Genomic DNA, 72,089 nt, shown 5'->3' on the forward strand with positions numbered 1-72,089 from the left:
AAGTCGGTCTTTCCTCTGCAGAGCACGTGATAGAGCATCATCCATTCGACTTGGAACAAACTCTCCTTCAATTTCTTTCCTTTTCCAATCATCCTGCGTCCAGGTTAAAAAAATCGTATGATTAGTAGAATACGAGTAATTAGACAAGAAAATGTTATAAACTTTGAAGAATGCTTACAATGGTCTCTTTTATCTTTTGTGTTTCTTCATTAGGGAAGAAGAAATTTTCATCCTTATCTTTTTTCGATCTCGCGAGAAGTCATGCCAATGTTCGATCCGGCAGGGTGAAAATCACTGATGATGTAGAGGAGTCAACAAATGATGCTGTAGAGAATGAAGGCATATACCCTTTGCATTTCCAAAGGGAAATCATCTCCACATATGATTTTTGACCCCAAAAATGAGGATGCTTGTTAGCAGCCTGAGATATTCTTGCTTTTTCACTTTTAGCCTAATATAAGATTTAGTAACTAGTTAACATTGGAGAACCAAATGATTATATAATTTCATATGGGTGTAGCGTACATATTACATACCTTAAACTCATTAGAGCTACAAATTCCACAAACTTGTCCCAGATCTCTCACGTGATGAAAGGATAGAGCACGTACGACGGCCTATCATTGTTAGGCCCCTTCCTCGTCTTCGTGATCCATCTAGTCACCAATCTTGACTTGAAATCTCTCCACCGCTTATCACAAGTAGTCAAGACATCTCGTTTCTTCTTCTCATTCTCTTTTATTCTAAATTCTCTCTTCAATATACAAAAATAAATCAATTAATAATACATGATTAGTATAATAAACATGATCTCAATTAGTATATTAAAAGAATAAGGTTACTTACTTGAACATCTTCCCACAAAGTCTTTTTTATGCCTTCTGGAACATCATCCCAACTGTCGTACAAGATAGACACCAGCAATTGGACGTATCAACTCATCCCACAGAAGAACTCTTTGGAACCCGAGTTTGGAACGTATCCCTTTTGTAGGACCTCTTGGCCTGCTCACTTTTTTCTTCCTAGCAGCTCCATCAGTAATCTAGAGCTCAGATGCATCATGCATTATCTCATCTTCCATCACTACTCCTAAAACCATGTACATGTTAGATTAATCAATAAAGTAATACACAATTATTTGAACAAACCACAAAATATAAAATTAAAGATTATAAACATTAGTGGTGGAGTTCATATATTACATAATTTACCTATTAATCATCTATTTCTTTGCCAACGTAAAATCCCTCATTGTGGTCTCGACGAATGTAATTTGTGTCTAGATCTTCCCCTAATGTACTTGGAATGACTACTGACGAAGCAATGACTTCATTGAATTGTGTATCACAATCTTCTTCATCGTGTAAATCATCAATTCCAAGTATTCTCCTTTTTCCTTCGATGACAACAAACCATTTTGAATCGGCAGGGTCAACCATGTAGAATACTTGTTTTGCTTGTGATGCCAATATTAAGTTATCTTCATGATGTCCTAACCGGCTGAAATTGACTAATGTAAAAAGGTCATGTTCATCCTTCTTTACACCACGACGAATATCAACCCACTTGCATTGGAAGAGCGGAATTTTGAAGTCAACATAGTCAAGTTCTAATATATGTTCAATGAACCCATAGTAAGACTTCATTGTCTCAACAATCATTCTATCTCTTTTACTTTTATACTCTGATGACAAAGCCCCCATCGTACCACCACTATTTTGCATCGTGGATTTGTTATCTTGCCGCTTAATGTAAAATGTATAACCATTGATGTTATACCCTTCATAGGAAAGAACTTGCATCTTTGACCCATATGCCAACCATTTCAACGTATTCGATACATCGTTAGGAGTATCAAATAATTGGTTCATAGCTCGTTCTTTAAACCAATCAACGAATGTCTGATTATGCTCAATCATCAACTCACGTTCATCCTTCAATGGATACTGAACACTAAGCACAGTCATGCGCTCATCTAAGTAAGGATGAACTTATTTCAGATTTTCTAACACAATCAATTCTGCTTTTCTTTTCGACTCTCCATCAAGACACAATCTTTTTCTCCCAATGGTACCACAACCATCAAGCCTTCCTTCATGTCTAGATTTCGGCAAACCAATTGCTTGTGCACGTGCTAAATACTGACTTACATATTCAAATACTTCCTCATCAACTATTATTTGGACAATACTTGTTTCTGGTCTGGCTGGACTCATCACTTTACCCTTCAGAATACCCATATGTCTTTCGAAAGGCCACATATACCTCATACAAACGGGCCCAAAAAGTTTAATTTCTCTTACAAGATGGATTATCAAATGAGGCATGATGTCAAAGAACGATGGTGCGAAGTACATTTCAAGGCGGAACATGGTCTCTATTACATCGGCTTGCAAGTTATCTAGAGTGTTATGATCAATCACCTTGCTAAAGATAGTTCTAAAGAAGAAACACAACTTTTTGATCATATATCTTACTTGGGAAGGCAAAATTCCCCTTATTGCAACAGGTAATAAATGCTGCATCAAGATATAAAAAACATGAGATTTCAAACCAACAAGTTTCAAGTCCTTCAGTGAGACAAGGTTTCGAAAATTTGACGAGTATTCAGCAGGAACCTTTAACCTACGTAGGGACTCACAAAAACTGGTTTTCTCCTTCTTAGACAAAGTGTAGCAAGCTGATGGAAGATAATAGTGTTGTCCCCGCTCCTGATGTGCTAGTTCTGGTCTGCCCATTTCAGTCATGTCTTTCCTAGCTTTAACTCCATCCTTTGTCTTCCCGGGCATATTCAAAAATGTTCAGATAATGGCATCACAAACATTTTTCTCAATGTGCATTAGATAAAGATAACGTTTGACTTCCCAACATTCTCAATACGGAAGGTCCCAAAATTTAGATCTTTTCTTGTATAAGTTCTTTGAGACAATTTTTAAGGGCTTGCCAAAAAATTTTTCATTATCCTTTACCTTCTTAGAAACCTCTTTTCCACGTAAGGGTATAAGGGATTCTCTCATCTCCACTTTTCCGTTGAACAACTTTTTCTTCTTACCAAATGGATGATCTAAAGGAAGCCATGTACGATAATGCAGGTACAAATGTTTCCCACAATGATGTAAATGTTTATCAATCATATCCTCATCAAAAATAGGGCATGCCTTTGCTCCTTTAACTGTATACCCTGACATATTCCTATGAGCCAGGAAATCATTAATCGTGCAAAATATCATGGCACGCAATGTGAAGTCAGTTTTCGCATACGCATCGAACATCGAAACACCTTCATCGCACAACAATTTTAGATCTTGAAGGAGTGGGTCAAGATACACATCTATATCGTTTCCGGGTTGCTTAGGACCCGAAATAAGAAGCGATAGCATAATAAATTTACACTTCATACATAACCAGGGAGGGAGATTATAAATTGTCAGTAGAACCGGCAAAGTGCTATGTTGGGTACCTAGTGTGCCAAATGGGTTCGTCCCATCTGTACAAAGTCCAAGCCTAAGATTTTGAGGTTCTTTACCAAAATCGGAAAACTTTCAGTCGATATTTCTCCATTACGGAGAATCGTTGGAGTTTCTTTCTTTCTTATCCCCACATCATTATTCTCCTTTATCTTGTATCGAGACTTTCCACACCTAGGACACTCACGCAAATCCTGGGACTCGTTTCGATACAACACACAATCATTTTGACGTGCATGTATCTTCTCATATTCCATACCTAATGGACACAACAGTTTCTTTGCCTCGTAGGTAGAGTTGGGCATTTGATTCCCTTCAAGTAACAATTCTTGTAAAAAAGTGACCAACTCACTTAGACTTTTATCTGTCCAACTATGCTTCGATTTCATATTGAACAATGTGAGGATGCCAGAAAGTTTAGTGAAATTCTTACACCCCAGATACATAGGTTTGTCCGCTGCACTTAAAATACTATCATACATATGCAAACGATCGGTTCCTTCATCCTCCAAATTGTGCAACATCTCACCTACCCTATGATTTTCATCATCTACCCTATCATTCTCATTATCATCATATCCTTCAACCTCAACCTCAATGTGATCAACATGCAAATCATCATAAAAGCTAGTGGAACTCATACCCAGATCATAAAACTCTCCATGCTATGTCCACCTAGTATAGTTACTCTTAAACCCACGACGAATCAAATGATCTTTAATTTGATCCATATCACGATACCCCCTTGAGTTATTGCAATCATAATAAGGAAACAAGACTAACTTTGACCCATTCTGCGATTGATGTTCTAACGCAACTCTGATAAATTCATCAACCCCTTGTAGAAATGTCGCCGAAATTTGATTACCATACAGATCCACACTAGTAGAATAAATGCTATTTGTTGCGGTGGTATTGTTGCGGTTTTACCTGTACGCATCAATATAACACGCAAAAAAAATAAAAAATGACAATATTGCTGCGGTTCCGCAAAAACCGCAGCAATATTGTCCAACGAATTAATTTTGAACAAAATGTAGGGCCCAGGCCAGCTAATATTGCTGCGGTTTCCACGTAGGATCGCAACAACATATTAAAAAAAACATGTTTTTTAATATATTGCTGCGATCCTACGTGGAAACCGCAGCAATATAAACACTTAATATATATATAGGTCGCACCCCCCTCCCTTTAGATGTTACAAAACTGAAAACCCTAAATCTAACAACCACACCTCCCTCCTTCTCCCCCCTCCCTCTCACTCCTACTCCTTCCTCTCTCATTTTCGCAGTGCATTCTCTCTCCTTCACCCTCCTGCTTTCTCCCTCCTTCACCCTTCACCCTCCTGCATTCTCTCTCCTTCACCCTTTACCCTTCACCCTCCTGCATTCTCTCTCCTCTTTCTTCGCCGAAAATACACGGTCTATGTCCAGTTTCTTCGCCGGAAATACACAGTCGTCGCTCGTGAAGCCGGCCACTGTCGTTCACCGCTAGCGAAGCCGGCCACTGTCACTCACCGCTCGTGAAGCCGGACACTGTCTTCGTTCCCTCTAATTTCTCTGCGTTTTTTGATTCGAAGTTTGGTTCGAAGTGGTTACAGTTGTGGTTCGAAGTGGTTCGAAGTTTGGTCCTCTTTCTGTGGTTACAGTTGTTGTTCGAAGTTGTGGTTCGAAGTTTGGTCCTCTTTCTGTGGTTACAGTTGTTGTTCGAAGTTGTAGTTCGAAGTGCTTTTGCTTCCTCTGTCGTCCTCTTTCGCTCTTTCGTTCCCTCTAATTTCTCTCTTTTTTTCGTTTTTTCTGTCGTCTGCTTTCTCTCTTTCTATCTCGCCAGATCTAATTTTTTTTTTTATAATCTTTAATTATATGTAAATTTTTCTATTAAAACCGCCAGATCTGAAGTGGTTCGAAGTGTTAAATTATGATAATGTTATTATGTACAATTTTTCTTTTTTTTTCGAGTTTGAGCTTGGTAAACGTTTGTTATTATCTGCATTATTTTGGTTGTAAGTGTTTTTTTTAATTTTATTTTTTAATCTATTGTATTATTTATGTAACTAGTTCTTTTTATTGTTATATATTAATAAGATCTACATGTCATTTCATTTTCAATTCATATGCGAATTTTGTGAATAATGGATTGGTTTGTTGCCTGATTTTAATCTTACAAATGTGATTGCAAAATGCAAATTTGGTTAGCAGGACCTATTGCTGCGGTTTTGGCCCAAAACCGCAGCAATACTCTCTGTTAAATAGCTAATACATAATAATATTGCTGCGGTTTGGCTTAAAAACCGCAGCAATATTTGTAGATATTGCTGCGGTCAAAAACCACAGCAATATAATTAATACCTATTGCTGCGCCCTTAATTGTTGCGCGCCCAAAACCGCAGCAATAGGGCACTTTTTAACCGCAGCAAATAGCAGTTATTCTACTAGTGCTATATTCATATGCTAGAGACACCAAACAAGAACATAATCGATCACATCATTCAAAGTGGCTTATCAAATGCAGTCATGACCATTTGGGTCCTTATCACTCCAACCTAACCCATCCTTGAGTTTCTCATCTCACTAGTGAATGAACATTTGGTTTTCAATTCTAAGAAAAATCCGGCAGCACTTCCCTACAGTTCTCCAAGTACACGATGAAGATAGTAGTTAAACTATCAACATATGTACCCAGAGAACTCTTAGGGAAATGAGCGAGATCTTTCTTAGAATCGAAAACCAAACATTCATTCACATCCTAAGTGAGATAAGAAACTCAAAGACAGTCCCAAACCGGGGACTATTCAAGACTTACTCCTAATGAGTAAGCCTCGAACGGGTATGTAGGCAAATGATGCACATTGCAATAAAACAACACAAACCAATCCATTCCTTAGATTTTCCTCCCACCTCATTAAGGTATGTCTATATAGGTTTGGTTAAGATTCAACATATACTTTCCCAATCACATAATAACCAAACAATTCACATAAACAAATCCACAAATCCAAACTAATGATTACATTAACGTATATCAAAAAATAACAAAAGGTTTAATACATACCTCTGCTCTCAAGGCGCAGCGAAGACAAACACAAAGACGCGAGCTTGGAGAACCGGCAAACCGATGAGGACTAAGGTGACAATTGAAGTACAATGTAAAGGAATGACATAAGTTTCAAATTCTAAAGTAAGCATTCAAGAATTCTAACTCATAATCGAAACACATAATTCTAAAGAGAGCATTCAAGAATTCTAACTCATAATCGAAACACATAATTCTAAAATGAGTATTCAAGAAACTATACACTACACAAACTATACAAATTCAAACTCATAAGCTACGAACATCCTAAATTTAATCTCAAAATTATTTCACACATGTTTCTCATGATTTCAATCCTAATTTTAACCCCTTAACAAAAATTAGAACTAAGATTATTCAAAGCAACCCCTAAAAAAATTAACATAACTTCTTAAAAATACATGATTAATATACATTAATACAAAAAAATTTTAAAAAAAATCCAAGAATTACATACATTATCGGCGGCGGGACCGACGGCGCAAGTTAACCCGCGGCGGCGGCAAGTGAATCCGCGGCGGCGACAGGTCGTGTAAACGGCGGCGGCAGGTCGTGTAAACGGCGACAAGTAAGAGAGAATGAGAGTGAGTCGGACCGAGAATGAGAGAGAGAGTGTGCGAATCTTCAACCGCCGGAAAGTGAGTCGGACTGAGAATGAGAGAAAGAGAGTTCGCCGGAGATGCAACGTCACCGGCGAGGGTGAGGGAGCACCGGCGAGATAATGCTGTTGAAGTGGGGAGAAGTGGGGCGGAGAAGCACCGAGAATGAGAGAGAGAGTGCAAATCTGTAGGAACAAAAGTCACCGGAAAAGCGGAGGTCGCCGGAGAAGCGAAAGTCACCGACGAGAGTGAGGGAGCGCCGGCGAGTGAATGAGCGAGTGTGAGCGAGGGAGAGTTAGGGTGCGTCGCAGGAGAAAGAAAGGGAGAGTAGGGGTTTGTTTTGAGTTAGGGCTCGAAAAAAAAATGCCGTTAGGAAAAATACTGAGAATGTCAAACTTAAACCCTAGGTGATTTGCGTCGGATGGGAGTAGGGGTCGACGCAAATAGGCCTTTTGCAACGCATACTCCGCATATGCGACGCAGAGCCTAATTTTTTTCCCACCAGGATGCATGAATATGCGTCGCACTCTAACGATGTACGACACAAATGGGCCTTTTGCAACGCATACTCCACATGTGCGACGCATATAGGCCTAATTTTTTTCCCACCAAGATGCAGGAATATGTGTCGCACCCTGGCGATGTACGACGCAAATGGGCCATATGCGTCGCACCTGTGCGACGCATATTGCTCATACTTGTTACTTGCTTGTTGTTGTTTTGCGTCGTACACTAGAAGGCATGCGACGTAAATAATGTTTTTGAGTTGTTTCCCTTGTTGTGCGACGTAATTGAGGGATGCAAATCGTCCTTTTTCTACTAGTGATATGCTGGTACCAAACTATAGGATTCAGAAAAACCCCCATACATCTGCTCCTTTGTCAAGCACTTGACCTTGTACAGCAGCCTTTCCTTGACCTTTATACTATACCTCTCCAAACACATTTTTTGTAATGAGTGCACAGGTACATCAGGTTTTGCGCTAATTACATCACCTAAATGTCTTGTTAACCAAACATAAGACACCATTAGGTTCTCCTCCATTCTTCCACACAGCTTATGCTCACCTGTTATAGACTTTATGGCCCAACTAATGCCATCCATCAGTTTCGATGCATGGATTCTCCACTCACAGTCCTAGATGATATACCTAGCAGTGAACCTAAGGTTGTCAGCCTTCTCAACCCTCACAGCAAACCCCTCTTGAACACAGAAGTCCTTGAACACTCCAAGGAAGTGATCTTTGTTTGAAAAGATCATCCACTGAGCAAGCTTTACCTGCCCAAAACCATCTCCCCCACAATTGTACCATTTGTGTACAACTTATCTAAAACTGACCCACCATCCAAGTAATCTTCAAATTCTTTCTCAAGCACTACATCCACTTCTTCATCTTCAAATTCATCCTCTAGTTCTAAATCATATCCCTCATCCTCTGAACTCCCTTCTTCCCCAACATACTCATCATCAAATTCTTCTGCCAGTTCTTCATCCCTAAGATCATCCAAATGCATTTCAGGTTGTCGGGGAGGATTTCTAGGCTTCCTAGCCCCTATCTTTGATCTCCTAGTCTTTGGTACATATATACCAACCTTCTTGGCAGTGGTTTTAGCAGTTTTAAACCCCTTCTTTGCAACTTTTTTCTTTACAACACCTACTTTGGAAGATTGGGGGTGTGGTTGTGGTTGTGCTTCAGGTGGTGGGGATGGAAGAGGGGAAGATTGAGGAGGTGACTGTGGTTGTGGTTGCGCTTCAAATGGCGGGGATGGAGGAGGGGAAGGTTGAGGAGGTGAGTGTGGATGTGAAGAGGATGTGAAGAGGATGGTGGAGGAGAAGGTTGTGGGGGTGAATATACATGTTTAGTTGGAGATGAAGGTGGTTGGAAGGGGTGGGTAGGGGAGCGTGTTTGTGGTTGAGGGTGGGCAAGGGAGTGTGTTTGTTGTGGAGGGGGGGGGGGCAGGTTGTGACTCAGGTTGAGGTTGTGACTCTCCCATCACAACTTCTTCCTTTTCCTGTGAAAAAACTCTAAAATACTTCATCACACTCAAATCATCCACATTGTAAACTGGTATTTCAATTGCCACAAGGGGCAATTGATCCTCCAATTCCCTTAAAGCCTCCTCTTCTTCCTGTCTTTTTCTTTCTTCCTCCCCCTCTCTTCCTTTTCTTCAGCAAGTTTTTTAAGTTTCTCAGCCTCAGCACTTTTCCTTACTTCCCTCAAGTCCTTCACCAATTTCAACACAAATCTAGGGGGTTGTTGGGTCTCCTCTATGATTACATCAACAATGTCCATTCCTACAAACCCACCCCACATATTTGAAAGATGTGGATCATCATACAACTCCATTAATTTTTTGGTCCTTGGATGCTGATAATAGACTCTAAAATTTTCAGGCAACCACACATCTTACTTGGCAGACTCATCATGTATGTCATTCAGCAAATCCATAATACTAATTAAGTCTACATCTTCCACCCTCATATCAAACTGTTTACCCTTATAATCACACAACAACCACATCCCTTCCTTCATATATTTCGCAATCAAACAAACAAAAAAAAATTGTGAATGCAGAGAACCCTAAACATTAAGCTACAAAATTTTAGCATTCATGAACAAAATATAGACACCCATTCAATTTTATACGGAATTCATGCAAAAAATAGCTAAAACAGAAAAAAAAAATGGAAAATAATTGTGAAGCAAATAACCCTAAACAGGAAACTATGAAATTATAGCATGGATGAACATAAAAAAACACAACCATTCATCTTTAACAACTAAATAATGCAAAAAACTGAAAAATAGGAGTTACAAAACCTTACCTTTGCAAAATTTTGAAGAGATGACCTTAAAACCTGCAAACTAACTTCCTTCGCTTACCCAAAGACGAATACCTTCTCCGCGTCAAGTTCGAAGTGCAAGGATCTTGATTTCTACCCATATTAATTCACTCCCACAATTTTTTTTGAAAATTTTTGCCAACCCAGTTGAAGGAAGAAGAACAGAGGAAGAGGGAAGATGATTGGAAGTTGAAGGATTTTTTTTCAACGATTTTGTTGTTCTAGCGCCTTAATGAGGGCATTACAGTAATAACACACTAATGCCAAGTTAATACCGTCAATGAGGAAGGGCATCTATTGCTTTTTATCAAATTAAAAAGGGTACCTAGTGCATTTTTTTAAAAGGATTTTTTGTCAGAAACCCTCTTTAAGTGTGTGGACCTTGAAAATAACTCACAACAACTTTTTTATTTTTACTTAACCCACAATAAGTCTTGACCCGTGTTGGTTGCAACACAATTAGCCAGTTTTCAGGTTAGAGCCGGTTTAGTGGGGCCCACATCTTCAATTTCCCTCCCATAAAATGGCACGTGAGGAAGGCACATTTTCTTTAACTCCCACTGCTGCACATTTTTCCTTCTCTCTCCTCAATTCATTACACTCCAACCATTTCCAACCATTTGCAACTCCACCCATAATAACTCCACCCATTTCCAACCATTTCCAACTTTCGAGTATTCAAATCCCATTTCTCAACCTTTTTGTTCGAAACTGGAGAAGAAGGTGTCATCAATCAGGTAAATTCTCTGCTGCATTCGGGTTTTTGTTTGGTATAAATTTTTAGGGTTTCTTTGCAATTGGTTAACTTTGTTGGTGAATTTGCACAAATTGAGTTGGGGGTGTTAGTAAAGCATCGATTTTTGCACAAAATTGGTTAAATTTGCAGGAATAATGCTTATTTAATTCCCCTGTTTGCCTTTAATTCAATTATAGTGATGGTAGCTCAGAAGTGCAAGTGTGGTACCCCAGCTAAGATTGTGACCTCCCGGACTCATGAAAACCCAGGTAGGAAGTTCTATGCTTGCAAATTCAGCGATTACCACTCAGGGAGGGATGGTTGTGGATTTTTTGGTTGGCATGACCATAATATGGAAGGGCGGCAGAAGGCTGTGATTAATGATCTTCTCCTTGAAAGGAGGCTACTGAGCCATGAAGTAGCCTTCCTGAAGAGTGAACTGTCAAGGGTTGGAGGTATAAGGATTAAGGCCGAAGCTGAAGCTGAGCAGGGGAAGTTAATGAGAAAGAATGGAGCTGCAAGAAGATTAAAGAAGGGCAGTGGTTCAAGGATGTTGTCAGGAATGCTGGTTGGGGCTCTTGTGACTTTGTTGGCAGTTTGCTTGGTCTTCATCATGATTCATTAGGATAGATGGTTGGTTGTTTAGTTAGTTAAGTGGTGATATTGTACTTGGTTGTTTAGGTAGTTATGGTGCTATTGCACAGTAAGTGCTTGGTTTTGTCAACAACAATTAAAATTTTAGTGCAATATGATTTGATGCACATATAAAAATTGGCATCATCATTACCAACAATCATGCAACCTAAATAGTATGGATGCACCCAAATCCTTTAATTACATTCAAATGTTTTGCAACCCAAATAATAGGGCTGCCCAAAAATACATTTCATAATGTTATGAAATCACCTAAAATTGTAAATGTTTTTCAACCTAAATTAGCTTGAAGTGGTACACACCACATTACAAAAGATGTCTTCACAACAGTTGAACACTAGTGAAGCATGACTCATGAAAGCAAGTCATCTTTCAAGCTTTTTAGTTTCTTCTTTGGTGGTTTGGTGGGCTGAGATTGTGGGTCACTATTGTGCTGAGATTCCGGATTTTTCCCGCTCTTATTCTTGGGCTTTTTGCTGGTTTGTCCTTGTGTGTCTTGTTGCTCACTTGGGGGGGCATAGCTCATCTGCAAACACCATGGACACAAAATACAACACAACAGGTAACCAAAAGTTAGGGTAACATGTACATATAGGTTGCAACCAACAAATGAAAACCATAAGTGTCATACCATGTTTGCCCTTATCTCCTTTTTCTTCTTACAGGCCAGCACCCAAGCATCATTAGAAGCAGGTCTTCCTCCTTTTTTGGGACTTTTGGCAGCAGGTGCAACCTTAGGTTTCTTGCACTTTCCTTTGTAGTTCTTGTGCCCATACTCTCCACAGTTCGAGCACTTTTGGTTCCTACCTTGTCTTTTCACTTTCTTTCCCTGTCCCTTCTCTACCTCATCATCTTCCTTTCTCCTTTTCTTCAAGCTAGGTCTGCCAGTGCTTGTAGCATTGATCCACATAGTCTGCAGTGGCTCTGGGTTATCACAAGCATCCCAGTGCTTGTACCCAGGCATGGGCTTAACATGTGAAGAGTAAGCTTTGGTGTATGTCTCCTTGTTGTAGCATTGATCCACATAGTCTGCAGGCCTTTCTCTTTTAGCCACAATGCAACTCCATGCATGGCTGCAAGGTATGCCAGTTAGCATAAAGTGGTTGCATGTACAAGTTCTTGTTCTCTGATTCACAATGAGCCTATCATCAGCTGTGTCCACCTCCCATTCATCTGTTCTTGAATGAATTGCAGTGCAATATTTAGCACCCTTCTGAATCCACCCAAGCACCCTTGTTATGTAAGGCATGAGTGTCGATTTGTATGTTTGAACACCCTCCATTTCTCAGCTTGCCTCTTCATTATGTACCTCCTTAACCACTCCATGCAGGTAATCACAGGCTTGTCCCTTGCCTCTTTGATAACTGCGTTGAAAGTCTCACACATATTGTTTGTTACCATGTTGGACTTGGCTGTTGTAGTGAAGGCATGCCTGGACCAGTGCCTTGCTGGTATATCAACCAAAAAGTTGTAGGCCTCCTCAGATAGGAACCTTATACCTCCAAGTTCTTTTTGAAATTGGTGCTTCATTATTGAAATAAAAGAAGTAACTTTAGGTTTGAGCTTAACATCAAACAAACATTCACAACAAGGTATTGTAGGGTTTCCAATATCTTACTAGAGTGGTGGCTTTGGCAGCTTTCCAGAAGGCTTCCTTGAACAATGTCCCAGCAAACTTCTTCTTGAAATTGGCCCAGATATGCCTAACACAAAACCTGACATCAGCCTTTGGTGCAGTAATGGAGATGGCCTCAATCAAACCCTGTTATATATTACTGCACAGCATTAGCATTCATAACAATGATAAAGACATGTTGTCATTACCTTCTGCCTATCTGACATCAGTGTCAACCCATCACCATCAATGTGGCCTGTATCATTCATCAGCAGCTCCAAAAACTAAGTCCAACTTGATATGTTCTCAACCTCTACAATAGCCCATGCTACTGGGAAGATGTTATTCCCATCCTTTGCAATTGCAGAGAGAATCATTCCTGGATAGGATCCTTTCAGGTGGCAACCATCAACCCCAATGATAGGTCTGCACCCCTGCCTATACCCAGTTTTGCAAGCTTCTAGACACACATACATCCTTGCAAAATGTGGGGATGATGTGTGTTCATTGTTCTCAACAGCCACTATTGCAGTGGACCCTGGGTTGTATTTCAGCAAGGCAAATGCATATTGGTACACTTTGGCATACTGCTCATCCCCATCACCATACAAAATTTGCTTAACCCTAGCCCTAGTGAACCAAGCCTTATAATAACCAATTGTCAACCCCAGATCCCTGTACACTTTATCAATAAAGGCCTTTAGGCTCCATCTAGGGTCAGCTTTCCAGTCATCTATGTACCTCTCAGCTAGGTATGCAGATGTGATCTTATTACTGTGGTGATAGAAACCACAGTCATGCTTCAATTGACACTCCCGAAGTTGGTATTGGTCTGACATCAACGACTTAACAGCTCTGACTTTAAACAAACACCTAAGATGGTCCTTAGGACAGTGACAGTGCACAAACTTCCCTCTTTTGATATTCCACTCACAGTCACACTTGTGGGGACAACGTACTTCAAATCTACCCCCCCCATTGTGTATGAAATAGAAGGAATATTTTTGTTCAATGCTATGATGCTGTAGAGCCTTTCTCAATATGTAAATGGAATCAAATTTCTTTTTTTTTTTGGCAATTCAAAGTTGTTATTGATAACCAAAGAAAGTATAGAGAAGCCAAATAAGCTTCTTACAACCTAGGCAACCATCACACCTCAGCTAAGCCTACCAATACAATAGTAATAGGCTAGTCCACTAACAAAGTCCTTTCATTTTCAGGATAATTACAAGCAGTCCTAAAAATTATCTCTTTAACTAGGATATGAGCAGGAACTAAAGTATCATTAAACACTTTATTGTTCCTTTGGAGCCAAATTGCATAAATGGCCTCTGTAAATAGCTTAACATAAAGCCTGGCCTGTCTACTTTGCCCACGAGCCTTAGTCTTGGCCTTCCTTACCTCTTCACCAAATGACTGGACATGATAGTCCCAGTGTAGCTTGCTATGAATTGCATGCCATACTGCTGCAGCATAGTCACATTTAAAGAACAAATGTTGAATGGTTTCCTCTTCAGCATCACACAATTTACAAATGAGAGAGCATGGTATGTTCCATTTGCTAATCCTATCTGCAGTAGGCAGCCTGTTCTGCAGCACTAGCCATAGAAGAAATTTACTTTTAGGACTAGCCTTGTTATTGCAAATGAGTCTACTCCACTCCACCTTCTTAAAGGACCCCATTAATAACTTATAAGATTTTTTAATGTTGTATTTGCCATTATGCACCACTGAATTCCACCCTCCTAGCTCCTGCAACAGCTCTCTAGCTGTCAGTATCTTCTTGAGTTGCCATGACATACTGTTGCTAATAGCAACAAAATACACATCACTTCTTCTCATATAGTATTCATTCACACATTGCACCCATAATTTATCAGCCTTAAAAGTAAGAGCCCATAAAAGCTTCAGTATTGCAGCTTTATTCCAGACTTCCATGTTAATTAGGTTCCAGCCCCCAGCCACTCTTGGATTGTAAAAAGTAGCCCATGCCACAGGTGCTTTCTTAGAATCCAAAGTCTTCCCTGTCCATAAAAACTTTCTGCACACACCCTCAACTCATCACCTTGAAGTCAAATTTCAAACCAACAAAAAGTTGTACCTGCCCCTTGAAGTCAGTCTCAGGGTTGAAGGTTGGAAACTCATCACCTTCCTCATCAGATCCATCAAGGCTCCTAGCTTCATCACTGTCCTCGTCCAACTCTATTGGGTTGCCAACCTCTATATCCTCTTCTGCCCGCCTAGGTTGTGTCACCTTCTGTTTTCCCTTGCCACTGTTTTCCTTTGCTACTGTGTTGCTCAAAACCCCTTGTGACCCTAGATCTGTCAAAACATCCCCCACAATGTCATTGACATTGTCACTTGAAACAAAGAACAACTCATCATCAACATCCTCCCTCCTGTCTTCCTCCCCTGGTTGAAAATCAAAATCACTCAAGTCTGAATCAGTTTCCTCCCCTTCATAGTTTGCAAACAACCTCCTCACAGAAGCCCTCTTAGGTTTACCCTCCTTGACTGCCTTCTTACCTTTACTCTTCTTCTCTGCCTCCTTCTTCCCCTTTTCCTTTGCTTTGTGTTTTGTTGCTACATGCTTCACTCTTGGGGTAGCCCTCTTCTCAACAGCAGGAGCTTTTGGGTTACTTGGTGTCTGATAGGGGAAGCTGCAGTAGAAGGATTAGGGTGAAGGATATGGGAAGCTGCAGTAGAAGTTTAAGGGTTAGAGGAATGCAACTGAAGGATAGGGGCAGCAATACCCTTATTGGTTGTGAGTGGAATAGAAGAAGATGGGACCAAGGAAGGAGTTGGGCCAAGAAAGGAAGACCTTGGTCCAAGTGAAGAAGTAATTGAGTGCTGTGTGTGGGGAAACCATTGGACTGTATTCAATTTTGGGATTGGATTGGGTTGTGTAAGGGGTTTTGAAAGGGTGGGTAAGGTCTTACACCTAAACACAGGTCCAGCACTTGAACCTTGGGTTCATCAACAACATACAACACAATCCTGTCATGCCCATCCTTGCTAAGGTATAAACCATTCATGTCATATTGAGCTACTACCATCCTCTTCCCAACTGTTAAATTCTTTCCAGGTTCCCTATACCACATACTGAATCTATCATTCACTCTCATCCCATGCATTCTCTGACCCTGCATTACAATCTCCCTCAATCTTCCCATGTTTAACTCATCCACCATAAAACCCTCCTTAATAAACACTGACCCACCAACATATTCAGTCCTATGCTTACTACATTGGAAAAAACCCCCTAAATAGACAGCAAGCACAAGTGAATTGGTTGGTCTTGAGCTACAGACAACAATGAATAACAACAATTTAACCCATTATTTAAGTATAAATGAGAAACAATGAATAAATGAGAAACAAACACAAACCCTCCTTCCCCCATTTAACCCATTCCCCAATAACAACAATGAATAAAAAAGCAAACTTTTCACTTTGTCATCACTTACTGTTCAATTTTACCCATTTATTTAAGTCCCAAAATCTCGTTTTCAACCAACATCATCAGCCATAAAGTACATAAATTAAACTACATTTTCAGAAAAATCAGAAATTTAAAAGTATAATTAACATCAGTAAGTAAGGTCCTCACCTTAATTCGTCACTTTTCTGACCTATTTCTTGCTTTACCCTCCAGATTTTCCTTCCTTCCTCACCCATAATTATCGGGTTTGTCTCCATTAGGAACAAGCAGTAAAAGTGTTGAAATTACAGTGCTGAACCAAGGAGTTAAAGTGGTGAAAAACGTCAACTTTACAGTTGAAGAATCTTCAATTTTTCGAAGATGTACAGAGGAGAGAGACGAAGACCCTTGTACTAGTGGTTGGAGTGTAATGAATTGAGGAGAGAGAAGGAAAAATGTGCAGCAGTGGGAGGTAAAAAACATGTGCCTTCCTCACGTGCCATTTTATGGGAGGGAAATTGAAGATGTGGGCCCCACTAAACCGGCTCTAACCTGAAAACTGGCTAATTGTGTTGCAACCAACACGGGTCAAGACTTGTTGTGGGTTAAGTAAAAATAAAAAAGTTGTTGTGAGTTATTTTCAAGATCCACACACTTAAAGAGGGTTTCTGACAAAAAAAATCCTATCTACAATTTTCTTTCACTTTACCTTATAAAGGAAAACCATGCTCTCTTTTATAGGCAAATTTAAATATTATGAACCATACAAATGCACTAGCATGATGGTGAACAAAATGATGTCCACTTTTGAATACATTACACCATATTGGTGCCATTGCTCAATCCAAGAAACTTAAATCGCACCAGGGATCTAAACATGTGCTTAGAAAATTCCATCTTATTCGAGATATCATTGGAATAAGGGATGCAAATGAAAGCAAGGTTCACACGGAGGAGAATGTGGCAAACCATTGACTAAACTGCTTGCTCAACCTAAGCATGCGAGTCATAATAGGTTTGTGGGGCTTAAGCATATGGGAGAGTGGTTTTAGGTTTTTTAACTTCATATTTACAATGTAGAGACATTTATTATGCTTAGAATGTTTATTAATAAGAGTTCATTTCTTATTTTATTGTTTGGTTTATTAGTATTAAATAAAAGAAAAAAATGTTAAGAATAAGCCAACCTTTAGGCGGTTTCACTCAAAATAAGTCAGACTTTGGATTAACTTTCAACAAGCAAAGCTTATAAGGATATTATCTTTGAATAAGTTTAAGTGACAAGTGACTTAAAGAATGGATAATTTTTTAAAATTTTCTTTTTATTCGACTAACTTTTCTCCTCCAACCCTTTTTCTCCCTCCATCCCTCTCTCACTCCACCATCTTCTCTAACCCCTCTTTCTCTCTCCTTCCCACTATGACCAACACCCCTTCCCCACCCTAGCTCTACCACCCCCACTAAAATGAACCTGAAACCCCCTACCACCCAATAACACGACAATGTCGTTGGAAATACTCACCACCACCACCACCCAGCATTTCCACCTTTTTCTCCATCCTTCAGGAGCCACCACCACTTATCTATCGCTCTTTTGTAAAACACCAAAAACTTTTTCTCCCTTCTTCGTAAGTCGCCACCACCACCACACACTTGTTCTACTGGAGTGATAAGTACTGGACCACAAAGTACTTCAATTTGCTAAGAATTCAATCACAAATAAATCAGTTTCATGTTATTTCATATCATTTCAATGAACTCAATCACAAATTAATCAATTTAATCACAATATAATCAAAGAGATAAATTTTCTAGAAAAATGAAAATGAACCAGAAATTCTTGAGGTAAAGCTTGAAGAAGAGAAATCGTAGTTTTGTTGCTGAACTTTTTCATCACATAAATTATCACCGCTACAATAGTGTCTCTTCATAGGAGTAAAAGACTCAAAATCGGCACAAAAATGCTCCAAATCACAACAATTATTCGAAATGAGAACGTGATTCCTTTCTCCCGAGAAACTCAAGCTCTTCATCAATGCCATTTCTCTGTCAAAACAACACAACACTTCCACAAATGAGCAAAATTTTCCAGCAATAAGCCTGGAAAAATTCTAGAAATAAGCAAAAAAAAAAATCCAGAAAATTAAACTCAAATTTCCAAAAATGAGGAGAGCGAGGGTGTTTGCATGGGGTGGTCACAAGAAGAGGGGGACATTTGCAGGGGTGGGGAAGGGGGTATTTGCAAGGGTGGGGGTGAGGGTAGGGAGGGGTTTTGGGTGGGTGGATGGGTCTATTTATATCTTTTATTTAATTAATGTTTAGAATTTATATAAAATAAAAACTGAAAATCGAAACCAGTATAAATAAGAGGCGTGGACAGATGACCTACAATAACAAGTTGTTTACCTTTTGAACCCATTAAAAGTTAATACCCTTACAAGTTTTTCTTATTTAGAGTTGATCTGAAGAATGACTTATTTTGAGCACCCATCCAAAAGTTAGCTTATTATTAACAATTTTTCTTAAATACAATTTCCCAATAACTTGTGTTTTCAAATAGGATTACCGATAAAGTTTTGATAATTGAACCCTATAAAGTAAATTGAAGTCGCAACTTATTCTAAGTCCCTAGTTTAAATAACAAATTAGAGATAACTAATTTATTGTAACACTAGCATATATTTAACTGATAGCACAGTTCCACGGATTATGGAGACAAAGAGAAGTCTAGTTGATTATATGGATGTTTATATGATACATTTAGACATGACGTAACACTAGGGGAAAAAAACGGAAGGACTTTTCTAAAAACGCAGCCCTTGATAGTGAAGGGTTGCGGTTAGCCCAAAATCCGCAGCCCTTCGAAAACGAAGGGTTGTGGTTAGCCGAAAACCGCAGCCCTATAAGTAATAAAGGGCTATGGTTTTTTAAAAACGCAGCCCTTTAAGTAATAAAGCTAAGGGCTGCGATTTTTTAAAAACGCAGCCCTTTATGGGCTTTTTTTTTTTAAAAAAAAAATGACTTTAATTTAAAAGAAATTGCAAGGCTTTAGGGTTTGTTATTTGAGATTGGCCTCTCTCCTCTCTCTTCATTTCACGCACGCCTCTCTCCTCTCTCCTCATTTCACGCCTCTCATCCTCACGCCTCAGTTTCTCTCTCTCCTCTCATCTTCACGCCTTTCTTCTTCCGTCAACCTTCGAACGCCTTTCTCCTCTCATCTCCTCCTCTCCTCCAAACTGATCTTCGTTTCGGTATTATCTTCACTGATCTTCGTTTCGGTATTAACAACACCAACAACACCACCAGCAACGGCCGCGAGAGCCGTGAGAGCGATGGAGAGAGAAACAACGCACCACCAACAACACCAACAGCAACACCAACAGCAACGGCCGCGAGAGCGGCGGAGAGAGAAACAACGCGAGCAACCATCTCTATGTCCTAAATCTGTCTTCTTCAAGTGCTAGATTGGGCTGCGTTGTAAAACACTTGATTGTAATTTTTGAATTTTTTTTATAGATCTAGGTTTGAGTTTTGTTTAATTTTCATTTTTGTTTTTGTTCCTTTTTTTTCATTTTATGTCATTCTGAATTTGTGTGTTTGTAATTTTTGAGTTTAATTTTCATTTTCGTTTGAGTATTATGTATTTTTGTCATTCTGAATTTGTGTGTTGATTTTTTTTTTTTCATTTTCGTTCCCTTTTTTTTCATTTTCTGTTCCGTTTTTTTTTTCATTTTGGTTCATTTTTTCATTTTCGTTATTTTTTTTCGTTTCCGTTCCTTTTTTTCATTTTCGTTATTTTTTTTTCATTTTTAGATCTATAAATTTCGACTGTTAAAAAATGTCAAAAAAAAACTTTTTTTTTTATTATTTTATGGGTCAAAAGGGTTGCGGTTTTGTGCCAAAAACGCAGCCCTTTGTACAAAGAAGGGCTGCATTTTAGGCACAAAACCGCGACCCCTTCCAATATGGAAGGGCTGCGTTTTTGGGCCTCAACCGCAGCGCTTCATTATGAAGGGTTGCGGTTTAAAAAAAGTGAAGGGCTGCTGGACAAAAACGCAGCCCTTCCGTTTTTTTCCACTAGTGTAATTAGATTCAAATAGTAGAACAAATATTTATATTTAGTGGATTCCTTAGACGTGACTATGTCTTAATAACCATGATATAATTAGTTTAACCTTGATATTGTTAAACGTCACGCCGTAAAAGGAGGCTATAAAGGTAGTGATCATGTGAGTTAAAAATTGAGTAGGAGTTATGGTCATACAAGAGTGAATAAGTCCTCCTATTAGATAGAAATGATGTTTAGGCCTCTTGATGAGTGAGAACTCGAAAATACATGGCCATGCGGAATAGGTTTAAAAAATGTAAATCCTTGTTTGAATAGTTTGAACTCGGCAATCAATTAGTGTGTTATCAAATCTGGCATTAAGAGAAAAAGGAATTTAGTATTTCGCTCTTGTCTTCAAACAAGTGGGAGATTGAAGGAATACGTCCTTAGACCTTTCCGCCAATTAACTAAATGTAAATACGAATTGATTTATGGAGATAATAAGTTAATTATTATAGTAATCACATTTGCTTGATTGCTAGAGAATAAATGTTGATTAGTAGGACATTAAAAATTGGGTCTACAACTAAGATATATTAATCCTATCATCAGGTCACACATGTAGCATCCAATTGAAAAAAGGAAAAGCCCAAAGTGGGTCTTATGGTGGCCGGCCAAGGGAAACGAATAGGAGGAAAATTAGTATCTCTAATTAACCTAGAAATTCTATTAATATATTGATATATTATTAAGGTTAAAGGTATACAAGTTAAGCAATAACTTTACAATTGAAAAGAGAGAGAGAAAACCCTACTCTTCCCTCTAAAAACTGGCGCCTATCACAAGTAAAAGCAAGAGAGTCTTTTTTCCAACACTTGGAGCTCTAACCTAGCATACAAACGGGAAATTATGCTACAAATGTTGTACATCATTTCCTATTCGATTTTTTTTTTGTATTAGGAAAGATAAAAGCCTATTGCCACCACAAGTGAGTTCCCCAACATATTGTTGTGATGAGGCTTCGAACCCCAAGTAATGCCCAAAAGTTAGCTTATTCTTAACAAATTTTCTTAAATAAAATTTTCCAATAACTTGTGTTTTCAAATAGGATTACCGATAAAGTTTGATAATTGAAACCCTATAAAGTAAATTGAAGTCGCAACTTATTCAAAGTCCCTAGTCGAAATCACAAATTAGAGATAAGTGATTTATTTGAACACTAGCATATAATTAACTGATAGCGCATTTCCACGGATTATGGGGACGTAGCGATGTCTACTTGATTATATGGATGTTTATTTGATAAATTGAGACCATAGTTGTTAAAATCCCGATCGGAATCTTACGATCCTACGATTCTACGATTCGGAAGGACTTCACTAATCCCGATCCTAGGTAGGATCTTTCAATCCTATCCAACCACAAAAAATGACATGGTAGGATCTTAATACGATTCTACGATCCGTTACTATCATAAAAAAATCGTAAAGTAAGTTTTCACATAATATATTTCTCCTATTAGATTTTGGTTCCATATATTACTTTAATCTTGTAGTATTGAAAACTATCACCATTTGCCAAGGAAATAAGTCATTACTAATATGTGTAAATTGTTAACATGAGATTCTCATCATATTCTAGTATAATTATCTCTATTTTACTAAATTGTAGGATCTTACGATCCTACGATCTGATCCTACCGATTCGATCATACCTGTAATACTCCGTATTTTTTAGTAAGTTAATATTTATATTTTTAGAAAAGTTTTAGTTTTTAAAAAAAGGTTTTATTTACTAAAAAGGCTTATTATTTATTAAAAAGGCTTTTATAAAAGATTTTGAGTATTTATAAATAAATTGTAGCCCAAATAGATATTGGGTCTAAGTTTACTAGTTTTAAAACCCAAGTATTTTGGTAACAAAATTTAAAAATGTTTTAAAGAAAAATCCAAAAAGGTTTACAAAAAAAAAAAAAAAAAAAAAAAAAAAAAAAAAAAAAAACGTTTGAAAGCAAAACTCACGGCTGCTGCTAGTGAGTGGTAAACTTTGATATTTTCATTACTTTACTTATCTTCGTAGATTAATATAATCTCCTATAATTATGTATTATGGGATAATTTATATCTTTTCCTAATCTTAGTTGGATAAGCGTAAATATTAGTTATATCTTAACTAGATTAGTTTATCTTTTTTCCTAAATTTATCTTTTAGTTTCCTAATCCTATTCCGATTCTACTTTTCCAACTAGTATAAATAGGGGTCTCCACCCATCATATTCTTCACACCAAATTTGAGAAATAAATCTCTTTTCTCAAGTTTAAACTTTCTCTCCCTCTTAGCCTACCATTCTCTTTCTCCCTGGTAGTTATTATTATTCAAGGTGCGTGTATTTGTAGATCTTTAATAATTGTTTTGCAAGTGTAGTATCATGTTTTTAGGAAAATACTTTGGATTGAAATATATGTTTTTATGAGTTTTATTATGAACTGCATCTATTTTATATGAAGATGTTTGAATGTTTATAAATTTTATTTATGAACTTTGAATTATGTCTTTCATTTAATATATTTATAAAGTTTTATCTTTGAATTTATATTCAAATATTTTAGAAGGAGTTTGATCTTTAGATTCATGTTTATATATTTAAAAAGGGAGTGTTTTTGAACTATTATTATTTTTCAAAGGTTAAACCTTAAGCAAGTTATTTTATTTATGCCTTTATATGGCTAAAGTTTTATATAAGAATTATTATTCTTTTTAAAGGAGGATTATTTCCGAAGGATTTTTATTAGTTATATGATCTTTTATGATCACAATTTATAAAGAGGCCACGGCTTGTTATTTATTAGCAAGAACGGTAGCTATTATTATTTACCAAGGCAACGGCTTGTTATTTATTAGCAAGAACGGTAGCCATTATATTATTTACCCATGTACTTTTTGTATAAGTCATGTGGACAAGGTAGTTCCCCTCGTAATAGACTCAGTAAGGAATACTAAACTTGGGGGTGTGCACACTTTAGGCAAGGTACCTAGGCAAGGAAAAAGGAGTTTTTATTGAAGTTATATACTTTATATTATACAAGTATTATCAAGTATCTAGAAAGGTTTTTCGAAATTAAATATTTCAAAAGTTATGTTATACAAGTATTATCAAGTATCCAGAAAGGTTTTTTTGAAATTAAATATTTCAAAAGTTTAATTAAATAAAGTGTTTAATATTCCGCATATACATGTACTCAGTATTTTTACTGACACGCGTTTTGTTTTGTTTTGTTTTATGGCTTTGTCCCTGTGATGACCCTTTTGGTGAGCAGATTTTACAGGTTGATTGATGCATACTTCATATTGGGGAGCTAGTGAGGAATCATAATTAGTCAAGGAGTTGTTATTTTATTTTCTTTATTTCCATTGTTATATAGGTGTACAATAAAGTTTATATTAATAAAGAGAAGTTATTTAAGTTATTTCCGCTGCATTAGTTTAAAGTTTAGTTAGTAGTTAGTATTAAAGCCTTTAACGTTATCACGTGGCAGTAATACTCTCAAGTTTCTCAAGGAGTTTTATATTAAATAGGTTTTCCAAAAGAGAGAAATTTGGGGGTGTTACAAAGTTTGTAACACCCCCAAATTTCTCTCTTTTGGAAAAGATATATTAATATAAAACTCCTTGAGAAACTTGAGAGTATTACCGCCACGTGATAACGTTAAAGGCTTTAATACTAATTACTAACTGAACTTTAAACTAATGCAGCGGAATAACTGAACTAACTTCTCTTTATAAATATAAACTTTATTGTACAACTATATAATCTTGGAAATAAAGAAAATAGAATAACAACTACTTGACTAATTATGATTCCTCACTAGCTCCCCCATATGAAGTATGCATCAACCTGTAAAATCTGCTCACCAAAAGGGTCATCACAAGGACAAAGCCATAAAACAAAACAAAACAAAATGCGTGTCAGTAAATATACTGAGTACATGTATATGCGGAATATTAAATACTTTATTTAATTAAACCTTTGAAATATTTAATTTCAAAAAACCTTTCTTGGATACTTGATAATACTTATATATAAGTATATAACCTTTGATAAAAATCCTTTTTCCTTGCCTAGGTACCTTGCCTAAAGTGTGCACACCCCCAAGTTTAGTATTCCTTACTGAGTCTATTACGAGGGGAACTACCTTGTCCACATGACTTATACAAAAAGTACATGGGTAAATAATATAATAGCTACCGTTCTTGCTAATAAATAACAAGTCGTGGCCTCTTATAAATTGTGATCATAAAAGATCATATAACTACTAAAAATCCTTCGGAAATAATCCTCCTTTAAAAAGAATAATAATTCTTATATAAGACTTTAGCCATATAAAGGCATAAATAATTTGTTCGTAGAATAACTTTGAAAACTCTTAAAAATAATCATAAAACCATAATAGTTTTGGTCTTGCTAATCACGTTGCTCTTCAGTGTTCATGCTAGTGTATGATATGAAAACTTTAAACAATTTTCATACTAGTAGATGATATGGAATTTCAAACAAAGAATGTGATAATGATTGTTAAAATAATCCTGCGGCTACCTACGCCGACTTCAAACATATTATAAAACATAATATTCGACTAGTTCAACTAAAAAAAAAAAAAAAATCATGTTGTTCATATTAAACTCAAACAACATGCGCTTCAATCTAATATTTTTCCTAAAAACATGATACTACACTTGCAAAACAATTATTAAAATCTACAAATACACGCACCTTGAATAATAATAACTACTAGGGAGAAGAGAAAAGGTAGGCTAAGAGGAGAGAGAGTTTAAACTTGAGAAAGAGATTTATTTCTCAAATTTGGTGTGAAAATATGATGGGTGGAGACCCCTATTTATACTAGTTGGAAAAGTAGAATCGGAATAGGATTAGGAAACTAAAAGATAGATTTAGGAAAAAGATAAACTAATCTAGCTAAGATATAACTAATATTTACGCTTATCCAACTAAGATTAGGAAAAGATATAAATTATCCCATAATACATAATCATATAAGGTAATAATATAAAGATAGTTAAAGAAGAAAAATAAACAAATTTATATCACACGCTAACAACTTAGCCGCGTGAGATATGGCTAACAAATTTCTTTTTTGCTTTTTTTCTTTTTTCTCTTTTTTATAAACCTTTTTTTTTTTTTTTTTTAAATCTTTTCTTTTCTAAACCTTTTTAGATTTTTTAAAATATTTTAATTTTATTTTGAACAAACTACTTGAATATAAAACTTAGGAAAGTTAGGCCCAAAATTCATTTGGGCTAAAATTTATTTTAAATACCCAAAACTTTCTTATAAAAGCCTTTCTAATAAATAATAAGCCTTTTTAGTAAATAAAACCTTTTTCAAAAACTAAAATTTTATAAAAATATAGATAATAACTTACTAAAAATACGGAGTATTACAGACTACCCCCTTAAAAGAAGTTTCGTCCTCGAAACTTGAAACAAGCAAGTAAGAAGTAAAGCATGTAATTCACATATACCACAAACTCTTATAAAATAAGTTGGCTCACATAATAACTCATAAAATAAGTCAAAAGTAGGTCAAAAATAGCGTTTTAAGTTAAAAGCGCGAAACTCTATCGTATTCTACCCCCCTTAAAAGGAGTTACGCCCCGTAACTCGCTAAGGCTTAAAACTTACTTAAAATTATTTACCAACTTTGTATAAAAAAACAATTAAGAATCTTTGCGGAAATGTAATAATAAAACACTAGAGAGATAATACTTTCAAAAATAACTTTTAAACTTTAAAAAAAATAACCTCTATTTCAAGGTATTTAAATAATTGCCTTCAATAATAAATCAACATAATAAAGAAAGTATTTGAATAAGTACAAAAGGGTATAGTTTATGACAAACTGAAAATTTTCTAAAACTTAGTAGGAAAATTTTCAAATTCTTGAAATAATAAAGAATACATACTGATACTAAAGACAAGTTTTGTAGGAAAACTATTTGAGCAAATACTAATATATTATCAAAATGCTATAATATAGTGAGAACAAAAGAACTTTATAAAACTTTCGTAAGCTTTACTCGAAAATAAATATTCAAACAACTTTTTCTTTTGTTTGTAAAATACTTTGTTTCTCCTCAAAATTTAATCAGCTTACATAACTCATGAAGTCTCACAATGAACATAAAAAAAATTACCCTTGATCTCTACTTATTAATCAAAATCAAATCAATTCATCATTATTCACAAGCAAAACTTGTTAGTATATATACTAACACAACATATACTTGAAGAAAAATAAACTTCCTTACTTAGGTCCTCAAAACTAAAATCCTCAAATTCATCTTCAAATTTTTCTTAAATACCATAATTAATATCTCTCAAAAATAACAGTACTCAACTATAACTTGAGATAGTAAATAAACAATCTTTTCCTAAAATTCACACAATCTTCACTTCAATAAAATTAACTCTTCACATAATATAAACTCAATGCTTAAATCCATAATATAAAAATACGACTATTCTTTCCAAAATCAATTACCTTGATTGACTAATTCTTCCCTTTTTCTCCTTTATTAAGCTCCAGATTTCTCCCAAAAGAATATATTTCTTCTATTATTAGAGTCACTTATTTCAATAAGTGATATACCTAATCCTTATAATCACTCTATCTTTCATATTGCCAAAACAACCATTATACTCATTATTCAAGCAAAAGTTTAAGACTACTCCCAAAAATAATACTCCTCTTGACACTCAATAATCTCCAAAATCAACTTAGAATACATTTGGAGAATTCTAGTATCTTACTTCACCTTTAAAACAAAAATGATCTAAAGGAACCTGCTAAAGTTTCAAATATGGTCTTACTTTGTACTTTCTTTGCTTAACTATAACAATGATAACTCCTTTGTGATTCAGCATAGGGAAAAATTCCTTAATTAAATCCAGCTTCAATATGGTATCTCATACCTATAAGGTCCTCATAATATTCCTTATTTTGTCACCTTTCAAAGGTTATCTCTATATCATTGCTAAGAGTGTTGACTATATCCATAAAAAAATATATATAACTTATCAAATCTTAATATTCCTCCAAGTGGTATAAACCATTGACCTCCTACTTTTTGCTTCCACAAATTATGAAAAACAATTCCTTCCTTACTCATGTCACTAAACATTAAAGATCATCCAACTACATAAAACTTCAAATGACTAGTTTGACAATTTTTAGCATACAATATAATGTATTGCCTTCTTCACTCCTAATAAAAAAATGACTACTAAACTTCTTTCCTTCAAAGGAATAAACTAGAATAATTTCCACCTTTAATGGATCTCAAATAGTCAACTTGGCTTACTTTGAACTCATAGGTTCTCCTAACACTTATAGATCATCAGAAATAAACATATTGATGCTTTACACAATGTATATAAATCACTTTGCATGAATTTGATCACATGCATACATGTCATATAAGACATTAAATAACCAAGTTCATCTCATAGAAAATATACATGCCAAAAAAATATGTCGTAAGAAATGGTAATCTCACAACTTGCAAGTAGCTAGCTTTTCTTAATAACATGTCATGAAAGACAGAATAATAACTCAATTCTTATAATAAACAATAAACTCTTTCTTTTGCTTATGAAAAATACGAAGATTTTTCATATTAACTTGACAATAAGTCAAACTTCCTTAAAATATTTCAAAATAATCATATACAAATAGAACAATAAACTAAACATTCTTAAAAAAATCAATACTTTATAAAAATTAGCTTTTAATTCAAATAAATATATATACATTTATAAGAAAAATACGGAATGCATGTTGAAATAATAGTCAAAATAAAAATATCATTTGAACTATAATTTCAAATGAATCGAAAAAAAAATATTTGGAAACCTTTGTTTGATATTCTTGAAAAATACATATATATGTATATGACCAAAAGAGTTGTTTATCTGAGTACTAGGCTTAGTGTATGAATAATTAATCGAGTGAGTTCCCAGGAAAGAGAGGTGCGGCACAAACGGCCAACTTAAGTACCAAGTCTTTCCTTAGCCAGAACTTTCCTCAGAAAAATAAATCCACATACTTATTCCGTTCTTCAAAATATAAATCAGAAAATATCTATACTTGAAAATATAAGTATTTGCTTAAAAAGAAAGAAGTATTTTTTTTTTTACATAATATAAAATGTCAAAAAAATGCAAATAGAATGCGAAACTCTAGCTTATATGCCCTTCCTAGATCTATCCATACTCACATTGACTGTTTATTTTATTTTCAAAAAGAACCTGAAAAACTGATACCACTTTGTAACACCCCCAAATTTCTCTCTTTTGGAAAAGATATATTAATATAAAACTCCTTGAGAAACTTGAGAGTATTACCGCCACGTGATAACGTTAAAGGCTTTAATACTAATACTAACTGAACTTTAAACTAATGCAGCGGAATAACTGAACTAACTTCTCTTTATAAATATAAACTTTATTGTACAACTATATAAATCTGGAAATAAAGAAAATAAAACAACTACTTGACTAATTATGATTCCTCACTAGCTCCCCCATATGAAGTATGCATCAACCTGTAAAATCTGCTCACCAAAAGGGTCATCACAGGACAAAGCCATAAAACAAAACAAAACAAAATCGTGTCAGTAAAATACTGAGTACATGTATATGCGGAATATTAAATACTTTATTTAATTAAACCTTTGAAATATTTAATTTCAAAAAACCTTTCTTGGATACTTGATAATACTTATATAATATAAAGTATATAACCTTTGATAAAAATCCTTTTTCCTTGCCTAGGTACCTTGCCTAAAGTGTGCACACCCCCCAAGTTTAGTATTCCTTACTGAGTCTATTACGAGGGGAACTACCTTGTCCACATGACTTATACAAAAAGTACATGGGTAAATAATATAATAGCTACCGTTCTTGCTAATAAATAACAAGTCGTGGCCTCTTTATAAATTGTGATCATAAAAGATCATATAACTACTAAAAATCCTTCGGAAATAATCCTCCTTTAAAAAGAATAATAATTCTTATATAAGACTTTAGCCATATAAAGGCATAAATAATTTGTTCGTAGAATAACTTTGAAAACTCTTAAAAATAATCATAAAACCATAATAGTTTTGGTCTTGCTAATCACGTTGCTCTTCAGTGTTCATGCTAGTGTATGATATGAAAACTTTAAACAATTTTCATACCATAATAGTTTGGTATCAGTTTTCCAGGTGCTTTTTTTTAAAATAAAATAAACAGTCAATGAGAGTATGGGTAGATCTAGGAAGGGCATATAAGATAGAGTTTCGCATTCTTGTTGCATTTTTTTGACATTTTATATTATGTGAAAAAAAATAAACTTCTTTCTTTTAAGCAAATAGTTATATTTTCAAATATATTTATTTTCTGATTTATATTTTGAAGAACGGAATAAGTATGTGGATTTATTTTTCTGAGGAAAGTTCTGGCTAAGGAAAGACTTGGTACTTAAGTTGGCCGTTTGTGCCGCACCTCTCTTTCCTGGGAACCCACTCGACTAATTATTCATACACTAAGCCTAGTACTCAAATAAATAAACAACTCTTTTAGTCATATACATATATATGTATTTTTCAAGAATATCAAACAATTTTTTTTATATATAGGAATTTCAAATATTTTTGATTCATTTGAAATTATAGTTCAAATGTTATTTTTATTTTGACTATTATTTCAACATGCAATCCTTATTTATCTTATAAATCTATATATATTTATTCGGATTATAAAGCTGAAACTTTTTATGAAGTATTGATTTTTTTTTAAGAATTGTTTAGTGTTCATTGTTCTATTTATAATATGATTATTTTGAATCTTTCAAAAAAAAAAATGATTATTTTGAATATATTTTAAGGAAGTTTGACTTATTGTCAAGTTAATATGAAAAATCTTTGTATTTTTCATAAGCAAAAGAAAGAGTTTATTGTTTAATATAAGAATTGAGTTATTATTCGGTCTTTCATGACATGTTATTAAGAAGCTACTTGCAAGTTGTGGTATTACCATCTCTTACAACATATTTTTTTGGCATGTATATTTTCTATGATGAACTTGGTTATTTAATGTCTTATATGACATATATGCATGTGATCAAATTCATGCAAAGTGATTTAATATATTGTATAAAGCATCAATATGTTTATTTTGTGGATTTATAAGTGTTAGGAGAACCTATGAGTTCAAAGTAAGCCAAGTTGACTATTTGAGATCCATTAAAGGTGAAGATTGTTCTAGTTTATTCCTTTGAAGGAAAGAAATTTAATAGTTATTTTTTTTAGTAGGAGTGAAGAAGGCAATACATTATGTTATGTGCTAAGAATAATTGTGAAATTATTCATTTGAAGTTTTATGTAGTTGGATGATCTTTAATGTTTAGTGGCATGAGTAAGGAAGAGAAATTTCATAATTTGTGGAAACAAGTAGGAGGTCAATGGTTTATACCAGCTTGGAGGAATTATTAAGATTTAGATAAGTTATATATTTTGCTTATAGATTTAGTTAACACCATCTCAGCAATGATATAAAGATAACCTTTGAAAGGTGACAAAATAAGGAATATTATGAGGACCTTACGGGTATACGAGGTACCATATTTGAAGCTGGATTTAATTAAGGAATTTTCCCCTATGCTGAATCGCAAGTGTTTTAAAAGGAGTTACCGTTGTTATAGTTAAGCAAAGAAAGTACGAAGTAAGACCATATTTGAACTTTAGCTGGTTCCTTCAGATCATTTTTGTTTTAAAAGGTGGAGTAAGATATATACTAGAATTCCCCAATTGTATTCTAAGTGGATCTTGAGGATTATCAGTGCTAAGAGAAGTACTATTTTGGAGAGTAGTCTTAAACTATTGCTTAAGCGATAGAGTATTCATAATAATTGTTGTTTTGGCAATATGAAAGATAGAGTGTATATAAGGATTAGGTATATCACTTATGGAAATAAGTGACTCTAATAATAGAAGAAATATATTCTTTTGGGATAAATTTGGAGCTTAATAAAGGAGAAAAGGGAAGAAACTAGTCAATCAAGGTAATTGACTTTGGAAAGAATAGTCGAATTTTTATATTATTGATTTAAGATTGAGTTAATATTACGTGAAGGAGTTGATTTTATTGAAATGAAGATTGTATGAATTTTCTAGGAAAAGATTGTTTAGTTACCAATCTCAAGTCCTAGTTGAGTACTATCTATTTTTGGGAGAATATTAATTATGGTACTTTAAGAAAATTTTGAAGATGAATTTCGAGGAGTTTTAGTTTTGAGGACCTAAGTAAGGAAGTCTTTTTTTCTTCAAGTATATGTCGTGTTAGTATATATACTAACAAGTTTTGCTTGTGAATAATGATGAATTGATTTGATTTTGATTTGTAATAAAGTAGGATCACGGGTAATTTTTTTTTTTTTTTTTTTTGATATTCATTGTGATACCTTCATGAGTTTTGTGAAGCTCATTAAATTTTGAGGAGAAAGCAAACGTATTTTACAAACAGAAAGAAAAAGTTGTTTGAATATTATATTTTCAAGTCAAGCTTACGAAAGGTTTTATAAAGCTCTTTTATTCTCACTATATTATAGTATTTTGGTAATATATTAGTATTTGGTCAAATAGTTTTCCTACAAAACTTGTCTTTAGTATCAGTATGTAATTCTTTATTATTTCAAGAATTTGGAAAATTTTCCTACTCAAATCGTATAACTTTTTAGTTGTCATAAACTACCTTTTGTACTTATTCAAATACCTTCTTTATTATGTTTATCTATTATTGAAGGCATTTATTTATATTATTAATACCTTGAAATAGAGATTATTCTTTTTAAAGTTTAAAAGTTATTTTTGAAAGTGTTGTCTCTCAAGTGATTTTATTATTACATTTTCAGCAATGATTTTCATATTGTTTGTATTACAAAGTTGGTAAATAATTTTAAGTCAAGTTTTAAGCCTTAGCGAGTTACGGGGGCGTAACTCCTTTTAAGAGGGGTAGAATACGATAGAGTTTCGCGCTTTTAACTTAAAACGCTATTTTTGACCTACTTTTGACTTATTTTATGAGTTATTAAGTGAGCCAACTTACTTTAATAGAAAATTTTTGGTATTTATGTTAATTATTTTCTTTATTTCTTACTTGCTTGCTTCAAGTTTCGAGGACGAAACTTCTTTTAAGGGGGGTAGTTTGTAATACTCCGTATTTTTTAGTAAGTTAATATTTATATTTTTAGAAAAGTTTTAGTTTTTAAAAAAAGGTTTTATTTACTAAAAAGGCTTATTATTTATTAAAAAGGCTTTTATAAAAGATTTTGAGTATTTATAAATTAATTGTAGCCCAAAATAGATATTGGGTCTAAGTTTACTAGTTTTAAAACCCAAGTATTTTGGTAACAAAATTTAAAAATGTTTTAAAGAAAAATCCAAAAAGGTTTACAAAAAAAAAAAAAAAAAAAAAAAAAAAAAAAAAAAAACGTTTGAAAGCAAAACTCACGGCTGCTGCTAGTGAGTGGTAAACTTTGATATTTTCATTACTTTACTTATCTTCGTAGATTAATATAATCTCCTATAATTATGTATTATGGATAATTTATATCTTTTCCTAATCTTAGTTGGATAAGCGTAAATATTAGTTATATCTTAACTAGATTAGTTTATCTTTTTTCCTAAATTTATCTTTTAGTTTCCTAATCCTATTCCGATTCTACTTTTCCAACTAGTATAAATAGGGGTCTCCACCCATCATATTCTTCACACCAAATTTGAGAAATAAATCTCTTTTCTCAAGTTTAAACTTTCTCTCCCTCTTAGCCTACCATTCTCTTTCTCCCTGTAGTTATTATTATTCAAGGTGCGTGTATTTGTAGATCTTTAATAATTGTTTTGCAAGTGTAGTATCATGTTTTTAGGAAAATACTTTGGATTGAAATATATGTTTTTATGAGTTTTATTATGAACTGCATCTGTTTATATGAAGATGTTTGAATGTTTATAAATTTTATTTATGAACTTTGAATTATGTCTTTCATTTAATATATTTATAAAGTTTTATCTTTGAATTTATATTCAAATATTTTAGAAGGAGTTTGATCTTTAGATTCATGTTTATATATTTAAAAAGGGAGTGTTTTTGAACTATTATTATTTTTCAAAGGTTAAACCTTAAGCAAGTTATTTTATTTATGCCTTTATATGGCTAAAGTTTTATATAAGAATTATTATTCTTTTTAAAGGAGGATTATTTCCGAAGGATTTTTATTAGTTATATGATCTTTTATGATCACAATTTATAAAGAGGCCACGGCTTGTTATTTATTAGCAAGAACGGTAGCTATTATTATTTACCAAGGCAACGGCTTGTTATTTATTAGCAAGAACGGTAGCCATTATATTATTTACCCATGTACTTTTTGTATAAGTCATGTGGACAAGGTAGTTCCCCTCGTAATAGACTCAGTAAGGAATACTAAACTTGGGGGGTGTGCACACTTTAGGCAAGGTACCTAGGCAAGGAAAAAGGAGTTTTTATTGAAGTTATATACTTTATATTATACAAGTATTATCAAGTATCTAGAAAGGTTTTTCGAAATTAAATATTTCAAAAGTTATGTTATACAAGTATTATCAAGTATCCAGAAAGGTTTTTTGAAATTAAATATTTCAAAAGTTTAATTAAATAAAGTGTTTAATATTCCGCATATACATGTACTCAGTATTTTTACTGACACGCGTTTTGTTTTGTTTTGTTTTATGGCTTTGTCCCTGTGATGACCCTTTTGGTGAGCAGATTTTACAGGTTGATTGATGCATACTTCATATTGGGGAGCTAGTGAGGAATCATAATTAGTCAAGGAGTTGTTATTTTATTTTCTTTATTTCCATTGTTATATAGGTGTACAATAAAGTTTATATTAATAAAGAGAAGTTATTTAAGTTATTTCCGCTGCATTAGTTTAAAGTTTAGTTAGTAGTTAGTATTAAAGCCTTTAACGTTATCACGTGGCAGTAATACTCTCAAGTTTCTCAAGGAGTTTTATATTAAATAGGTTTTCCAAAAGAGAGAAATTTGGGGGTGTTACAATACCTACCTCTACGATCCAAAGTAGGATCCTGATCCTGGTAACATTGATTGAGACTTGACCTAATTAGATTCAAATAGTATAATCAAATATCTATATTTAGTGGATTCCTTAGACATGAGTATGTCTTAATAACCATGATATAATTACTTTAACTTTGATGTTGTTAAACGTCGCGCCGTAAAAGGAGACTGTAAAGGTAGTGATCATGTGAGTTAAGAATTGAGTATGAGTTATGGTCAGACAGTAGTGGATAAGTCCTCCTGTTAGATAGAAATGATGTCTAGGCCTCTTGATGAGTGAGAACTAGAAAATACATGGCCATGCGAAATAGGAATATCCTTGTTTGAATAGTTTGAAATCGGCAATCAATTAGTGTGTTATCAAATCCGACATTAGAAGAAAAAAGGAATTTAGTATTTCGTTCTTGTCTTCAAACAAGTGGGAGATTGAAGGAATATATCCTTAGACATTTCTGACAATTAACTTAATGTAAATAGGAATTGATTTATGAAGATAATAAGTTCATTATTATAGTAATCATATTTGCTTGCTAGAGAATAAATGTTGATTAGTAGGACAATAAAGATTGGGTCTACAACTAAGATATATTAATCCTATCATCAGGTCACACAATGTAGCATCCAATTGAAAAAAGGAAAAGCCCAAAGTGGGTCTTATGTGGTCGACCAAGGGAAATGAATAGGAGGAAAACTAACTAACCTAGAAATTCTATTAATATATTGATATATTATTAGGGTTAAAGGTACACAAGTTAAGCAATAGAAAAGAGAGAGGGAAAACCCCTATTCTTCCCTCCAAAAACCGGCGCCTATCACAAGTAAAAGCAAGAGTCTTTTTTTTCAACACTCGGAGCTCTAACCTAGCATACAAATGGGACGCTACAAACATTGTACATCATTTCCTATTCGATTTTTTTCTGTATTAGAAAAGATAAAAGCCTATGGCCACCACAAGTGAGTTCCCCAACATATTGTTGGGATGAGAATTCGAATTTCGAGCAATGCCTTGAAATTCGAGGTGGTACTCCACTGAGCTACCATCAGTCCCTCAATCATTCTCTATAAGATGGTTCATGTTTATATTATCAGTGGCGGATCCAGCGTGGGTTCAGTGGGTTCAACTGAACCCACGCGGATCCGGGTAAAAAACATGAAGAAATTGCAAAATAAAAACCGTTATATTAAACAGAACACATATATTATTTCGAACATACCATTGTGGCTCAGTGGTAACCTCTGCGTGCAAGATTAACTCAGCTTGTCATTCACAAGGTGGTCGCGGATCGATTCCGTACGGGATGTTTTTATTCCAGTGTCTTTTTTTTGTTCCTAGAGTAAAAGTATTGTCCAAAGCTGAACTGAACTAACCAAACTGAACTGAATTGAATTGAACTAAACTAAAAATAAGTTGGGGAGAACAGGCCCTAAATAAAGTTAGTCAAAAATTCATTTTGCTGATTACTTGATTCGCTACTCATATGTTTATATTTATATGATATGTTATGAGAAGTGTGTTAAAATGTAAAAAATTAATGTTATATATTTTTATAGTTTTCTAACTGTGCATTTTAAACTAAAAGTGCATATATTAATTTTTTACATTTTTATACAGCACTTCTAAACAGAATTCGTGACAGAGTTCAATATCACCCAAAATGCAAAGAGCTTTTAGTGTTGTCGTCATGTTGATTAGTTGTTCATTATTAGTCATTTAGATTTCATATATGCAGTAGTTGCTAATCAAGAATGGAAGTTTCGTTATGTACAATTGTTGAAAGTTTCGTTTTCTTTAAAAACTATAACTCTCGATAATAAACTGTAATTTAGAATTTATGTTCCAGCAATTCCGAACCCACGTGGCTCAAATCCTGGATCCGCCACTGTATATTATGTATATAATCCTTTGATTATGATAGGAGACAGTTTCTTGCATTTCCGCTAAGTAAGCATCTATATTTTCCTGCACTATAATCTTTTAAAAATGAACTGCAGATTTGGTTGAGAGGCTATTCGAAACTAACCAATGAAGCAAAAAAATTTATGCACATAGAAATACATCATCTTCAAATACTTCCCAGAAAATATCTAAAATTGTCTCTTTCTTGCCATGATTACGAAAAATATATTCGTGAACAAGTGAGTTCTTTTTATCTGGTAACATGACTGATCTTACAGATACAAGGGAACAGTCATGACTCATGAAGGCATGAAAATGAGAAACAACCACTGAAGTGTGCAGATGATTCGATTGCAATTGTTAGCCTCTATAGTTGCGGAGTTGAGAAATCATATACCCTCAGAAGTCCAACAACTACATGTCGTACAGTGTCCAGTTCTACAAGTTCCATGAACACGAAATCTGGAAAAAATCTCAAATCTTCAGGCATTTATATTTAACACTCATTAGTCATTATCATCATTACGAAAGTTCAGGAACTCCGATATCAATGTGATTGAACGTTGAATAATGACGACAAGAGCTAGCTGCTGTGAATATACTCCTATAGTTTATCATGAAAGCAAATCTACCGAAATTACAACGAAGATCATACTCAAGCTAGCAGTAGTGAGTTTTTTCTGAATCTTTGAAAGTTACCCCTTTCCTATTGCCAATCTCACAACTAACAAGTTCAGAGACTTAAATTTTGGTTTTTCAGCTCCTCTATTTTTCCTAGACTACAGTCTTCATTTAACATCTTTGTATCCTTGTCCTTTTCTGTAAGAGGTACAGAGAGCATTCGTTTTTATCTTCTCAAGCTGAAACCCTGAACTATTGATGATTTAAGTAACTAAGTTTCAGATATTCTTTTAACACTTAAATCACCCAAAATTCGTAAAACTACACAAGTAACAAATTATATTCATTGATATACTACCCAGATGATAGTCCAACAACAATGCACTTGAAATCATTCAAAAGACATGTGAAGGATTATGCAATCATCTATGAGAGTCTTTCATGAGAGTGATAAAACATTTTCAGTAAATAGTGGTGACTATACCTACAAGTATCAGTTACAACTCTGAGAAGTCAAACTGAAACTGAGACGTATTTACCCGATCCCTCATCCTAAACAATTTCAACCTCAATAGACTTGCTCTATCACCTCCAGAAGCTGACTACTCTTGTCTAAGCAAATCAATTTCTAATATATCCATTTACATTCTGCACCTTGAACATTACAGATCCCTAATCAAAGAGGTAGTTGACAGCTAGAAGATGGAAACACGGATGGCAGAACTAAAAAATTCAGATGAGAGAGAGAAATGAACCTCTAACAACAAGGACGCCCAAGATGACAGGCGAGAAAAACTTGCACAGCCACGCAAAAGACTCCCTCAGAATCTCCAGGAGGCTTCGACTCTCAGCCATAACCAAGAGATTACACCTTAGATAAGCACATTCTTATTTTTCCCCCACATTTCTCTTTGGGCTGAACCGCTAAAATTCTTCAAGGAATAATCAGACCCAAGACCTAGATCCCCTATTTTATGCCACCATGTTCACTCTGTTAAGCATGAGAATAAAAAATTCTGAGTACATATCCAAGGGAAAATGGAACTCCGGATTGAATTTAGCTACAAAACCAATCATAAGCATAAATTCACCATTAGAAAACAAAAAGTCCTAAACTTCGCGCAGTCCTAAACAAAAACATATAACAATATGAATAATGGCGAGACCAAATTCAAAAGATCAAGCTACTTGATAACACTGGAAAACAAACAAAACCCAGAATGAAAAAACAGCTTACAGAAAAAGAGAAAACCTGATCAGATGCAGCCAGCTAAGATACATATCGTCAATATATATGCAGGACCTTATACTCTTTACTCATGCAACCATTTTTTTTACTTCTCACACTTCCTTTTCTACTTAAAAATTTGCAACACAATCCTTCTTTATTAAAGTCTCAAACTTAATAAGATCCTGAAAGCTGAAACCAGTCCCCTCCACTTCCTTTTCGAGTGAATAACAGATTTCACCATACCAGTAACACATTGGCCAGTGTTAAAATAAACAGTAATACTATAGCTTCAAATATTAAAAACTCAGTAAGTGCTTTCTGATCAAATGCTTATGCAGCAACCATTCGGGGTGTTTACACATAATTGTGCAAGAACATTTGCAGCATCAGTTGGTTTCAGAAGTCGAAAAAGAAAACACCCCACATCAATTGACGCATACCACTAAAAGAAATTTCATGAATAAGAATGAAAAAGATATATTATGAATTAAAATTTCCTACACTCGTTTGAGGGTATGTTCGTTATTTACAACTCTTCATTCCAGTTTTATTTGAGCTAAACATAAGTTTTAGTAAACCAGAAAAGATAGTTACAAATCTTAAATTCATCATACAATCCATATCATATAACTTGTGAAATCCTAAAACCAAGAAGGCGAAAAATTGCAATAAGACAGCATAATTGCAAGAATTACTTTACACCATCAACCCTACATGCTTATACAGATGCTTGAGCAGTTGTTGTCGAAAGAGTAATGACACGTGAAGGAGTATAGATAGCATCTAGGAGCCAATAGCCATAAATGACAAAAATAAGCAAACATCCAGGGAGATGCTAGAATCCTTAGATGAATGACAACAGTCCACCATGGTTGTTTAGAACAAGTGAAAGAATCCCAAACTTTTTTGAGGGTGTGTTGTATTGAGTTTGAAGCTTTATATTAAACTAAACCACATTTTTGGCAACTGAAAAAGTAGATTATAGTTTTAATTTCGTTATACACGCTTATCATATTATAACTCATTAAATCTTAAAACCAAAAACTAAAAAATGGTATTAATATTAAGCAGGCCCTAAATTATGATAATTGCAATACTAAATCCTTACACAGGTGCAAAGGCAGTTTCTGTTATGCACCAAGGAAATTTATTTACTGTATGAAAATTGGTACTTCCTCCATTCTATATTAATTGCAACATGACTTTCTAAAAAAATGTGTCAAGGGTTGATGTTGCAATAACAATGGAACAAAGGAAGTATTTAATAGCCATTATGGAGAAGCTTGGACATTCTTTTATTATTGAAGGTCAAACGGCATCTACAATATATATTAAAGAAAAACAAGATACAATCAAACATGGTTAAATCAAATTCGTCTTCGAAGGAACTACAATGAACCAGATCGAGCAATACAACCATAGTTCTGCGATTTCGGTCACGATCGTGGTAACAATCACGGTGATGCGGGAACGGGAATGATGCGGTTGTCATACCGTCAAATATGGGCTTAAACCATGAGATATCCCTAGAACCCGTCTAAAACGCGGTTATTTTACACCTTTATGATGCAGGTAATATCGATTCGGAGATTTGAAAACCTTTACAACATGGGCAATACGATACGATGCGGCCTTGTTTTGACACCATGAATACAGCGCAATCCCCTGTATTTGTTGAATCAAGCAGCGATTGATGAAGAAGTCTATCATTCTGACATAGTTTGAGAAGAGCATTCTTGATCGAGCCATGTTTACCGCATCCGAAATTCCAATACCTTCATGTTGAGTCTCAAACTTCAACCAATAAGAATAGTTTCTCATACCAAAAAACAAAAAACAAAAAAAAAAATAACATACTCATAACTCCCATAGGAGAGAAAGAGATTTGCTCAACAGAGACTAAAAAAATCTCATAAAAAGATACTAATTTATTCAACAAAACAAAACTAAAAACTTAAAACTGAAAATTAAAGGGAAAAAGTGATTTACCATGGATGAAAACATCCATGGCAGCCTCTAACTGATGAAGAAGGGATAGGATAGGATATGGTAGGGTAGGGTAAGGTAAGGGTTTTAGAGGGTGTTTGATATAGAGTAATTTGATGTAGGAAACGGATTCAAATAAGCGTTTTCATTTCTAATTGTTTGGTATGAGTGTTAAGTAACAAATGCCGTTTCCGGAGGGAAACACAATCCCCCCATTTGTTACCCTTATCAAACTAGTGGAAACAAATCACGTTTCCTTCCTCAATCATAAACCTCTCAATTGTTTCCATTCCACTAGGATACCAAACAAGTATTAAAGGTAACAATTATTATTTCCGTTTCCCCTCCTTATCCAAACCCTTTCCATTCCGTTACCATTAATCTTACCAAACACCCCCTTAGAGAGAAGCTATGGACATAATATCATTCAAATTGGCATAAAACGTTTTATCACCTTCAGGTGTGGATCTATGAAGGGGAACAGGTGACATGTATCATACCAAAGAGAAGTTCTTTTTTTTCAGGTCGGAGGATTTTTTTTTTACCGGTTAACATAATTATCCATTCTTGCCAGAATCAACTTCCACTTTCAACTTCCAGAATCAACTTCTTATTATCCAAGCCTTTTGGTTGAAGAAAGTGTTCAATTGAAACACACATTAGAAATCAAATGAGGAGAAATAGTGCACCTAAGCAAATAGAATAAGAGCACAACATATACAGACGCAGAAGAAAGGGATTACTGATGCATGAACCACTCATAGGTTGTCAAACTTACTTGAGTCCTGTGCCAGAAATATCAAAGTCCAAACAGGTGCAAAGGATCTGAAGCAGGAATATTGTAGCTCTCTTTTCCGCAGCAACACTTGATCTTTATGCAGATAACATCTAACTCAAATGGAAGAAAACAATACAAGCAATAGTAGTCTTCAGCAGTGCGATCAATCTCTTGTTGGGCATCAAAGAAGGCATGACAATTAGCGTTGGCCCAGTTCTTGTCTTGCTGAGCTGCTCAGCTCGTATATTACTCGTGACTAACTACCTGGTATTCTGGTAAAATAGTAGTATATGAGTAAAATCAGCTACTTCATCCTTGTCCCCAAGCAAACACAAGAGTTTTCTTACTAGCAGCCAAAAATGATTAAGATGATGGAGACATCTACATACATTTGCAGCCTTGTAAAATACTACCTGGTATTCTGCTACAATAGCAGTATAGGAATAGAAGCAGCTATAGCATTCTCATCTTCAAGCAAATGAAAGAGTATTGTCAGGACAGAGCAGCCATAGATGATTACGATAATGGAGACATCTACTTGAATTGAAGCTCCATAGCGTAACCCTGATCCTAAATTAGCACTAATTAATCAAGGGAAATACAGAAATCTCAAAGCGAATGACAACAGTGCACCTTGTATTCTCAGAACAAGTGAAAGAACTCCCAAAGTTGTAAGATCCTTCATACATGACCAAAGCATACTGAGGCTATGTTCTCATCCCCGTCTTTCAGAAACTAATTACTTTTTCCTGTTAGAATCACATCAGACAAGACCTGACAAAACCTTCTTTCCGTTTACTTATTACAATATATAGTTCTGAATCAGTTAAAAATTATGAAAATTATATATTTGAAAAATAAACGTTGAGACTAACTTAATAAGGCCCAAAAATGTGCTAAAAGTTCGGACGGACTATCATACTAGACAAGAAAGACAGACCAAACCAGGTCTTAATAAATTCACACCAAATCGCCATATTTTAGGTAATGAAAAGTGAGAGTTTGTTGGAAGCGTAATGGGAACTCACTAATACTTAATACGATAAGTATGAGAGAAAATAAATGCACTATAAACTAATTCTTTATTTGTTTATATGTGAGTGAGTACAAATTAGTTAAATCTTACGTACTCATATTTATATTATGTAACATGCTAAATTATGTAACAGATTCCCTACTTATCTCTCCTAAAGTTTCTGCCATTCTCTGACAAAATAATTACACTATTTTATGCTTATTTATCAACTTACTATTATTAGATTTGTCAAGTTTGATTGTTTTTAACACCTCCTTAAACTTGACTTTCATACTAGACCAATTAGCTTCTTCATTCTTTGGAAGTCATCAAACTTCAGAGGCTTCGTAAAGATATCAGCAAGTTGATCCAATGACTTTACGAATTTCAATTTAATCACCTTTGTTTCTATACACTTCCTTATAAAGTGGAACCTTATGTCGATGCGTTTGCTTCGATCATAATTCATGAAACACAAGATTTCGCTAAGGCAACAGCTGATTTATTGTCACCCATCATCTGAGTTGGTTCCATTGTGGCAACTGCATTTTTTTGAACAATCTTCTTAGCCAAATTGAATGACATGCACAAGAAGTTGCACCAATATATTCTGATTCACATATGGAGAGAGTAACAATATTTTGTTTCTTCGAACTCCAAGAAACAACATTATTTCCTAGCTGCAACACAAAACCAATCGTGTTTTTTCGATCGTCAATATTTACAGCAAAATCACTATTACGATATCCCTTCAGACAATTTGAAGTTGAGAGTATTCCATGGTCTATTGTGCCTTTCCAATAGCGAAAAATTATCTTTGCCGCTTTAAGATGGAAGACTGATTGATTCTCCATGAAGCGACTAACTAGCCTGACTGCAAACAATATGTTTGGTTGAGTACAAGTTAAATATCGCAAGCTTCCAACCATGCTCTCGAACATAGTCAGATTCACTTTCTCTCAATGTATGTCATTATTTAACAATTTCAACCCAAATTCCATAGGAGTGCCAACTGGGTTTACATTTAGCATACGGAATTTCTTTAATACTTCTTTGGTGAACCCTTCTTAGCAGATGAAGATTCCATCAACATTTTGTATAACTTCAATACCTAGATAATAGGACTTAGGTCCCATATCCGTCATTTCAAACTCACGTGTCATGCTTGTCTTGGAATCTTCAAACATTTTTGTGCAACTTCCAGTTAAGATTAGCTCATCCACATAGATGCACATTTAGAAGACATCATCATCGTGTTTCTTCACATGAAGTGCATACTCATGTATGCACCTTCAAAATCCCTTATCTTGCAAATACTTGTCTAGATGACTATTTCATGCTCTTGGTGCTTGCTTTAACCCATGTAGAGAAAACTTTAGACGAAGTACTTTATTTTCATGACCTTTGATTATATAGCCTTCTGGTTGTTCAATGTAGACTTCTTCCTCCATATATCCATTCAGAAAGGTTGATTTCACATCCATTTGGTGGATCTTCCACTTAAATTGTGCTGCTATTGAAATTAGCAACTTCGGCGTCTCTAATCGAGCAAAGGGCACCTTTTCATAATCAATTCCTTTTTTTGCTTGTAACCTTTAGCCACAAGTCTTGCTTTGTATCTTTCAACATCACCATTAGCATTCTTTTTGATCTTAAACACCTACTTGACTCCTATTGCCTTCTTACCAGCATGTAGTGTTGTCAACTCCCATGTTTCATTTTTCTAAATGGCCTTTATTTCTTCATTCATTGCTTGAGTCCATTCTTTGTATCTATTTGCCTCATCAAAATTCATTAGTTCGATATCAGTGAACAAGCAAAATAAAGAAGTATTATCTTCTAGCCTTTCTGTTATTTCATAAAGTTCAGATAAACTTCTAAATTTCTTTGGTCCTTCACTCAAACTAGCCGATCCTCCACTCAAATGTGATAAAGATGATGATGTGTTCGGCGATGGCAACAGACTAGTTAGAGATGGCAACGGACTAGTTGGAGATGTCTCCAAAATCTGGTTACCGGAATTTTCTTCCTCAGAAGTAGGGAGGAAAGTTATAAGTTTCTTATTCTTCCTAAATATTCCAATCCTAATATTCCAATCCCATATCCCCTCTTCATCAAATTATACATCTCTACTAATTATTGTCTACTTAGTATTTGGATTATACAACTATAACCCTTAGATTTTTCAACATATCCAACAAAAAGTAATTTTTCACTCCTATCATCGAGCTTGGTCCGTACTTGCTTATGAACATGTGTGTACGCAATGGATCCAAATACTCGAAAATGGGATACATTTCGATTCCATCCACTCCAAACTTTTTGTAGATATTCTTGTGCTAAACCATTTTGTTGTGGTGTTCTCGAAACTGTGAGTGGTCGTCATATTCCATGTTCTTCACAATATTTATTGAATTCATTAGAAGTAAACTCACCACCTTTGTCTGTCCGAGGGGAAAAAACACGGTCGCATTGTTGCGGGAACGGCTTGTAACGGGAAATAAAACGTTTGACGGGCAACGTGGCATATGTTTTAACCATATTTGCTTTGTTTTAGTTTATGAAGCATTACTACACCATAAAATAATTAAAATCTATAAGAGTATCATGTTTCATCAATTATATAATTAAGTCACTAACAAAATTTTGGCCAATGTTTGAAAAGAACGGATGTAACAGAGATAAAAGCGTTCTAACGCGGCGAGTTCGCGTTATGGAACATACAACACGACGAGAAGTATGTGAATATTATTATGGCTTTCCATAACGGGATTTCGCGGAACTGCAAATCCAGAATCCGTTATAGATGTAACGGAACAGTTTTAATTCCCTAGTTCGTTCTCAAAACTTTGATTTCGTATCAAGTATCTTTCGCCACCAATGCCTTGAACTTCTTAAATGTATTAAAAGCTTCTATTCTTCAAAAAATTACTCCCATGTCTTTCTGCTATAATCATCAATGAAAAGAATAAAGTAAGAACTTTTACCAAGTGATGTGGGATTGATCGGGCCACATATGTCTGAGTGCACCAACTCAAGCGGCTTCGTAGCTCTTGAAATTGCTTGTTTGGAGAATGGCTTTCTTGAGTGCTTTCCAAGCAAAATGCTTCACAAAGTTGATTAGGATGGTCAATCCGAGGCAATCCTTTTACCATGTTCTTATGTTCTAATTCTCTTAGTCCTTCAAAATTAAGGTGACCAAATCTCATATGCCACCTCTAAGAAGGATCTTCAACACATGTATTCATTATTAAAGCACATTAGTCCAACCATTTTGAGGTTTATCAAGAACATTCTATTTCTCGTCATGGAAACAACGGTTATAAGGCTAGAGTTTCTATCACGAAGCCATAATTTTGACCTTCCATTTTAATCTTGCACCCATTAATTTCCAAAAGTTGTCCCACACTCAAGATGTTACTTCTCATATAAGGAATATAATAAACATCTCGAATTAAGTTCTGACTAGAATCTTTCAATTCTATCATGATTGTACTTTTTCCTTCAATTGATACCTTCGAACCATCACCAAAGGTCACATTTCCTGCCACAGTTGCATCAAGATCAACATTTTTTTTTTGTCTCCCGTCATGTAGTTGCTTGCTCCATTATCTAGATATCATGTACAATTATCATCTCTCATATCCTCCACTTTTAGAGCTATTAACATGGTTGCTTCTTCTTCCTTATCTTCAATCACATTTCTTTCTTCATGACCATTTTTTATCAAACAATCCCGTGAATAATGTCCATATTTTCCACAATTGTAGCATTTCAACATTAGCCTTATTAGTGTCCTTTTGAAAATGATTTACTCCTCTACCTCGTCCATGGTAGATGATTCGCCTCTATAAAAGATGTGAATTATGGTCATCTCTCCCTCCTTAGATAGTTTCGCCACGTTCTCAATATTTGATCTTCCGCGTGGTTGAACCCCTTGTTTATCACTTATATCTACCTTAAAAGTGATTTTTGCTTGCAACACTTGTTGATCATCGTCCTTTTCTATTGTCTTCAATAGTCTTTGTTCATGGGTTTTAAAGGGACCTACTTAACTCATCAATCATCCTAAATTCCTAAGTCCTTATTCGACTCTTCAATAGCAATAACTATATGGTTGAAATCGTAATTAAGAGAAAGCAGTATTTTCTCAATAACTCGACAATCTTACATGGATTCACCCAGTCTCTATCTTCATTTGGTTTACAACATTCAAAACTTTACCAAAGTAATCTAAGATAAATTATTTATCCAACATCTCAAGTTTTTCAAACTCTCCCCTTGAAGTTTAAAGACTAACCTTTTTCACTCTACTTACTCCTTCAAAACAATTTTGAAAGAGTATCCCAAGCTTGTTTGAAACATGTTGCATTTGCAACTTTCTCAAACATGTCAGCATCCAGTCCTTAATGAATGACCGTATGTACATTTTTATCCTCTTTCATCTCATTTTCCAAAGCTTCCTTTTGGCTTTCATTCACAACATCAGGTTTTGTATAACCTTTCTCGACAATTTCCCAATATCCTTGTCCTCCAAGAATTTTTTCATCCTAAGAGACCACTTATCATAATTTTCCTTTGTAAGCCTTGGATATTGAAACACTACGACATTACTTTTTGTTGCCATTTTATGTTCGTGGCTCTGATAGCAGTTTGCTAGAAGCGTAATGGGAACTTATACTTAATACAATAAGAGAAAATAAATGCACTATAAACGAATTATTTATCTGTTTATTTTTACTCATATTTATATTAGGGAAATTTCCTTAGGTACCCCTGAGCTTTGGCATAATTCCTACCCCACATTTAAGGTACCCCCTGAGGTTTGTATTTGGGTCTAAAATACCTTTACTATGGACAGAAGCCTAACGTCATTAGGTTTTCCTCTCTCTCCCCCCAATTTTCTTTCTCTCCACCCATCATCCTCCATTGATGAACCTTCAAACTTTTTCTCTCCCCACACAGCCATCCATCCCTTTCCTACCCCCACCCCACGAGCGCCAACCCTCCCCGACCCCTTCGTATTTTGCAGCCCAGCCTCCCCGCCCCACTCTTTGTGTTTGCGGTGTTCGTCTTGGTGCTAGGGTGTTGGGTGGGGGCTCTTCAATTTCCACCGTTGTTCTTATGCCTCCTCTTGTTGGATGCTGAAAATCGAAATGGGGTAGGGACGGGGTGGGGTGGGGGAGGGGTGGGGGCTGCGGAATTCGAAGGAGATGGGGGAGGGTGGGGGCTGCGGAATTCGAAGGAGGTGGGGGAAGGGTAAGGGCTGTAGAATTCGAAGGGGAGTTAGGTTGGCAGTGAGGTGGAGTCGAGGCTGGGTGGGTGGCGGTAAGGTGGGGTAGTGCTGTGGTCGAAGAGGAGATGAGTGGTGAAGAAGATGGGAGGAGAGATGAAGAAGATGAAGATGGAGAGGAGAGAGAAAGCTTGCAGGTTCAACAATGGAGAATGATGGGTGGAGAGAGAGAGAGGATAACCTAATGGTGTTAGGGTTCCATCCATAGTAAGGATATTTTAGACCCAAACACAAACCTTATGGGGGTATCTGAAGAATTCCCCAAATGTGAGGGGTAATTTGGCAATTACGCCAAACCTCAAGAGGGTACTTCAGGAAATTTCTCTTTATATTATGTAACATATTCCCTACTTATCGCTACTAAAGTCTCTCTCATTATCTGACAAAATAGTTATACTATTTTTTGCTTATTTATCAACTTACTATTATTAGATTTGTCAAGTTTAGTTGTTTTCAATAAGTAGCAATATTGCTCATGGGATAAGGTAAAAGAAATTGGACATTTCCTAAAATTGAGCCGCTCGTTTCTTAAACTGTATAATCAGAATCGAATATTGCAATTTGGCCCTAAACATGCCTACAAAAAATCTAGAAAAGAAAAAGATCTTATTTATCAACTTACTATTATTAGATTTGTCAAGTTTAATTGTCTTCAATAAATAGCAAATAGCAATATTGCTCATGGGATAAGGTAACAGTGATTGGACATTTTTCAAAATAGAGTCACTTCTTTCTTAAATTGTAGAACCAGAATTGAATATTACAATATGGCCATAGACATGCCTACAAAAAAATCTACAAAAGAAAAAGAAACTCACTAGATTAAATTCAAAAAAGCAACTACTAAACGAATCTACTTCCTATTTCATGCTAAAAGTTGCTCAGTTGTACAATCACTCGATATTTCAGTGTACATACACCAACCAAACTTCTCGACAGACAATGTGTGAATCATAAATGAAGCAATTACATTGAAGAAACTTAGAAAGAGATCAACTGATAAAGTACCTTGATATAAAATTGACAAATGAACCACTACCTTGGAAGCAGAAGAAAGAAAAATTGAATAAAAAAGAAAGAAAAAAATGATAACACAAACCCATAGAGAAAAAACCTTATATGAAGCTAGAAGTTCAAGAAGTATGACCATTACACCAGATATGACACCTTAGCTTATATATATGTAAACCCATCTACAGAGTCATGAGCACATTACTTAAGCTAAGGAAAATAAAAGATTACAGTAAATTTGCTCTTTAGAAGCATAATTTTGTTATATCCATTTCATTTTTGGTCTCTACATCACATAATGGAGATGCAATGAGCATCTAGGTCGAAGAATTATTTAGAACCATTACTGAGAAAAGAGGCTTGTCCCGAGTTCAAGAGTTCCTCTACAATTTGAGAATGCAATAAGTGATTTAAGATTTATTCATTTTTTCCCTTACAAGGATAATTGGAAAAAATCAACCCCTTAACTTAGGTTTACCAACTCTCAGAAAATCTCATGAAGTAAGAATTATAAATAGATATGAAAGGTCACAGTCTGAACCGCAAAACATTGAAACCAAAAAAGCTAAAAAAGTTATTGATTTTTGTTCCCTCTTCCTCTTTCCTAAGCCCAACGTGAATTTCCCTCCCATTTTCCAAACAAATTCAAGCTCAAAACACAAATTAGAGCAACTAGCAATTCAGACAAAGGCATTCGAGAAACCCAAAACGCTTTCGTCGACAAAAGGACGGCAAATGGTTTGCCATTCTCACTCTTCAAGAAACAACCAATAAAGCAAATGGGTTGTCTCATAAGGTAGATTTTGAAAATGGGTCGGCCCTATTTTTGGATGAGTTGAGGATTTGTTAAGGGAAACCCTTCATGTAATACTTGGAATGTTAATAAAATTCTATGAATTATGATATGAGAATAAATAAGAGAAAGAGAAATATAGAATATGAGATGAGAAAGAAAGAATAAGTGTTTATTTTCTGAATGATTATTATATTATAAACTCCAGCTATTTATAACTCAATCAATAGTTAATTAGATGACAATTACAGCTGAACCACTTTTAACAAACAAACAGTTACATGATTCCCTTAATATAAGGAAGGCTAAAACTGATATACCCGCCAAAATATCAAATACAAGTATAAGGCTAATTAACCCCTATCATACCACCCTCCCTTAAAAAAGACTTGACATAGTACAATCAAAATGAGGGTCTTTTTTCAAAATCTGTAGCATACTCCCAACTAGCTTCAATTGGACAACCTTCCCACTGAATCAGATATTGGACATGAGCGGCTACCCTTCTATCCAATATAGTTGTTGGTTGAATCAAGACAGCATCACCTTATCCTTGTAATCATACTGGAATCTGAGCGGCTATAGGAAGAGAACCTTGGAATTTCTTCAATTGAGAGACATGGAAGACATCATGTATCTCAGAATTCTCAGAGGGAGTTGAAGTTTGTAGACCACGTTTCCAATCTTGGTTTGGACTTGAAATGGCCCATAATACTTGGGAGACAACTTGTGATTAGTTCTTGTTTGAACTGAGTGTTGTCTGTGAGGTTGTAGTTTAAGCAAATTCCATGCTCCAACCTCAAAGTTTTTGTCTGTCCTATGCTTACCAAATTGAAATTTCATTCTACACTATGCTCTAGTCATATGAATTATTACCATAGCTAGCATGTGTTCCCTCCTAATCATGCTTCTATCCACTGCTTCAACGGAAGATTCTCGTGAGAGATATGGCAGATGAAGGGGTGGTGGTTGGTTGTAAACCACTTCATAAGGGGTTAATTGTAAAGCTAAATGAAAGTGAGTGTTGTACCACCACTCAGCTAAAGGTAACCAAAAAGACCACTCCTTAGGTTATTCTCCACACATGCATCTGAGATAGATTTCCAAACACCTATTCAATACCTTTGTTTTTCCATCAGCCTCAAGATGGTAGGTAGAAGATAAGAGAAATTTAGTGCCATGAAAAGGAAAGAGTCCCTTCCAAAATTGACTAAGGAAAACGACATCCTTATCACTAACCATTGTTCTTGGTCAACCATGCACAAAACATGGTCTTGAGCTACTTGTGTATGGATTTGGGAGAGGCATAAAATCGGCAGCTTTACTGAAACGATCTACCACTACATATATCATATCCTTACCATTGGATTTAGGTAAGCCACCAATAAAATCCATGGAGATATCCTTGTGGTTTGGCAGAATTATCATACTTAGAAACTTGGCATATAGGACATCTTCTGACAAAATGTCTAGCATCCTTAGTCATGCCTTACCAATAAAATAAGCTATTCAGCTTCTTCAATGTAACATTTGTGCGTTAGTCCACTCTCAGGAGAAGCATGTTGCCAAATTATCATCTTTGCTAATTACAATTCTGTTTTTTCTTCTAAGTAAACCATCTTGAATGCTGAAGCTGGGAACACTTACATTATCTTGTAGCTGAGCCAAGTTATGTTGAGTGTTGAAATCTGCGGCAGTGACTGAAATTGCCATTAACAGAACTTCTCCACCTAGAAAGAGCATCAGCAGCTATATAGTAAAATCCCATAAGTTTTGACAACTAAACCTGTTGGAAAGGAATAGAAATCTTCTGTTGTAAGAGCCATTTCAAGCTCTTTGGGTCATGATAAAATGCCCAGCAATCAAGTATTGTTCCCATTTTTGTACATAGAAAACAATAGCTAGCAGTTCTTTCTCTTTATCATAAACTGTTAACTTTTACCACTTAGGACCCAAAGATCTACTAAATAAAAGCCAGAGGATGATTATCATGCATTAGAGTTGCACCAATGCCAAACTTAGATGCATCTGTTTCAAGCACAAAAGACTTAGAAATATCAGGAACAGCCCAGATTTCAGTGCTTCAAAGGATACTTGAGCTTTCTCATTCCATTTAAAAGCTCCCTTCTTGAGAAGATTAGTCAACTCTTTGCTAATGATAGCATAATTCCTCACAAATTTCCTATAATATCCGCAAAGACCAAGGAAGCTTCTTAATTCTTTCAATGAATTAGGAATAGCCGAGCTAGCAATGGCTGAAATTTTCCTTGGATCAGTTTCACTCCTTGAGCTGAGATGAAATGCCCCAAATACTCTATTTTATCAGTTGCAAAAATACATTTGCTAGCTTGTGCATACATCTTGTTGTTCTGCATAAGCTCAAACACTTCAGTTAAATGTTGTAAATGATCTGCCAGAGTTTTACTGTAAACAACAATATCATCAAAAAATACTAAGACACATTTTCTGAGTAATGATCTAAAAACATCATTTATCCACCCTTGAAATGAGGCAGGAGCACTAGTAAAGTCATGAACTCTCAATTGATGATAGCCAGCCTTTAGATCCAGCTTTGTAAACACAGTGGTACCACATAATTCCTCAAGCAATTCATCAATAACTAGAACAGGAAACTTATATTTCACTGTCTTTTTGTTTATTTCTCTTTAATCTACACATAACCTCCATGTTACATCTTTCTTGCCAACTAGAGTAACAGGAGATGCAAAAGGGCTCGACTTGTTTTGAATAATTTCCCCTGTCAAGCATCTCCTAAATAAGTTTTTCTATAACATCTCTTTGTTTCAGTGGGTACCTATAAGGTCTAATGTTCAGAGGACCTACACCCACCTCCAAGGGAATTCTGTGATCAAACACGAACTTCAAAAACACTATTATACTTCTGTTTAAGAGTCTCAACTTGAGGAACAACTGAGGAATCCATAGTACATAAGGAATATTGTTCAACTACTTCCTCCTTAGAAGTATCTAGTACTTGAGCTGCACCTTCTAACACTTTAACAAAAGGCTCTCCCTCTAGCCCTTGGACTTTTTTAGGTGAAACCCCTGTGAGTTTGTATATATCTCCTCCTATTATAAACTCCATCAATAGTTTCTTGAAATCCCAACAAATAGAGCCCAATGTAGCTAACCATTTAACTCCCAACACCATATCATAGGACCCCAATGAAATTAACATAACATCAATTGTAAACAACTTGCCTTACGCAGCCGAAGCGAAAGACCCATATTTATGCTGACAAGCAATGTGATTCCCATCTCCCACAGTAACAGATCCTAGAGACATTAGACTGATTGTACACCTAAGCTTCTTGGCCATAGCAATATCTAGAAAATTGTGAGTACTCCCTGAGTATATGAGTATATGAGAATATTAATAGAACTACCATTCACTACACCTTTTACTCTCATAGTATGGTAGCTTTGATTTCCTATCAATGCATTCATCGAGATAAATGGATCACTATTTCACGATTTACTTCCACTTGTGATATCTAGTAAATCATCTCCTCCATCATCTGAATCACTAACATCCTCCTGCCTTGAGGTTCTTTGAAGTTACACTTATGATTCCTATCATAGGGTTTATCGCAGTAGTAACATAACCTTTTTGCAATCTTTTCTTGTCTAACATCTGCAGGGATATATTTGAAAGGTCTTTTTTGTAGTTGGGTTTGTCTTTTTTGGAAGAGGAAGAATAGGGGGTTTAGAATTAGCTAACACAGGTGTATCAAAGGGTTTTATTTGTGGAGTAAGGTGAAAAAGTAGTTTTGTGGGGTTTGGTTCAATGAGAATTGAAGTTAGCTTCTATAGATTCTTCTTGCAATCTAGCATATTCTACTGATTCGGCTACACCTTTGGGTTTAAAAGCTCTTACTATAGGCTTAATGTTTGGCTGAAGTCCTCCAACAAAACTATCAAGAAAGTAGGAATAATATGATTTTGTTGCAACATTAGGCTCAATTTGTTGCAGTTTATTGAACTTCTCAACAACATTCGTTCCAATTTCATCTCTAAGTCTGGCAGACAAATCAATTATGAACTTGAAACTCATTGTTCTGCCTTTTCTACCATATTCAAACAAGATAAATCCACCTTTTGCTCTTTAGGAATCTTACAAGCGGAAATACTTATTACATTTTTTAATCCACATTCTTGGGTTCGTACCATTAAACTTAGGAAACTCTAGTTTAGGAACATACCCTCGAATTCTAGTGGCATTGATTCCATCATCATGTACTTCTGTAGATTTGAAATGTGGGTGACTCCAAATTCTTCTTTTCTTCTGTTGCTTTCAATCTTCCATTCATTTCTTGTAAAGACATCATCACCTCCTTCAAAGTATCCTGTAACACCTTGTTTTGGGCTTGTTGTTCTTCCCATTTTTGTTCTTGAATTCTGAATTGCTCTTCTGTGACTGTCACTCCCTTAGTAACTGATGGTGCCACGATTATTTGGATAGAACTTTTCAATTTGGCGAACACTTATAGTGCAGAAGCTTAAAGAAGTTCTTAACAATGACGGAATTGAACTTCTAAGCAGCAACAACTCTTCTCTATACCAAAATGTTACCGGAAGGGCAACCCTTCATGTAATACTTAGAATGGGAATACAATTCTATGAATTTTGATAAGAGAATGAATAAGAGAAAAATAGAATATGAGATAAGAAAGAAAGAATAAGGGGGCGTTTGGTTAGTTAAAAGGAAAGAGAAAGGGTTTGAGAAAGGGTTACAAGGAGAATAGAAAGGGTTACCTTTTGATTTTCTAAGTTGTTTGTTTGGATATATCAAAGGGAAACCCTAGTATTTTCACCACCCCAAAATTCCCCTAAAAAGCTCAAACCAGCACCACCCTTCCACTACGAAATTCCACCTTCTTTACTGCGGCCCTTCCGCTCCTCTACCACCGCAACTCTTCCTCTCCCCCCTAGCCGTCAAGGTAATTTTTTCTCTCCTTCTCTCTCTTGTAAATCTAGTGGTTTTTGGAGGGAGGGGGTCTTTTCGATGGATGGTGATGGCTTTCGATTGGATGGTGATTGTTTTGGGGTGGATGTGGTTGTTTTTCGGGTGGAGGGATAAGGTTTTGTGGGGTGGGGTTGTTTCGATTGGGAGGTAGGGTTGTTTTGGTTTGGTGGTGGGGGGTTTATTTTCCAGTGGGGTAGGGTTCTTTTCGGTGGGATGTGGTTTTAGGTGGTGGAGTGGTCGTGGGGTTGCTTGGGGTGGTGGTGGTGGTTGGTGGAACGGTGGTTTCAGGTGGGGTAGGGTTGTTTCAGGTGGGATGTGGTTTTAGGTGGTGGTGTGGTCGTGGGGTTGCTTCGGGTGGTGATGGTGGTTGGTGGAATGCTGGTTTCAGGTGGGGTAGGGTTGTTTTGGGTGGGATGTGGTTTTAGGTGGTGGAGTAGTCGTGGGGTTGCTTCGGGTGGTGGTGGTGGTTGGTGGAATGCTGGTTTCAGGTGGGGTTGGTGGTTTCATGATGGAAGGGTGGTGGTTTGGTGGCAAAGTGGTGGTGGTCATAGTGACCATGGAGTTAAAGGAGAGAAAGGGTAAGTGAAACCCTTAGAAGAGGTGGGGAATCAAGGTAGAGGAGTTTGGGGGTAACATAGGGGTAAAGGGAATGATTAAATGGACCAAACAAACCAGGGAATCAGCTTACTTGATTTTCTTTCCCTTTCTTGTAACCCCCCAACCAAAATCCCCTAAGTGTTTGTTTTCTGAATGATTATTACATTCTGAACCTCAGCTATTTATAGCTCAATCAATAGCTAAGTAGATGAAAACTACAGCTCAACTATTTTTAACTAACATTTAACTAATTCTTTGAATATAAGAAAACTGACTTTCCCGCCAAAATACTAAACACAACTATAAGGCTAATTAACCCTTATCAGAATTGGGAAAAATTAATCGAAAATTGCAGAAGCAAAAAATTTACAAAGTGAAAATTGACGTCATAAACAAACTACTAATATGGAAGAATAACAATAAAAATTTCGGAGAGGAAAGGAGGAATAACCTGATTCTTGAGAGTGGTCGCCAATTCACCGATGACAGAAAATCAAGCAGCCATGTTGAAGCTCCTCACTTTCTCACTAATTGGATAGAGGAAGTGAACTCGAAACTTTGTTACATGCTTCCATCAGAGCTGCCAACTTCATGAAAACTACCCAAATATATATTCATGTTTTCTTGACCTAAACCCAACTGCACCCTGGGAATTTCTTTAGCCCAGCATCAGTTTGCTTTAACCTCATGTTTCTAGCGTCAATCCATCTACCAGATTGAGCATATATATTGGATAGACCAATATAATGTGCCGGATTCCCAGGCTCAAGATTCACCAACTTGTTTAATGCCATTTCTGCCAAGTCTGAATTAGAATGCATTCTACATGCACCCAATAAGGCTCCCCAAACAGCAGCGTCAGGTTCTAAAGGCATATTATTGACAAGGTTCATGATTTCACTAAAAAGACCAACACGGCCTAACAAATCAACCATGCAAGCATAGTGTTCTAACTTAGGTTTAAGATTGAACTTATCATGCATGGAGTTGAATATTTTTCTCGCTTCTTCTACCAAACCACCATGTCTGCATGCTGACAAGACACTCAGAAAAGTCACTGAATCAAGCTTCACGTTATCACCTTGCATCAGTACAAAAAGTTCAATAGCACGCGTTGCATGCCCATGAACTGCATATCCAGCAAGCATTGTATTCCATGTTATTGTATCTCTATTTTTCATCTCATCAAAATATTTCTCTGAACAATCAAAGTGCCCGCATTTAGCATACATATCAATAAGACTATTACTGATGTATGTATTTGACTGAAAACCCATTCGTATTGTACAGGCATGGAGTGCCATACCTTCAGCGAGAGCACTTAGGTCTGCTGCTGCAGGAATAACGCTTACCACAGAAACTGCAGAAGGTTGTAGTCCTACGGCTTTCATTTGACAAAAGGCAGACAAAGCTTCTTTGGACCTTCTATTATGTACATAACCAGAAATCATGGCATTCCAAGTAACTTCATCTTTGATGAAGTCAAATTCATTAAATAATGTCTCAGCCAAGCATAGCCTGCTGCACTTGGCATACATGTCAATCAGAGCATTCTTTACATGGCACTCAGATGCAAATCCGCCTTTTATAATTAGGCCATGTATACATGTCCCGTGTTCTAGATCTTGGGAAAGTGCACAAGCAGGGATCACACCTACCATAGTTTCAGAATCAGGCCTCAACCCTGATGATAGTAATTCATGGAACATTGTCATCACTTCATATGTGTTGCCACTTTGAGAATATCCACTTATGAGCGTATTGAACGAAACTACATTTTTGGATGGCATTCTAGAAAAGATAATCAATGCCTGAGCGAACAAACCCCGTTTAGCGTACGTTGAGACAAGGGCGTTCCCAATCGCAACTTCTGAATCCAAACCCGCTCTAAGACAATAGCAGTGAATGCTTTTTCCTAGCTCCCCCGATGAAAGCTCTGTGCAAGCGGGTAAGATACTCATCAGAGTTACACTACTTGGTTTTAACTTCTCATGCACCATTTCACGAAATAGAGATGCTGCTTCTTTAGGGAACCCACTTTGTACAAGTGCAGCTATCAAGGCAGACCAAGCAATCATATCTTTTTCCTTAAGCCCTCTGAACAGTTGATTAGCTTTATCCAATTCTCCACATTTAACATACATTGTCATCAGAGAAGTAGCAACCATAGTATCCGAGTCAATACAATATTGAATTGCACAATTATGAATCTCCTTCCCTTTCTTCAAATCTCTCAACTCAGAAGCAGCTAAAGACGAACTAACAACCGATATCTTATTCATCACTGAACTTTTACCCTTCAGTTCATCAAATAGCTCCAGGACTTGACAAAAGTATCCATTATGAGCATAACAAGCCATCATTGTTCCCCATGACACATGATCCTTACTATACAACTGATCAAAAACCGAGCGAGCATCTTCCACAAATCCACACTTAGAATATGTATCAATCAATCCATTGTAAACTTTTAACTCGAAACTCCTCCTGGTTATAAAACCATGAATTGACCTACATAACATAAAATTCTCCAATTTACAAACAGAAGGAAACAAATTCAACAAGGTAACCGAATTCGGTACAAGCCCACCTAGTTGCATTGCCCTGAAAACACCCAATCCTTCATCAGGATCTCCACCCTCTGAAAGTCCAGCAATCATAGCATTCCAAGAAACAATATCCGTCTTAGGCATTTTACCGAACACCTTCCGTGCATCGTCAAGTCGACCCATTTTACAATACATATCAACCAATCCTGTAGAAATATACAAATCCAACTCCAAATTCCTCCTAACCACATCATCATGAATTCGAACACCCGTCTGAAAATCAAATTTACCAGCACAGGCTTTGAGCACAAAAGTATAAGTATATTTATTAGGCTCCAAGTTTCCATCCAACATTACATGGTACAATTTTAATGCTTCATCGTGTCGACCCGACCTCGAATAAGCTCTAATCATGGAGTTATATACGATCACACATGGATTAGGTACTGAATCAAAAACCAACCTAGCAGAATTGCATTTCTGAAACGAAGAATAGGAGTTTATCACATGGGTAATAATTGAATTGCAATGGGTCATGCCCAATACTATTAAACGGGCATGAATTCTGAAAAGGGAACTTAAACTTTTGCAAGAAGAAAGAAGAGGAAGATAATGTGAGTAATTAGTTGGGATTTTGTAGAGTAGAGTGTGAAGTTCGGGAGATGTTGCAGCAACAGAGTGCACTGATCGATGCAATGCGAGCATTGTTCTAAGTCACTGAAATACTTTAGAAGCAGAGGGGAAAACCAAACACTATTGAGCGGGAGTGAGGACTGAGCCACTGAGGAGAGAGTTGTTGAAATTGAGCCAGCGCCGATGGATCCTCGAGATATGCTCGTACATAAATATTATTACTATTATTATTATTATTAAGCATGATTTTCATTTTCCAATTTAGTTTTAAATAAGAAAAATGCTGACTTCGAAATGAATTATTAATATCCGACATTATATTTGACGTATACGACTTAATATTAATAATATCTAATTCACAAAAATGCGACTTGGAGAAGCATTGATATTTTCTTGTTAAAATTATTTTTATTCTTGGTTAATCAAAAATTTGGAGTTTGGACTATTTTAAAACCATCAGAAAGATGTGTAATGGTTTATAAAGTATTAAAATTTTGATTTTTTCACCATATATCCCTGACAAATTAAAAAATTCATCATATATCCCCAATGTTTCATATTTTCACCATATACCCCTGAATTTCTAAAACGTTCATCAAATGATCTTTTTCTAACGAGCAACAACTCATCGTTTGCATTATTTACAACTTTGCCATTATTAACCTAATTAAACCCTCCCTCTACCCTAACCTCCTAACTCTAATGTTCTAATTAACCTTAATGCCCCTAACCTTAATGTCTTAACTCTAATCCTAACCACCACCACCTCCTCCCCCCCCCCCCCACCACTTGCCTCCACCACCCTTATTTCCACGGCAAACCCCACCCTTACCCCTCCCCCGTAGGCTGCAACCCCTGCACCCCTTCCCTCTGTCCCCCCCCCCTCCACTCTTTACCCCCTCTCCTCTCCCTCGTCATAAATTAGCACAAATTGTGAGGGATATATACAAGAGTGACCTGATTGAATGGAATAGTAAATATTTCTGGAGGGATTCTCTCAAGTGTCGTAGACTTGCGATCCGAGTATGGGGTTGCACTGACATAAAGGACGCAGATGCATAGGAGAGGTCTGAATTTCTGACAAAGGAGAGGAGAAGGGTGAGGTGCGATGGAGGGATTGGGGCATGGGCTTGCGTGGGTTGGGGGAGAGATGGGATGGGGGTTGAAGGGGTGGGGTTGAGAGGAGAGCGGGATAAGGGTCCACTTGGGGTGTGCGGGGGGGGGGGGGGGGGGTACTCGTGAGGGTGAGATCAGGGGTTGCAACTACTGGCGACTGAGTGGGGCTGTGTAATACTCCGTATTTTTAGTAATAATTTCGTATTAATTAAGAAAAAAAAAATAAAGAATTAATAAAAAAAAAGGTATCTTAATTTATTTACAAATTAATAGGAAATTGTTAGGCATTTTCGGAGTTTTAAAAGAGTAACCTAATCTTCACTTGACCTAGGGTTACTACCTTTTGAAGGGAGTATAAAAAGAAAAGGAGAGGGAATTTCAGAAAAAAAAACCCTAAACCCTTTCTTCTCCCTCTCCTCAGCCGACCTCTCCCTCTTTCTCTCTCTCAGAATTTTCTCTCTCTCTCGGATCTCTCTCTCTCTCTCAGATTTTCCCTTCTCTCTCTCGGGTTTCTCTCGCTGCTCTTCCTCTTTAGCTTCGCTCCGCTCCTTCACGACGCCGGTGCTGTACGTGGGTGGTGTTGGTGCGAAGGGTCCCGACGAAGGCTGCAAGGAAATCGTGCGAAGGGTGGTTCGTGCGAAGAGGTTTCGTGCGAGTTGTCGAGGGCTTTGTTCGAGAGTTTTGGTGCGACGAGTGTTGTGGTTCGTGCGAGGCTCACGAGAGGACGAGGGTGTGTGACGGCTTGCGAGTGTCGTGCAGTGTGGTGCGACGTACGAGCAACAACGAGGGTTGTGCGACGTTGCGGGAAGGTTTGTGCGAGTGGTTCAGTTGGTACGAGTGGTGACGCGACATATCTGGGTCGCGTGTGTGTGTTTGGGCGACGGAGACCGCACGGGTGCGTCGTGCGAAACAGTAGCGCGGGCGTGCGTGGCAGCAAGGGTCGCCGGAATTCGTCACCAGTGTTTATCGCCGGCAAATTTAGCGGTATACCCTATTATGTACCTAAAATATTATATCAGTTTTATTACTTATATTTATTGTTTTCGTAATTAAGTAAGGTTTGTAATTAATAATTAGTAATTAGAGCGTTTAGTAAATTATTAGATTGTTTAACTAGTTAAGTTATTATTCTGTTGTTAAGTTAAAACTATGGTTAGGTTTGTAATTGGAATAAGATAAAAGTAGGAGACGTGTGTATTATTATAGTTACAATTATTATCGTTTCATGGGTGACTTGTTTCACGGAACCTGACTTTGGGACTTATGACTTACCTTTTTGGACATGGAACTTACTTTTGGACATGGAACTTACTTTTGGACATGGAACTTACCTTTTGGACATATGACTTACTTTTGGACATATGACTTAACTTCTGGACATAAGACAGGTTGGACTTATGACCCTTTTGGATTGGTAAAATAGTGGACTAATGTTACTAACTAACTTAGTTACTCACTAACTCTGACTTCTAAAAGACGTTAAATTCACTAGATCAGAATTATAACGAAAGTTCTGGAATAAGGTTTTAACTATTGCTTAATTCGAATCGTTAGATCGTTATGGTCTTAGTACGTAGTAGTTGTTAGTGTTATCAAGGACGTAACACTAAAGCTTTGTTTTAACGATTTAGGTCCCAATTTCATAAGCGGCTCGTTCTATTAAGTCAGCGAAAATTCTCCGCTACAAGGTACGTACGCGTACCAGTTTACTTTCAAAGCTTAGTATCATGATTAGGTTGCAGTTCATGTTATTGGAACCTAGTACCATGAGTCCATGATAGGGAACATTTGATTGTGATTGTTTGGTTAGACGTTTATAACGTGAAATCAATATGATGCATTGAAATATGTTGCATTGAAATGCGAAGTTCTATCGTAGTGTAACATCATCATTATTAATCTGATCTATAGAGTAACAAGAGTGTTACTAGAGATAAGATTGAGTTTGGTAATTAAGAGAGCATGTAAATGACTCCTTAAAGTTATAAAAAGAATGGTTGGTAGTAAAAGAAGATTATGGCGATACTTGTAGTTGGATTCCCTACAAGTATAGAACAATGGGGGGAGTGTGGGACTTGTCCTACACTCCTACGCAGGCCTACTGTGACGACAGTAGTGTCCTTATATTTTGATAACTCAAGTAGGCGGAAGGTTCCGTTCGATCTTGGGGGTATGCATACTAAGGTGATGGGTTGAGACGGAACAAAACCGTATTTGCATTTCATCTAATAGACCAAGTTGTCTATTAAGGATTCAGTAGCCCGTATGATTCTAGTAAGATGACGGTGCCCGTTCGATGCCAAATAATGAAAGATTAAAGGATGTGAGATAACGTAGGTTCATATAGCAGTTGTAATGTATGCATCATTTATGTTCATATAGTTTCAATGGTTCATTACGTACTCAGCATAGCTGACTCTGTGTGTTATTATGTGTTTGTTGTCCTGTGATGAACTATTGACACTTCAATGGGGAGCAGACTAGGTGAGCTGGTGCTGCTGCATGATATCAAGCATAAGGGGGCTAGTCTGTAGTTTGAAGTTAAACTTTTGGTTTAAGTATTACTGAATTTTATAGAACATTGTTACGTGGTTTGAGTTTGAATAAAGAGGGGTCAACTATGATTCCCGAGTTGTATTTACATTTTCTATTCCGCTGCAATTTGGTTTTGAGACAATGAATTTGAGTTACCGTATTTCTAATTATGCCTTGCGTTCCATCGCGGCGGTAACACTCCCAAAGTCGATGCGACGTAGCATTAGACGTGTATGGATTTTGGGGGTGTTACAAAACTGGTCTCAGAGCACAACGGGAACCAGAACAATCAAAACCCTCAGAGAAATTTTGGTAAGGGACCCAATAATAACCCTAATCCCAACAACAACAACAACCGCAACAACAACACCAATAACCGCAGACCTGAGCGTGTATATCGGTGTAGAAAGTGCCCTAACAACCATCCTGGTAAGGACTGTGAGGGTAACAAGGTTGAATGCCGAGAATGTGGGAAGATGGGCATAGAGCCTATGAATGCTATTCGAGAAACAAGTAAACCCCAATGGCCAAAGGAAGGGGAATATGGGGACAAGCCCCGAAACGGAAATGGAAACGGGAATGGTAACGGGGGAAGTAATTACAATGGGAATTCTAACTATTCCAAGCCCGCGACCAACACCAGCAACCAAGTCTCTAATGTGAACAATGCAACTAGTTCCCAAGATAAGGGCAAAGGGAAGCTGTACATGATGACGGCTAGAGAAGAAGAGGCTCGTAGATGTTGTCACGGGTACATTTTCTATCAACTCCACTCCTGTTAAAGTTTTATTTGATTCTGGAGCATCCTTGTCATTTATTGCCCATGCAACTGTTAGAAATTTAACATTGGTCGAGTCTGAGTCGATTTCTATGCCTATAGTCATTCCATCTGGGGAGACTGTTAATGTTCTAAAAGATTCCTAAAAGTGCCATTAAAGATAGGTGAGGGATACTTTCCCTCTGATCTGATAGAGTTTAACTTATCGAACCTAGATATCATTCTGGGGATGGATTGGCTTGGGAAGTACATGGCTAAGATAGATTGCGATGCGCAGAAAGTGGAACTAAAGGACCCTTCGGGGAAAAGAGTGTCATATAGGAGAATACCTCGAGAACCAGGAATTAAAGTTATCAATGCGTTACAACTTAAGAACTACGTAGACAAGGGTTGGCCCCTATTTATGTGTTCAGTGAGAAGAGTTGAGGATGATCCGTTAAGGCCTGAAGATGTGCCCATAGTCCGAGAATTCCAGGATGTCTTTCCTGAGGAAATACCTGGTATGCCTCCAAGGAGAGATGTAGAGTTCACCGTTGACCTAGTACCTGGGACTGGACCCATTTCGAAAGCCCCATATCGGATGGCTCCGGCAGAAATGAATGAGTTAAAGAACCAGTTAGAGGAACTACTAGACAAAGGGTATATTAGACCTAGCATGTCGCCATGGGGAGCACCGTCTATTTGTGAAAAAGAAGGATGGTAGCTTGAGGTTATGTATAGACTACCGGGAGTTGAACAATGTCACTGTGAAAAACAAGTATCCATTACCTAGGATTGATGATTTGTTCGACCAACTTCAGGGTGCGGGGATGTTCTCCAAAATGACTTAAGGTCTGGTTACCATCAGTTGAGGATTGTTGATCATGATATACCTAAGACTGCCTTTCGAACCAGATATGGCCACTAGAGTTTACGGTTATGCCTTTTGGGTTAACCAATGCACCTGCAGTTTTCATGGACCTTATGAATAGAATTTTCCGACCCTACCTAGACAAATTCGTCGTGGTATTCATAGACGATATCCTGATCTATTCTAAGAACAAGGAGGAACATGAGGATCATTTGAGAGTCATTTTGCAGACACTTAGGGACAACCAACTATATGCAAAGTTTTCGAAATGTGAATTTTGGTTGGAAAGAGTGTCATTTTTGGGTCATTTTATCTCTAAGGAGGGTGTATCAGTAGATCCTGCGAAAATCAAAGCCGTGAGTGAATGGCCTACCCCAAAGAATGTCACGGATATAAGAAGTTTCTTGGGTTTAGCCGGTTACTATAGGAGATTTGTGAAAGACTTCTCCAAAATAGCAAAACCTATGACAAACCTGATGAAGAAGGATTGTAGGTTTACCTGGAATGAGGACAGTGAGAAGGCCTTCCAAAGCTCAAAGACAGGTTAACCTCAGCCCCTGTCCTAACCTTGCCTAACGGGAACGAAGGATATGATGTGTATAGTGATGCATCCAAAAATGGGTTGGGTTGTGTTCTGATGCAAAACGGGAAAGTTATAGCTTATGCGTCCGACAGTTGAAGCCATATGAAGTCAATTACCCAACACATGACCTAGAATTGGCCGCCATAGTATTTGCACTCAAAATCTGGAGACACTACCTCTATGGGGTAACCTGCGTATCTTCACGATCACAAAAGCCTTAAATATATCTTCACCCAGAAAGACCTCAACATGAGGCAGCGCAGATGGTTAGAGCTCATCAAGGACTATGACTTAGACATCCAATACCATGAGGGTAAAGCCAACGTTGTTGCTGATGCGTTAAGTCGCAAGTCTAGCCATAGCCTGAATACATTAGTCGTTGCCGACAAACTTTGTGAGGAATTCTCTAGACTTCAGATAGAAGTTGTTCATGAAGGGGAGGTAGAAAGATTGCTGAGTGCCCTAACCATCGAACCTAACTTCCTAGAAGAGATAAGGGCGAGTCAACCTGGGGATGTGAAACTTGAGCGAGTCAAGGCAAAGCTTAAGGAGGGCAAAGCAGAGGGGTTTGCGATCCATGAGGATGGAAGCATACGATATAAGGGTAGGTGGTGCGTGCCACAAAAGTTGAAGAGCTGAAACAAAAGATAATGAGCGAGGGTCATAACACGACTATTCTGTCCACCCAGGGGGAGATAAGTTGTATAAGGACCTCAAGAAGATGTTTTGGTGGCCTGGTATGAAGAGAGCAGTAGCTGAGTTTGTTTCCAAATGCTTAACATGCCAGAAAGTCAAAAGTGAACACAAGAGACCTCAGGGAAAGATTCAACCCTTAGACATTCCGACATGGAAATGGGACTCGATATCCATGGACTTCGTTGTCGCCTTACCTAGGAGTCGGGAGGCAATAATACCATTTGGGTGATAGTGGATAGACTAACCAAGACAGCAAGGTTCATACCTATGAAAGATACGTGGAGTATGGAAGCCTTAGCCAAGGCTTATGTGAAAAATGTCATTCGATTGCATGGAGTACCCACAAGTATAGTATCAGATCGAGACTCTCGATTCCTGTCGAATTTCTGGAAAAAGGTCCAGGAAGCATTTGGTAGTGAGCTATTAATGAGTACAGCCTTTCACCCAGCTACCGATGGTCAAACCGAACGAACTATTCAGACCTTAGAGGACATGTTGCGAGCATGTGCTTTAGAATACCAAGGGTCATGGGAAGACCATTTGGACCTCATAGAATTCTCATACAACAACAGCTACCATGCTAGTATTAAGATGGCACCATTTGAAGCATTGTACGGGAGAAAGTGTCGTAGCCCTTTGTGTTGGAACGACATCAGTGAGACTGTGTGTTAGGACCTGAGATGATTCAAGAGACGATGGATCAAGTGCGAGTCATTCAAGAAAAGATTAAGGCTGCACAGGACAGGCAAAAATCCTATGCGGACCAGAAGCGAAGGGATGAAAATTTCGAAGTTGGGGAAAAAGTGTTGCTTAAGGTGTCCCAATGAAAGGAGTGATGCGATTCGGGAAAAAGGGGAAGCTAAGCCCTAAGTTCATAGGACCCTATGAGATACTGGCGAGGGTAGGGAAAGTTGCTTATCGCCTGGATTTACCCAACGACTTAGAAAGGGTCCATAACGTGTTTCACGTATCCCAACTCCGGAGATACGTACCTGATGCGTCACATGTCCTTGAACCTGAAAACGTAGAGATAGACGAAACTTGTCCTATGAGGAGAAACCTGTCCAGATCCTAGACCGCAAAGTGCGGAGTACGAGGAATAAGGACGTCAGAATTGTCAAAGTGTTGTGGAGAAATCAAACTACCGAGGAAGCCACATGGGAAGCCGAAGATGCAATGCGTCTGAAGTACCCTGAGCTTTTCCAAGAGGTACGTGAGTTACGGGACGTAACTTTTCTTTTAAGGGGGGAAGAATGCGATAGAATTTCGCGCTTTCACCCTAAAGTATGTTAATTAGTTTAGTTATGTTAATTATGTTAGTATATGCTAGTTATGTGTGAAAACTGCTTATCTATTGTGTGAACGTTAGAAAACGCTTGTGAAATTTGGGACTTAGAAGTGCAAAAGATCGTCGTTAAGACGGGCTACCTCAAAGTTTCGGGACGAAACTTCTTTTAAGGGGGGAAGCCTGTAATACTCCGTATTTTTAGTAATAATTTCGTATTAATTAAGAAAAAAAAAATAAAGAATTAATAAAAAAAAAAGGTATCTTAATTTATTTACAAATTAATAGGAAATTGTTAGGCATTTTCGGAGTTTTAAAAGAGTAACCTAATCTTCACTTGACCTAGGGTTACTACCTTTTGAAGGGAGTATAAAAAGAAAAGGAGAGGGAATTTCAGAAAAAAACCCTAACCCTTTCTTCTCCCTCTCCTCAGCCGACCTCTCCCTCTTTCCTCTCTCAGAATTTCTCTCTCTCTCGGTCTTCTCTCTCTCTCTCAGATTTTCCCTTCTCTCTCTCGGGTTTCTCTCGCTGCTCTTCCTCTTTAGCTTCGCTCCGCTCCTTCACGACGCCGTGCTGTACGTGGGTGGTGTTGGTGCGAAGGGTCCCGACGAAGGCTGCAAGGAAATCGTGCGAAGGGTGGTTCGTGCGAAGAGGTTTCGTGCGAGTTGTCGAGGGCTTTGTTCGAGAGTTTTGGTGCGACGAGTGTTGTGGTTTGTGCGAGGCTCACGAGAGGACGAGGGTGTGTGACGGCTTGCGAGTGTCGTGCAGTGTGGTGCGACGTACGAGCAACAACGAGGGTTGTGCGACGTTGCGGGAAGGTTTGTGCGAGTGGTTCAGTTGGTACGAGTGGTGACGCGACATATCTGGGTCGCGTGTGTGTGTTTGGGCGACGGAGACCGCACGGGTGCGTCGTGCGAAACAGTAGCGCGGGCGTGCGTGGCAGCAAGGGTCGCCGGAATTCGTCACCAGTGTTTATCGCCGGCAAATTTAGCGGTATACCCTATTATGTACCTAAAATATTATATCAGTTTTATTACTTATATTTACTGTTTTCGTAATTAAGTAAGGTTTGTAATTAATAATTAGTAATTAGAGCGTTTAGTAAATTATTAGATTGTTTAACTAGTTAAGTTATTATTCTGTTGTTAAGTTAAAACTATGGTTAGGTTTGTAATTGGAATAAGATAAAAGTAGGAGACGTGTGTATTATTATTAGTTACAATTATTATCGTTTCATGGGTGACTTGTTTCACGGAACCTGACTTTGGGACTTATGACTTACCTTTTGGACATGGAACTTACTTTTGGACATGGAACTTACTTTTGGACATGGAACTTACCTTTTGGACATATGACTTACTTTTGGACATATGACTTAACTTCTGGACATAAGACAGGTTGGACTTATGACCCTTTTGGATTGGTAAAATAGTGGACTAATGTTACTAACTAACTTAGTTACTCACTAACTCTGACTTCTAAAAGACTTAAATTCACTAGATCAGAATTATAACGAAAGTTCTGGAATAAGGTTTTAACTATTGCTTAATTCGAATCGTTAGATCGTTATGGTCTTAGTACGTAGTAGTTGTTAGTGTTATCAAGGACGTAACACTAAAGCTTTGTTTTAACGATTTAGGTCCCAATTTCATAAGCGGCTCGTTCTATTAAGTCAGCGAAAATTCTCCGCTACAAGGTACGTACGCGTACCAGTTTACTTTCAAAGCTTAGTATCATGATTAGGTTGCAGTTCATGTTATTGGAACCTAGTACCATGATAGGGAACATTTGATTGTGATTGTTTGGTTAGACGTTTATAACGTGAAATCAATATGATGCATTGAAATATGTTGCATTGAAATGCGAAGTTCTATCGTAGTGTAACATCAGCATTATTAATCTGATCTATAGAGTAACAAGAGTGTTACCGAGATAAGATTGAGTTTGGTAATTAAGAGAGCATGTAAATGACTCCTTAAAGTTATAAAAAGAATGGTTGGTAGTAAAAGAAGATTATGGCGATACTTGTAGTTGGATTCCCTACAAGTATAGAACAATGGGGGGAGTGTGGGACTTGTCCTACAATCCTACGCAAGCCTACTGTGACGACAGTAGTGTCCTTATATTTTGATAACTCAAGTAGGCGGAAGGTTCCGTTCGATCTTGGGGGTATGCATACTAAGGTGATGGGTGTGAGACGGAACAAAACCGTATTTGCATTTCATCTAATAGACCAAGTTGTCTATTAAGGATTCAGTAGCCCGTATGATTCTAGTAAGATGACGGTGCCCGTTCGATGCCAAATAATGAAAGATTAAAGGATGTGAGATAACGTAGGTTCATATAGCAGTTGTAATGTATGCATCATTTATGTTCATATAGTTTCAATGGTTCATTACGTACTCAGCATAGCTGACTCTGTGTGTTATTATGTGTTTGTTGTCCTGTGATGACTATTGACACTTCAATGGGGAGCAGACTAGGTGAGCTGGTGCTGCTGCATGATATCAAGCATAAGGGGGCTAGTCTGTAGTTTGAAGTTAAACTTTTGGTTTAAGTATTACTGAATTTTATAGAACATTGTTACGTGGTTTGAGTTTGAATAAAGAGGGGTCAACTATGATTCCCGAGTTGTATTTACATTTTCTATTCCGCTGCAATTTGGTTTTGAGACAATGAATTTGAGTTACCGTATTTCTAATTATGCCTTGCGTTCCATCGCGGCGGTAACACTCCCAAAGTCGATGCGATGTAGCATTAGACGTGTATGGATTTTGGGGGTGTTACAGGCTGTAATCCCCCACAATTTTAAAGAATTTTTATAAATATATTTAAGTATTTATGTAGTTGTATTTAAATCCAAATGAGTTTGGAAAATGATTTGACTTTTAAAGAAGGTTGACTATTTTAAAAGTCAAATGAAATTATTTTTCATAGCTTAATAAAATTAGAAATATTTTAATTAAGCATGTTTTAATAAAAGTTTTAAATATTAAAGGTATGTTAAAAGGAAGTTTAATGGAATCGAAGTCCAAAAAGTGATAAAAAGGGAAAGAGTCATTTGATGACTAAAGTCTTAAATAGCCCATCTTATTAGTCATCAAGTTTCATTAATTAAAATCTCTTTTTCTAAGCCCACAAGTAAAAGCCTTCATATAAATATCCTAAAAACTAACCAAAGATATTTTCACCATACACATTATTTTCTTCAACCTTCACGTCATTCTCTCTCTCTCTACTCGACATTCTTTCTCTCTTCCTTGTGCATCGTTCTTCAGCCCTTCTCTCTCAAAAATTTGTTTCTTCTTCATCAAGTAACGTTTCTTGTTCAACAAGAAACGTCACAAATCTTTTCAAGAGCCGAAAATTCTGACCGCCGATTTTCTTTCGTGGCTGCTGTGCTGCCGGCGCCCTTCTCCCTCCATTGTTGTCGGTTGTTTTCTTTCTTCCTTCCTAAGATTCCATTAAAAGACTAGTATTTATGTTATTTTATTATTATTTATCATGTTTGCGAATCAAATTACTGTTTTATTTATGTAAATAATTTCGGCTATCATGATTATTATTATAATAAATTTCAGATTTATTATGTTGAGTTTATTTTTAGTTTTAATCATGGAAATAAGAGTTTTTTGGGTTTTGATTTCTAAAAACTAAAGTTATATATTATAAAGTATGAGATTTGCTTAGTACGTAATTTTAAATACATTTTATATGTTTTGAGGATGGTTATTAAATTTTACAAGTGCTGTAATTTCAGAAAAGAATGATTTATGTTGTTTTTAAGGATTTTTAATTGTTAGAATAGTGATACTATACTAGGAATTAAAAATAACGTAAGTATGGTACTTAAAAACAATTTTTAAAACGTGTTTCATGGGGTTTTAATCGTTTTAAAGCTGCTGGAATTTTTAGTTCAAGTTATTAATTTTCATTACTTTATTTTCTATGCGGAGATTACGTTGTAGGAGACTTTTAACGACTTAATAGTGGCCTACATGCTATTGTATACAAGGTACGTACATTATCTACGTGCTATGTGATTTAGAAGTATGCTCTAAGAGTATTTTAATATTAGTATCATGTATAGGAACTTGTTTGTTCATATATGTGAATTCTAGAATTTATTTTACATGTTATGTGCCATGTGCAACATGTGATTTAGAAGTGATTATGTTATTAGATTATAAATGTTTGTATGGAATGTTTGATGCAAGCATGTTAAGTTAGTTTATTTATTAATTCGTGAGTGAAGTAATATAAGTTAAAGTGAATCATGTATTACATGTATTCTTTGAGTATTATTTATTATCTTATAAGGACCGTGGACCTTATTTGGTAAGTTACAAGTTATACCTATATAATGGTAAAGTTTATTGTTGGCTAGGTTCAACAAGTAAGTTAGTAAAGTATAAAAAGGAAGTTAAAGGAGTCTTGATTGATAAGTTGTGATCACTTGTTAATCTGTAGATAAAAGAAATTCTGTTATGACTGTTTGGTTATTAATTATGTGTTACTTACTTGGTTGTGTCAACACAAGTAATAAAATGTAATTAATGTAAAGTGCAACGAGAATAAGTTATAGACTTTAGACTGGTGCACGTCTAGAGTTGGACACTAAGGGTTGGAATGCATGGTGAGCGTGCCATGGGTTCTTCTAGGAATGGATTGATCACCATCCCTCTTTCAGTTCAAAGGTTCCTCGATATCGCAGGTCATTTTTGGAATATGTGGTAGCTCCCGTATTTCATATTTTTAGATAAGTCAACTCGTCCAATAACTATTCCATTTAAAGGAAGAAATAATGTTTAGAGTCTAGTTCAGTAAAAGTTGTCTGCAGATTATTATATGCTTATATTATTATTTATCCCTGCATGTTATTTTTGTAGTATCATGTTAGGATTATTTATGTCTGATATGTAGTACTCAACTTTGCTGATTACGTGCTTGTTGTGTGTGTGTTCATGGCTTTTGATTATCCTGTGATGATCCTTCTGGTGAGCAGAGTCAGTATTGCATTGACATTACAGGTTCGCAGATGCATCTCATTGGGAATCTGGAATGGAGAGACTATTCATATACCTAGCATAGTTTAAGTTCTATTTTTGTAGGAACATCTTCATTTCAGTTCGTGGTTTGTTTAAGTTGGTGTGTTTTAGTTTCAAACACTTGTCTTTTATTTAGTGAGTTTTAATAAAGTTGGTTTTTAGTAAATTGTTTTCCGCTGCAAAATTCTGGGTAAGCCGATACGTTATCACACGGGCGATAATGTCTGGGTAATTCTCTAAGGTTTATTATAAAAGTATTTTCTAGAAAGAGAGAATTATCGGGGTGTTACAGGGGCTGCAGGGGTGGGGTGGGGGAGATCGTGGTAGTTAGGGTATTAGGCTTAGGGATTAGGTTGATTGGGGTATTAGGGTTTGGAGTTAGAGTGGCGGGATGGGTTAATTAGTTTAATACTGACAAAGTTGTAAATAATGCAAATGGCAAACGTCCGTTAGAAAAAGGTAATTTGGTAAAAATTTCAGGAACCTCGGAGTATATGGTCAATATCTGAAACATTGAGGATATATGGTGAATTTTATAATTTGTCAAGGTATATGGTGAAAAAATCGTCGAACTTTTCTTTTCCATCGGAAGTTTACTAGTCTAGAAGTAAAGGTGGAGCCCTTGTCCCCTGTGAAGCGAGGGGAAGGTAAAGAAATCTCAACTCGTAAGGAAATTCTAACTATTTAGACAAGAAAGGAGTGACTTTAAAACCACAAAACAAATTGTTGGAGTTGGTAAGGATCAAACTCCAAGCGATAGATAAGAATGCTCGCATAATTCTTGATGTAACTTACTTTAATTTCCTTCAAATCTCACAAACAATTTTGAGATCAAAGGGAAAAGATATAAAGGCATTAATTATCTTACAAAATTAACTTTTTTTCAAATTGAACTTAAATTTTTTGAAAATAAACGCAACTAGAGGAAAATTTTCATCAAACTAATTTGCTTTCTAAGCATATCAATTCATCAATTTATATTCGAGCTAAGTATATAAAGAAAGTACTTGCCTCGAGGACAATTTCTCTCTCAATTGCACAAGTATATTAATAAAACAAGTGCATCGAACACTCGAAACGCCTATAATTGATTAATTAGAGCTTTATTTTCTTTTTAGCACTATACCCAATATTTTACGAGGGATGGGTCATAATTTTAAATTCTAAGTGAAG

At 36.2% G+C, this 72,089-nt stretch overlaps 2 protein-coding genes and 1 long non-coding RNA gene across 10 annotated transcripts; 1 reads left to right on the forward strand and 2 right to left on the reverse strand.

Annotated features, from left to right (window-relative positions):
- Positions 1-11,724: 11,724 nt before the first annotated feature.
- Positions 11,725-13,256, reverse strand: LOC104886997 (uncharacterized). Its single transcript, XM_010671574.1, has 5 exons — positions 13,197-13,256; positions 12,991-13,134; positions 12,648-12,896; positions 12,004-12,585; positions 11,725-11,898 (listed from the first exon to the last, which is right to left on the reverse strand). Exons 1-5 carry the CDS (start codon positions 13,254-13,256, stop codon positions 11,725-11,727), a joined length of 1,209 nt encoding a protein of 402 aa, XP_010669876.1.
- Positions 13,257-33,647: 20,391 nt separating this feature from the next.
- LOC130590605 (uncharacterized) lies at positions 33,648-34,469 on the forward strand. The gene is made up of 2 exons (XR_008968450.1): positions 33,648-34,110; positions 34,173-34,469. It is a non-coding gene; the product is annotated as an uncharacterized LOC130590605 (long non-coding RNA).
- A 2,182-nt stretch (positions 34,470-36,651) lies between these two features.
- On the reverse strand, positions 36,652-58,245 carry LOC104886978 (pentatricopeptide repeat-containing protein At2g39620). 8 transcript variants are annotated; one of them, XM_048638937.2, is made up of 4 exons: positions 55,295-58,244; positions 41,148-41,419; positions 37,908-38,143; positions 36,652-36,993 (listed from the first exon to the last, which is right to left on the reverse strand). In XM_048638937.2, the coding sequence occupies exon 1, from the start codon at positions 58,095-58,097 to the stop codon at positions 55,473-55,475; it is 2,625 nt and encodes an 874-aa protein (XP_048494894.1). In that variant the 5' UTR covers positions 58,098-58,244; the 3' UTR covers positions 36,652-36,993; positions 37,908-38,143; positions 41,148-41,419; positions 55,295-55,472. The 8 variants fall into 8 exon arrangements, with proteins under 8 accessions (XP_048494894.1, XP_057248558.1, XP_057248559.1 ...); XM_057392575.1 differs by lacking the exons at positions 36,652-36,993; positions 37,908-38,143 and adding exons at positions 41,561-41,615; positions 41,781-41,896 and having other exon boundaries at positions 39,655-41,419; XM_057392576.1 differs by lacking the exons at positions 36,652-36,993; positions 37,908-38,143 and having other exon boundaries at positions 39,655-41,419; positions 55,295-56,041; positions 56,150-58,245.
- Between the last annotated feature and the right edge of the window lie 13,844 nt (positions 58,246-72,089).

The sequence above is a fragment of the Beta vulgaris genome, chromosome 2, assembly GCF_026745355.1.
Source record: "Beta vulgaris subsp. vulgaris cultivar EL10 chromosome 2, EL10.2, whole genome shotgun sequence".
Taxonomy (NCBI): Eukaryota; Viridiplantae; Streptophyta; class Magnoliopsida; order Caryophyllales; family Amaranthaceae; genus Beta; species Beta vulgaris.

Excerpts from the sequence above, each read along its gene's own strand:
- LOC104886997 (XM_010671574.1), bottom strand. The coding sequence starts at position 13,256 with ATGAATGATACAGGCCACATTGATGGTGATGGGTTGACACTGATGTCA. Across the intron at positions 13,135-13,196 it reads TGATGTCAGATAGGCAGAAG|GGTTTGATTGAGGCCATCTC; the intron begins GTAATGACAACA and ends AATATATAACAG. Across the intron at positions 12,897-12,990 it reads CTGCCAAAGCCACCACTCTA|CACCAATTTCAAAAAGAACT; the intron begins GTAAGATATTGG and ends TCAATAATGAAG.
- LOC104886978 (XM_048638937.2), bottom strand. The coding sequence starts at position 58,097 with ATGCTCGCATTGCATCGATCAGTGCACTCTGTTGCTGCAACATCTCCC.